Raw genomic sequence first — 72089 nt, forward strand, 5'->3', positions numbered from 1 at the left:
CTGGAAAAGTCACACAACTGGGGAACAGTATCTCTTACGGTGCCTTCAATATAAATAATTATTTTCCAAATGTCCACCAAAGAACTACCAGGCTTGACGCCATCTAAAGTTTGGGTAGAGAAATCACGAAAATTCACAACAAGTAGCAAAGACAATATTTAAGAACCCAAACCTAAAGATAAGGTTTCCTGTACAGTAGGCAAGGATCTCATGGTCCCTCCATCAAACTGGGACACTTTGGATCCAGGTTGAGAGACCAATGGGTAGGGAGGAGTAATATTCTCTCCTGGACTTAAGGAAAGGCCTGGTTACAGGGAAGAGGCACTAGAAAGATTCAACTCACCTGATTTAATAATAACATGCTTATCCATTGGTCCCTTAAATTTAGGAAAGGAAGTCAAAATATTGGTGATTCAAGCATTCCTTTTCTTCCCAATAATAGGTGAGTAATGACAATTCTACTTCTAAGAGATCTTCTATATAGTATAATTAAGACACTACAGAAGGAATTACATATTGTAATCATACCAGCACCTCCTCTCAACTCCTTGTAGCTCCAAGGAGCTCACAAGGGGTGTGCCCTTTAGGTCTTGTCCCTTTGGGCATGCACCACCTGCTGCACACTGTTAATGTCTCTCTCTTTTGTATGCCCCTCTGGTGACCTCACAGTTGTTCTGGGGTTCTGGCAAGGTAGGCCTCAACAGATGGTAATAGAGTTCCCTCCAGGCTTCCTGTGTCCGGTAAGATCCTCCCTCCCTAACTTGTGAATTTTTAATGTTAGAAATATTATATTGCACATATTTTCTTATATGTTGGATATTGAAAGAAGATATGAGAGATTTAATTGAGGTCTACAAACTCCTGAGTGGTGTAGAACAAGTAGAAGTAAATTGATTTTTTACTTGTTCCAAAAGTACAAAGATTAGGGGACACTCAAGGAAGTTACATAGAAATAATTTTAAAAGAAATAGGAGGAAATATTTTTTCACTCAACAAATAGTTAAGCTCTGGTTAGCGTATCTGGGTTTAAAAAAGGTTTTGACAAATTCCTGGAGGAAAAGTCCATAGTCTGCTATTGAGACAGACCTGGGAAGCAACTGCTTGCCCTGGGATTTGTAGTATGGAGTGTTGCCACGATTTGGGTTTCTGCCAGGTACTTGTGACCTGGTTTGGCCACTGTTTGGAAAACAGGATACTGGGCTAGATGGACCACTGGTCTGACCTAGTATGGTTACTCTTGTATTCTTACAAGTATATGAGAATAATTTTAAAAAATGTTTGTGCCAGCTGAAAACTGGTATAAATTCTGGCATGCAAATTGGGGCACGGATCCACATTATTCTGTAACACTGTGCGCATCTTTTATGAATGCCCCTGACCTACCCATGCCCCTCAAATGGCCATGCCCCCTTATAAAATACAATTTAGGTGCCCATTGTTACAGAAAAGTGCGTAGCCAGATTGGTGCCGATTAAAGTGCTTGTTAGCTCCAATAATTAAATCATAGGAGTTCATTATCTAATTATTTTGGGCACTGATCTGGGATCCGCGCTCAAATCTAATAGACCTCTATAGATAGCAATGGCTCTTTCACCAGCCGAGCGTCAGAATTTGCTTGGGGAAGCAGCTCGTTCCTTCTCTGGTTGGTGAGATCATGTAAGTACAGACTTACAAAGTCTACTAACACGGCTACCACACCTCTCTACTTAAGTACAGACTGAAAAAAATAGTTATGGTTTCAAACAGAAGCCTCTTTATTTACAGAAGAATAATATTTACACAGTTCAGCAAACAGGTACTTTCACAGAGAACGCTTGTTCCATCAAAGCATAGTTACGGGTGAAGCTGTGCCACTTCAACAGTCAAACTCACATTGTTTGTGGATTGTGTTTCAAGATTACAGCATATGCAACATGCCTATATGTGAACGGCATGGTGGCGAGTTACCTACTGCCCTGTTTCTGATGCCATATTTAATCTTGAAGGAATGCAACCTGCAAGGAGTGGCAGGTACAACTGGCTGTCTCGTTAGGCCTGTTTCTGATGAATTTACTGTGTTACTACATCAGTTCAGAGCTAGTGACAGCATTGCGGGCTGAAGACCCTGCCTCTGTGAGCTGAGGGTTGTTTTCCCCAGCTGTTTAGAAATCCCAGAAATCTTAAAAGATTCCATCTTTAGGGCTCTGAGTCTCAATCGGTTCCCAAAACATCAAGGGGATCAATATTCAGAACAATTTAACAGGGCAGGAGAAGCTCCTACCTCATTAAATCACAGTGAGTGGGTCATCCCCAGATTTTCAGCAGCATTTAAGTCATAGCAGGCTAGATTCTATATATGGAAGTCAGAATACTGGCGATTCAAGCTTTCCTTTTCTTCCCAATAATAGGTGAGTAATGACAATTCTACTTCCAAGGAATCAAAGGAGAAAAGGGGGGTCTACTCCTTCCACAGTAACGCAAGCAAACCAACCACAGGGTGGAAGAAAACAAGTCCAAGTGACCAGCCGGAACACAGAAGTAAGAGCTCCAAACAAAGTTTATTGGGACCCTACACAGTCCGTGTTTCGGCAACAGCCTTCTTCAGGGGTCAATAAATCCTCTGCTGGATTGGGAATCACAGAAAAAAAACTGAAGAATTTGCAGCATTATTATACTTGTGCTTTCCTAGCACTTATGGTTGACTTGACGTCCAGCAGAGGATTTATTGACCCCTGAAGAAGGCTGTTGCCGAAACACGGACCGTGTAGGGTCCCAATAAACTTTGTTTGGAGCTCTTACTTCTGTGTTCTGGCTGGTCACTTGAATTCTACTTCCAAGACATTTTCTTAATTAAGACACTACAGAAGGAATTCCATATAGTAATCATACCAGCACCTCCTCTCAACTTCTTGTAGCTCCAAGGAGCTCACAAGGGGTGTGCCCTTTAGGTCATGTCCCTTTGGGCATGAACCACCTGTATATGGTGCCTAATAAATCGGTGCCAACCCCCCTCCCCCTTTAAGCCACACCTAAATTTCAATGTGGTTTATAGAGTAACGCTTAAGCGTTATGGTCATGTGTAATTTTAGGCACCATCATTTGCACCAACAAAAACATAGTGCAAATGCCCATGCCTAAGTTTACTCGTGGAGCACCACTATTCTGTAATTATGTGCATAACTGGAAGCCATACCCCCGATCCAACCCGAAATGCCCATGACTGTCCCCTTTCCTTGTCCCCTTTTTTTGGCCAAGTGTAAATTTTAGGCACTGATCATACGCCTAACTTTACATGCATATCACCCAATGAACTCTACTTAGTGCCAATAATTGCACTAATTGGCTCATTATCCTATTAAATTGCGTGCAAATCAGGATCGTGTTTAAATTTACATGCACAATTTTAGGCGACACTGTTGCTGAAAATCCAGTATGACCACAGTGGCATTAGCCAGATAGTACTGAGGCAGTCTGGGGATAGATTTGGGAGGAACCGGGAGTTATACACACACCGATAGCATTCAGTGCTGGTGTCCAGGGCCGCCGAGAGACTGGGCCGGGCCTGGGGCAGCCCCGCCCCTCCACCCCCACCCCCCGAGATCACTGCCGCCATTCCCCCCTCCATCCGCCATAGGGCTGGGCCCCCTGCATTGAAATCACAGCGCCTCTCACCTCCATGTGAAAGCGCTGCAGGCAGCAACAGATTGCCTCCCGTTCGGGCCTCCTTCCCTCCCTGTGTCCCGCCCTTGCGGAAGTTACATCAGACGAGGGCAGGACACAGGGAGGGTAGGAGGACCGAAAGGAGGCGATCTGCTGCTGCATGCAGCGCTTTCACACGGAGGTGAGAGGTGCTGTGATTTCAATGCAGGGGGCCCGGCCTGGTGGCCAACGGTTCACGATGGAGGGCGGGTGGGACTGCGGCGCCGGGCCCCTCTTGGAGGCCCGGGAAATTTTGTCCCCCCTGCCCCCGCCCTCTCAGCGACCCTGCTGGTGTCCACATAGCTAACTGGGCATATACGACTACACAACTGAATAACTTCCGGTCACCGCCAAACATCTGGAACCGTCCCAGCACTAAATACCTGGCAGCAGTCAGCATTTATTATATTACATTTGACAATTATTACCCGCCATTGTCTCAAGAGTTCATAGCGGTTCACATTAAGAACAGCTGAGCGTTCTTAGGATTCATTACAGAGTGAACATCATTTACTTTGATCCCAAATACAACAATCTTTTTCGACTTGCAAGAACAAATTTCTGAAATGGGAAATTCCTGGAGGAAAAGTCCATAGTCTGCTACTGAGACAGACATGGGAAGCAACTGCTTGCCCTGGGATTTGTAGTATGGAGTGTTGCCACGATTTGGGTTTCTGCCAGGTATTTGTGACCTGGATTGGCCACTGTTTGGAAAACAGGATACCGGGCTAGATGGACCACTGGTCTGACCCAGTATGGTTACTCTTATGTTCTTATGTAAAGTCTTCAAAGACTTGCAAAATTGCTTGTAATTAGTTAAACATCTCAATGTTCTTGGTAGAGAAGTCCACCATCTTGCAGCTTGGTAGGAAAACTATGATGAAAACACTGATCCTAACTTTTACTTACACTCGGAGAGTGGAGAAGTTAAAAAAAAAACCATTTCAAAGAGTCAACAAGATTCCCGACTGGTAGATCAATCAGAGTTGGCGTGTAAACAGAGATTTGGCCATTTGAAATTAAAAATACCAAAGTACAAAGCTTAAATATACCTGAGTCTCAACCGGCACCCAGTGAAGCTTCACATTCAAAGGAGTCACCCTGTCACATTTCGGCATTAAACAAGCTGTTGTGTTTTGTAATGTTTGTAGTATCCTTAAAATAGTCTGTTCAGAGCCCACATAAATACCATTACAATAGTCAATATACACCAAGATTATTGCTTGAACAATTAGTTGGAATGATTCCAGTTCGAAATTGGACACTGACCACTGCTGGCTCAATATTGACTGGCAAATTATTAATCCCAGTTCTGTGTGTGGAGGCTCAGAAGGAGTCCTCCTCACTGGTTTATCTGCATCATGCTTCTAGGGACATAGCTGTAGCACCCAGTGTAGGACCGAGGCTAAAGACTGGAAATTTCCGGAGCGTTGTAGGAGCTAGGTTCAAGAGATTTAGATTTAGCTCACACTTTTCTCAGTAGTTCAAGGCTCCCTCCTTCAGACACCTGCAAGAGATTACACCTAAAGCCTCTAAGGATCTCTCAACTAGTTTTGCAAGGACAGCAGGGAGAGAAATTTGAAACATCAGAGTTTATCCTCCTGAATCCAAATTTTACTCAGAGAAACCATTTGAATATCAACCCCTTATGGAAGGAAATGAGTCCTCTTTATACAGTGGTAATTCTTCACCCAAGTAGATCTTGTCAATATATCAATAACAGTAAAAGGAATCAGAAAAGAACTTCAGCAATTTTAACGTGAACTTACTAACATAGGGGGTTCCTTTACAAAGTGGGTACTGGTGGTAGTTCAAGCTATTTTCTAGCGCAGCGCTAACCCAACGGTAATCGGGCAGTACCACATGCTACCCGGTTACCGCCGGGTTAGAACGGGAGCCAGTACCGCCACCTCAATAGGTGGTGGTAAGTGCTCCCCCTTGCATGGCCATGTGGTAAGAGCAATCTTACTCAATGGCCATGGCTATTTTCAGGCATTTTTACCTGCTGTGGTAAAAAGGGCCACAGCGCATGGCAAAAATGGCCTCCACCGCTAGCACAGGGCTCTTTTTACTAGAGCTTAGTAAAAGTACCCCATCGACTGTAATGATAAGTATTTGTACGAATACAAAAGAGACAGCAAGCATTGTTACTTAGGAAGAAACTGATCCAACCCAGCTTGGTTCTCTTGGCATTCCATACTCAGTTCTTGCAGGCCCTCTATTATATTTTTCGGATTCTCTAGAACCATCTAAATAGCTCAGAATTTCCAAAAGCTTCTGGTCGTATGTGAGAGATAGAGAGAGAGAAGCCCTCTTGAGTTTTGAGGAGCTTTTAGCTTGACCTCTCATCTAGGTGTCCTGTCTACTGACACAAATCCTATCTGTAGTTCTGAAACATTCGGACGCCCTCATAGACAGTGTTCTGCAGGCACTGTGTTTGCTGCCGGGAGACCCAGCTCTTCTTTAGCTGCAAAGGAAAATGGGAAAAAATGGTGAAGGGAGGTCCCATTCAGTCACACAGTGGCGAACAGCTAACAGAAAGTGGAAATACGTACTTTTCCGAAGAGGTAGGTTGCAATGCAGAGTGTCAGAATCAGAAGAAGGACTGATAAGGCAATGACGGTGTCAAATAGACTGGGATCCAGCACAGTTACCGGAGACAGGATAGTGTTCTGAACTGGATATTTTCCTGGAGACAGAAGTAAAGGTTTCCAGAATCAGTATGCAAAGTACACAACAGTAGGAATGTTTTAAATCTAGGGGTGTGCAGCCAGAAAATCTTCAATTTCAGGTCATTTCCTGTGTTGTTTACAGGAATGTTCTTTTTTTTTTAGGGGGGGTGGGGGGTTTGGGCATTTTTTCACTAAGGGAGTAATGTCATCATGTGTTCACATTTTGCAGAATGCACACTTTTCCAAAACCAATCTCCCTCCCTCATTATAGAACTGGACACTGAGGAAGTTCCTTCTGTCTAGCAACCAATGATGACATAGTAAGGGAATATTCCTGTTCTGTCCTCTGACAGCCTCGCACTAGTTTATAATGTGATCCTAAAATGTGTGTAATGCTTTTACTGTTATTCTCATTTCTAAGGACTATCATTGCTGCAGTTCTCACTCTGCAAAGGTACGTGAGCAAGGCATTGTGTGTAATGTAGTTCACAAGCGATGCAACCACACTTGCTTGGCTGTGTAAGAACTGTTACCACTGGTTGTGAGGCTGCCCAGACCTCCTCCTCTCTCTCTCTCTCTCTCTCTCTCTCTCTCTCTCTCTCTCTCTCTCTCTCTGCCAAGCTTGGCTCTTTTGTCTTCCTGCTATCATTTCCTGGTCATTCTCACTATCTCTGTCCTGGGAGGTCCTCTAGCACCTCCCTTGCCACCCGGTGGCAGGCTCTGTCCCCATTGGTCTCTATCTGCTCCTCCCTGAGCCTGTGTGAAGCCTCAACACCCCTTTGTCCCTTCATTCACCATCTTGGCCCAGACAGTCCTGCTGGAACTCCCTGCAACGAACTTGGGTTTTTACCTTGAAAATATCTCCTCCCTAATGAGATATCGCACATTCCAGTCACCCAGCTTTGAACCATTCTGTCTACCTCCAACATCTCTCAGATGAAGAAGTCTCTGTGCCCTGGAGCAGCACTTCTGAACATCTGTCTGTGAGTAAATTATCTGTGATTTATTCAAATAAAAGAGACTTCATAAAAATAATAGAGACTCCAGGTGTGACTGTGTGCCAAGGTTATACTCTAAGATATTGAGATTTTAGGTTAACAAGCCAAGTTCATGAGTTTAAAGTCAAGAACTCTCACAATAGGGGGATTGTTTAAGTTAATATTTCCATGTCGCTGTATTGTATCCTTGAATTCAGATACTTATATATTTGTGGAACCAAAGAAAATGAGGGACTTTCTAATTGCCAAAGAGAGTAATAAAGGAACGACCCAGAATGCCCAATAGAGAGAGACTGAGCTGAGAAAGTCTGGCTGCGGGTTTCTACATGCTTCTGTTCTATTATTTGTTAATTTTGCTAATATAATAATTTTCCTTGTATCTTGCTCCTAAGTTGTGGTCTAAATATTATGCAAAATCTCGTATTCATCTTCCGTACCCTGGTACAGTCAATGGTAATAAGTCATCTAGACTACTGTAATGCACTGTATGCTGGCTGCAAAGAACAGACTATCAAAAAACTCCAAACAGCCCAGAACACTGCCGCCAGACTCATATTTGGAAAAACTAAGTACAAAAGTGCAAAACCCCTAAAGAGAAACTTCACTGGCTCCCACTAAAAGAACGCATTGCGTTCAAGATCTGCACGATTGTACACAAAATCATTCAAGCAGACGCCCCAATCTACATGTTAAACCTCGTGGACCTACCTCCCAGAAACACCACAAAGTCATCCCACAAATTTCTCAATCTGCACTTCCCCAGCTGTAAAGGACTAAAATACAAGCTGATGCACGCCACTACCTCCTCTTACATGAGCACTCAGTTATGGAATGCACTACCAACAGACTTGAAAACAATCAACGAAATAACCAACTTTCGCAAATCTCTGAAGACTACTACTACTACTACTACTATTTAGCATTTCTATAGCGCTACAAGGCATACGCAGCGCTGCACAAACATAGAAGAAAGACAGTCCTTGCTCAAAGAGCTTACAATCTAATAGACAAAAAATAAATAAAGTAAGCAAATCAAATCAATTAATGTGAACGGGAAGGAAGAGAGGAGGGTAGGTGGAGGCGAGTGGTTACAAGTGGTTACGAGTCAAAAGCAATGTTAAAGAGGTGGGCTTTCAGTCTAGATTTAAAGGTGGCCAAGGATGGGGCAAGACGTAGGGGCTCAGGAAGTTTATTCCAGGCGTAGGGTGCAGCGAGACAGAAGGCGCGAAGTCTGGAGTTGGCAGTAGTGGAGAAGGGAACAGATAAGAAGGATTTATCCATGGAGCGGAGTGCACGGGAAGGGGTGTAGGGAAGGACGAGTGTGGAGAGATACTGGGGAGCAGCAGAGTGAATACATTTATAGGTTAGTAGAAGAAGTTTAAACAGGATGCGAAAACGGATAGGGAGCCAGTGAAGGGTCTTGAGGAGAGGGGTAGTATGAGTAAAGCGACCCTGGCGGAAGATGAGACGGGCAGCAGAGTTTTGAACCGACTGGAGATGGGAGAGGTGACTAAGTGGGAGGCCAGCAAGAAGCAGATTGCAGTAGTCTAAACGAGAGGTGACAAGGGTGTGGATGAGGGTTTTGGTAGAGTGCTCAGAAAGAAAGGGGCGGATTTTACGGATGTTGTAAAGAAAGAAATGACAGGTCTTGGCAATCTGCTGGATATGAGCAGAGAAGGAGAGAGAAGAGTCAAAGATGACCCCAAGGTTTCGAGCTGAGGAGACAGGGAGAATGAGAGAGCCATCAACAGAAATAGAAAACGGGGGGCGCGGGGAGGTGGGTTTGGGGGGGAAAATGAGAAGCTCGGTTTTGGTCATATTTGGACATATTTCTTCAATAAAGCCTACAAAGAGAACTTACAGTCCTACTAATCCACTTCACTAACCCACCCAACTATGAAAGTCCACCTCTACACTTACCCGCTTAATACTTTCCTTCTTTCTTCCCTTACTTTATTTTTTTTTTTTTTTTTTGTTACATTTGTACCCCATGCTTTCCCACTCATGGCAGGCTCAATGCGGCAGGCAATGGAGGGTTAAGTGACTTGCCCAGAGTCACAAGGAGCTGCCTGTGCCGGGAATCGAACTCAGTTCCTCAGTTCCCCAGGACCAAAGTCCACCACCCTAACCTTTAGGCCACTCCTTTATCTTTGCACATTATTAATTGTATCTGACACCCTGGAATAACAATGTCATAACAAAACTATGTAAGCCACATTGAGCCTGCAAATAGGTGGGAAAATGTGGGATACAAATGCAAATAAATAAATATAAGATTAGTGATATTACTTTTTCTAAAATATCTTACATTTATGTAATAGATGAATGTAAAGTTTAAATGCAAATAAAAAAAAAAAAAAAACAAGCCTCAAGAGTCTGAACAATTTCCGACTGATATTCAAAGTGAGTTAACTAGTCAGGATCGGTCACTGACCAGTTAACTTGCTTGTTCATAACTATCCAGTCATTTTTAACTGGTTATCCTCATTGAAAATGACCGGTTAGCGCCGAACTTCAAGTCAGCTATATCAGGGGTGTTCCAGAGGCATAGCCTGGGTAGGTCCCAATATTCAGACCTAACCAGCCAGGTTTAGCACAAGTATAGGACCGTATTAATAGCTGTCCTATTTTTATGCACTAACCCATGGCAGGTTAAGTCTGAATATTAACTTAACCAGTCATGCGCAAGCCGCTTTGAAACAAAATGGATATTCAAAGCCAAAGCGCGTACAGGACTCGACATTGAATATCTAGTTTAGCGTCACATTAGGACAAGGAAGTGCTGTCCACCATCAGCAGAATATCGGCCGGACTGTTGTTTTCCTTAGAAAAGCCACTGGGTGTCACTGAAGGTACCCTTGAAGCAGGATCCCATGGTCTCTGCAGTCACATGGTGTCAAAATCATCAGACATTCCACACCTGCTTTGTCATGAGAAATCTCACCATTTTACATTTGGCTTAATGATCCCTGCCCCTAGACCTTGCCTTTTGCTTGAAATTCATGTGAATACCTTCTTGAGAACAGGGGTGTTGCCAGACCTCGTGGTGGGAGGGGGCCAGAGCCTGAGGTGGAGGGAGCACATTTTGGTTTGCTGCCCTGCCACCACCTCACCCCCCCCCCCCCCCATAGCTGCAGCAAATACCTTGGCTGGCGGGGGTCCCCAACCCCCACCAGCTGAAGCGCTGTCCAGCACTGGTCTCTGGTGCTGCCGTGTTGCCTGCCCTGCTCTGTCTTTCTCTCACATCCTGCACACTCCTTTTAGTGAAATTGAACATGCTCAGTTTCACTAAAAGGAGCATGCCAGACTTGAGGGGAAGACAGAGCAGGGCAGGCAACACGGCAGTGCCAGAGACCGGAGCTGGACAACGCTTCAACTGGCGGGGGTTGGAGACCCTCATCAGCAAACCCAGGGGCCCACAGGAAATTTAGGGGGGGGGCCAGGCCCCCGTGGCCCCACATAGCTATGCCACTGCTTGAGAAACCAAAGGGAACGTTTACCTGTTACAATCACCAGGGTGCCTGTCCCAGTTAGAGGCAGAGCTGAAGGGTTCGGCACGCTGCCCTCACACAGGTACAGGTCTGTGTCATTCCCTCTCAGGTGATACAGTGTTACCATGAAGTTATTCATTGCTCCAGAAACCTTGATGCGCTCAACATAGTCTCTTTCTATGGACACTCGTCCCTCTTTTGAAATGTAGGCAATGTTCTTGTTAAAGCGTCTTTTGAAAAAGACGCCTAGTGGAGACTCTCCAGTAGTAAAGGAGCAGGTTATATTGAGTGAGCTTCCTTCTCGAACTGAGACTGTGTGTGGTAACTGCTGGACCGAGATCCTTTCTTGTGCATCTAAAGAGAAATCATCAGAACTCATGAAAGGTATTATCAAACATATGCTGGTTAAAGGCAGAAACTCAGCAGAAAGAGAGGGTTCAAAAGTACACACAATATAATAGCAAAAACAAAGCAGAAAAAGGCCTCCAGAACTGGAACAGTGGGACAGTCTTTATTAGAAATGACCAAAGTTTGGATTTTTCCAGATGTCACTAAATCTACCCAACAAAGAAGGAAGATTTTCCTGGAAATGAAACAGAGAACTTTGACAATGGGTGAAACTTTTTTTTTTGGCCTATCCTTGGAAATGCATTGTCCGTATAGGTTCAACAAAATATGTTTTTTTCTCTCCAGACCAATTAAAATCTTTTCTAGATTTAAAACAATTGAAGTAAAAGAATAGAAACTGGGAGTAGCACAAGCCTTGTTTAATGTGATTGTAATGTTTTTTTCTTTTTGATAATCTTCTCTAATACGTACGCGCCCTCCCCCCCCCCCCCCCCCCCCCCCCTTAATAGTGGTCTGAGGAAGCAGGTTTTTTTTTTGATTCATGATGTAGTAAGGGAAGATTCCGATATACTTCTTCTAAGTTTGTTACTATTGCTGTATTTCTGTTGGCAAATTTATTTTTGAAAATTGTCAATGTTTGAAAATCATAAATTATATTAAAAAAAAAAAAAGAAATGACCCGACACAGGCCGTGTTTCGGCGCTCACCAGCACCTGCCTCAGGAGTCGAGATGACATAAGTGCATAAGTATTGCCATACTGGGAAAGACCAAAGGTCCATCGAGCCCAGCATCCTGTTTCCAACAGTGGCCAATCCAGGTCACAAATACCTGGCAAGATCCCAAAAAAGTAGAGAACATTCTATACTGCTTATCCCAGAAATAGTGGATTTTCCCCAAGTCCATTTAATAACGGTCTATGGACTTTTCCTTTAGGAAGCCGTCCAAACCTTTTTTAAACTCCACTAAGCTAACTGCCTTTACCACATTCTCTGGCAACGAATTCCAGAGTTTAATTACATGTTGAGTGAAGAAAGATTTTCTCCGATTCATTTTAAATTTACCCGCAACAAGACTTTTAAGAAGCTTCCAGCACGATACACTGAGGACTGCAGGACAGTTTTTCAGATTGTAAGCTCTTTGAGCAGGGACTGTCTTTCTTCTATGTTTGTGCAGCGCTGCGTATGCCTTGTAGCGCTATAGAAATGCTAAATAGTAGTAGTAGTAGCAATACCAGATATCTGTTTGGAACAGTAACATTTATAAGAGATTTTCATCTCAACCCCTGAGGCAGCAGGCAGGCACTGGTGAGCGCCAAAACACAGCCCGTGTCGGGTCATTTCTAATAAAGACTGTACCACTGTTCCAGTTCTGGAGGCCTTTGTGTGCTTTGTTTTTGCTAAGGCAGCAACTCAACATGCCTATATAATCTTCAGAAAATAAAATGTTAGGAAGGCGCAAAATAAGAAAACATGGAAAGAGAACAAAAATAAGACTTTTGTAATAGAATTAATACTAGCAAATCCAAACCCAAGGGACCATTTTATCAAAGCATTGTTTCGCACTTACCGCATGTTAACAGCTATAATGAATTCCTAAGGATTGGGCCAATGACACTGAAAATTTGATAAGGTCCTTCATGAAAGACTACAGAGGAAATTAGAGGGACATGGGATTGGAGATAGTGCCTTACTGTGGATTAAAAACTGGTTGAAAGATAGGAAACAGAGAGTAGGACTAAAAGGTCAATATTCGCAATGGAGAAGGGTAGTTACCGGGGTCCCTCAGGGATCGGTGCTGGAACCTCTGCTTTTTAACATATTCATAAATGACCTAGAGATGGGGATAACTAGTGAGGTAATCAAATTTGCTGATGACACAAAGTTATTCAAAGTAGTCAAATCGCAGGAAGATTATGAAAAACTACAAGAGGACCTTACGAGACTGGGAGACTGGGCGTCTAAATGGCAGATGACGTTTAATGTGAACAAGTGCAAAGTGATGCATGTGGGAAAGAGGAACCCAAACTATAACTACATCATGAAAGGTTCAGCGTTGGGAGTCACGGACCGAGAAAGGGTTCTAGGTGTCGTCGTTGATGATACGTTGAAAACTTCTGCTCAATGTGCTGCTGTAGCTAGGAAAGCAAATAGAATGTTGGGTATCATTAGGAAAGGGATGGAAAACAGAAATAAGGATATTATTCTGCCGTTGTATCGCTCCATGGTGCAACCACACCTCGAAAATTGTGTTCAATTCTGGTCGCCGCACCTCAAAAAAGACATAGTGGAATTGGAAAAGGTGCAGAGAAGGGCGACAAAGATGATACAGGGGATGGGACGGCTTCCCTATCAGGATAGGCTGAAGAGGCTGGGGCTCTTCAGCTTGGAGAAAAGGCGGCTGAGGGGAGATATGATAGAGGTCTATAAAATAATGAGTGGAATGGAACGGGTCGATGTGGAGCGTCTGTTTAAGCTTTCCAAAAATACTAGGACAAGGGGGCATGCGATGAAGCTGCAGTGTGGTAAATTTAAAATGAATCAGAGGAAATTTTTCTTCACTCAACGCCTAGTTAAACTCTGGAATTTGCTACAGGAAAAGATGGTATATGCGGTTAACTTAGTGGACTTCAAAAAAGGGTTGGACAGCTTCCTGGAGGAAAAAGCCATAGAATGTTATTGAATGGACGAGGAAATACAGTATTTCTAGGATGGGTGGGACAAATTGCTTGTTCTTTTGGCTGCTGTCGGTGACAGGGTGCTGGGCTCGATGGACCCTTGGTCTGTCCCAGCATGGCGATGCTTATATACTTAATAAAGTCAATACATATTTGATGTAAAAATGGAAAATAAAGAGAATATTAGATTGAGATGATCTTAGTACTCTAGTTGGGACATTTGGAAATAAATATCGACTAAGAGAGAGTGGTACACCTCAGTGATGAATTTTATGAATTAACGTGTCTGTGCTGGGACCGCTGCTTTTTAACATATTTATAAATGCTCTAGAGATGAGAATAACTAGTGAGGAAATTAAATTTGCTGATAACACAAAGGGCTTCTTTTACAATGCTGCGGTACTGATCCCCCCCCCCCCCCCCCCCCCCCGCAGCAAATGCAACAAAGCCCATAGGAATGGAATGGGCTTTGTTGCATTTGCCCGTGTGGGAATCAGTACCACGGCTTTTTTAAAGGAGCCCAGTTGTTAAATCGCAAGAGGATTGTGAAAGATTGGAAGAGGACCTTACGAGACTCAGAGACTGGGCATCCAAATTGCAGATGAGGTTTAATGTGAGCAGGTGCAAAGTGATGCATGTGGGAAAGAGGAACCCAAATTATAGCTACGTAATGCAAGGTTCCACATCAGGAGTCACCGACCAGGAAAGGGATCTAGGTGTCATCGTTGATGATACGTTGAAACCCAGATGTTTCAAAGTATCATCAACCCAGACCCAAGGTGGGTTGCCAGGAGAGCGGCCGCTTTCCCAAATGGACTTCCGACAGCACCGGTGCCTATTTTTCATTTGATTTGTTACATTTAAAATATGCGCCAGCGCAGTCAGCAATCCGCTCTCCACTCCCCCGCCCCCTCAACCTGGCTATGCTTCTTTTGAAACCTTCTGCTCAGTGTGCAGCGGTGGTTAAGAAAGCAAATAGAATTTTAGGAATTATCAGGAAAGGAATGGAAAATCAAAATGAGAATGTTATAATGCTTTTGTATTGCTCCATGATGTGACCACATCTCAAATACTGTGTGCAATTCTGGTCATCACATCTCAAAAAAGATATAGTGGAATTAGAAAAGGTACAGAGAAGGGCAACAAAAATGATGAAGGGGATGGGATGACTTCCCTATGAGGAAAAGCTAAAGGGCATAGGACTCTTCAGCTTGGAGAAGAGATGGCTGAGAGGAGATATGATAGAGGTCTATAAAATACTGAGTGAAGTGGAATGGGTAGATGTGAGTTGTTTGTTTACTGTTTCCAAAAATACCAGGACTAGGGGGTATGCAATGAAGCTACTAAGTAGCAAATTTAAAACAAATCAGAGAAAATATTTTTCACTCAACATGTAATTATATTCTGGAATATGTTGCCAGGGAATATGGTAAAAGCAGTTAGCTTAGCAGGGTTTAAAAAAAAATCCATAAGCCATTAGTAAGATGGACTTGGGAAAATCCACTGCTTATTTCTAGGATAAGCAGCATAAAATCTGTTTTACTGTTCTGGGATCTTGCCAGGCACTTGTGACCTGGATTGGCCACTTTTGGAAACAGGATGCTGGGTTTGGTGGACCTTCAGTCTGTCCCAGTATGGCAACACTTATGTTTTTAATTTTGTAAATAATCTGATAAGTCATGGGATAGCAGTGGAATGGTTAGACAATTTTTCAGCCTGCCACTATCCCCCCTCATTCCAAAACAGAGTTACTTAAAATTTACGTGACAACTGTGTATGTAAATTTATTGATTACTGTCATCCAGATGAGTAGGTGTGCATTTACCTGTGTAAATGGCAGCATCTTGCCTAATTGCTATTCTGTAAGTATGTGCTTAAATGGTATAGTGGGTAAATGGTAGAGGGGTATTCTTAGGGGAGAAGAATGGGCAGGCCATAAGCATGGCCAGCATTTACATGGGCAACTTACAAAATACTATTAGATATGTCAATGCCATCTTTCGGCAAAATCGTTTACGCAAGCCCGTCGTAAAAGTTTGCGCTTTCCAGTCAAATAAATATGTATTTTTTGACCCAGCTCAGTTAACAGTATTTCTAGCTTCAAGGCAAAATAGGGGTCTTTAAAATTTCAACTTCCCTTTAATTGAAATAATAACACTGTGAAATGTTATCCTGCTATCATTCTGATGCTCTATTTCTGATCATTTTTGTTATGAATATATATTCCATTTCTTTACATCCTGCTCCAATATGAGGACCTGAGCAAGAAATTTCATTTTTCTTTTTCTTATGTTTGTATTCTTCTAAAAATGTGGAGAAACGTATTGCTTTTCAAAACAAGCATTGCTTGATTATAAATGTAAAATTGTTATAAATAAATAATTAAAAGTTTGCGCTTTCATTTTGGTGCATCGATATGGGTTTATACCACCATTCTATAGCAACTGAAAATCTAGGGATAACTGTATAACTTCCTTTTAAAACTGACCCCTCCATACTCACCGCAATTGTAGGATACACACAGGAGGACAGCAAGTAGTGAAAGCAATGGATAAACTGGACACATCTTTTTTTCTCCTGATTCTCTTCCTTCTGCAGTCTCGCACCTGTTAAATTCCAAACATTGTGTGTGAAACATCAAAATTAGTTTATTCTTACTGTGTTAAGGAGTTATTTCAGCTGCCTACCTTATTGGGGGGGGGGGAGGGGAAATTGCCCATGAGAAGAATTAAGCAAACAAGCCTGAAAAGGAAATAATCTACATCAGCTCTTTGTTCACAGAACACGAGAAATAACCTTTTGCGTCTATTTATTTGAGAATCACTCTCATTCATTTCATTAAGGGTAAGTTGTGTGTCATTAAAACATGTCTTAAGAACATGGCAAGCAAGCAAACAGGTTCACTTGACTGCCTTGTCACTAAAGCATCTTACTGTCGGAGTGAGATTTGAAGAATGAAAATGAAACTTATAGAAAACTGACAAGAGGAGAGAACACAACAATTTCTGAGCCAGGACTGAGGAGGAAAAAAAATCTAATTATGTATGAAAAATATCTCCACTGGCAAAAACATTATATCATATTTTAAACTTTCACAATGAAGTTTTCTTCAGTTCCAGGGCACTCTATAAAAACCCAAGCATACCAAGGAATGATGATTTGTAACCTCCTTAAACTGCCTCTCACTTCCGCACACTCAGGAAACAAACCTAGTCCTCTGGTCTCCTCGGCAAGTTGTCTGAGCAAAGTCCAGCTCCTGCTTCAATCACTTTGAAAAGCCAACGTACACAAGATTCAGACGTAAACAAGAAAAGCCATAAAATGCCTCCCTGTCAGTACCACTGATATTTAGGCCTACGGGCCTAGCCAAAGCTTTCTTTGGAGGTTGTGGTGGTCTCTTTTCTCCTTCATACTCCAGCCTTAGCGCTTGTGTAGGTAATAATATACGTCAGCTCAATGGCTGTAGCACAATTTATAATGTCTTGAATATGGTGGTACTGTGACGAACAGTTTTATGATACTTTAATAATTAACCATCTTCCAACTGTACAGTAGGATCAATCTGTATGCCTGTCATGTGATTTTAACTGCAACAGTCTTTTCCCTGTACTTCAATCTGTAAAACACCTGGGAATAGTGATTGTGGGCACTAGATCCAAGTCTGGTTTTCAAAGGAGACAAACTATGCTTTGTGAGCCCTCCCGGGACAGAGAAATATCCAGAGTACCTGAATGTAACTAACCTTGAACTACTACTGAAAAAGGTGTGAGGAAAATCTAAATAAATAATCATAATATGCAAATTAGTCCCATTATTTATTTTGGCATTTCTTGATCTATAAAGTTCTGAACAACAAAAACCCTAGATGATAGCAATGAGGTTGAAAATCCCTCTGTGCTGGGACCGCTGCTTTTTAACATATTTATAAATGACCTAGAGATGGGAGTAACTACTGAGGTAATTAAATTTGCTGATGACACAAAGTTATTCAAAGTTGTTAAATCGTGGGAGGATTGTGAAAAATTACAAGAGGACCTTACAAGACTGGGAGACTGGGTGTCTAAATGGCAGATGACGTTTAATGTGAGCAAGTGCAAAGTGATGCATGTGGGAAAGAGGAACCTGAATTATAGCTATGTCATGCAAGGTTCCATGCTAGGAGTCATGGACCAAGAAAGGGATCTAGGTGTCGTCGTTGATGATACGTTGAAACCTTCTGCTCAGTGTGCTGCTTCGGCTAAGAAAGCAAATAGAATGTTAGGTATTATTAGGAAAGGAATGGAAAACAAAAATGAGGATGTTATAATGCCTGTGTATCACTCCATGGTGCGACCGCACCCCAAATATTGTGTTCAATTCTGATCGCCGCATCTCAAAAAAGATATAGTGGAATTAGAAAAGGTGCAGAGAAGGGTGATGAAAATGATAAAGGGGATGGGATGACTTCCCTACGAGGAAAGGCTAAAGCGGCTAGGGCTCTTCAGCTTGGAGAAAAGGCGACTGAGGGGAGATATGATAGAGGTCTATAAAATAATGAGTGGAGTTGAACAGGTAGATGTGAAGCGTCTGTTCACACTTTCCAAAAATACTAGGACTAGGGGGCATGCGATGAAGCTACAATGTAGTAAATTTAAAACGAATCGGAGAAAAGTTTTCTTCACTCAACTTGTAATTAAACTCTGGAATTCGTTGCCAGAGAATGTGGTAAAGGCATTTAGCTTAGCAGAGTTTTAAAAAGGTTTGGACGGCTTCCTAAAGGAAAAGTCCATAGACCATTATTAAATGGACTTGGGGAAAATTCACTATTTCTGGGATAAGCAGTATAAAATGTTTTGTACATTTTGGGGATCTTGCCAGGTATTTGTGACCTGGATTGGCCACTGTTGGAAACAGGATGCTGGACTCAATGGACGTTTGGTCTTTCCCACTATGGCAATACTTATGTACTTATGAGGTAATGGTGGGTTAAGTGACTTGCCCCAAATGACATGGAGCCACAGTGGGATTTGAACCTCTCTTCCCTGTTTCTCAGCTGATTGCTCTAATCATTTGGCTACTTCTCACTCCAGGAAATACTTTTCAGCCTTCCCTACTGACAGATCATCATTAAGGGCCAACACTGCCACAGAATCAAATGGCCAGCATAAGGACACTGTAAAAGAAATGCTAAGTCATGAAGTACTTGAAGGAATAATATGAACAGTAAGTGCTGAGTCACATGAAGCACTTTAAGGATCACTGTGAAAGATAAGTGTTGATTGACATGAAGTACCTAAAGGGTCATTAGCCCCAGGATATTTTTCTCTTGGAAATGGGTTGTGGACCTTGGCTAGAACTGAGTTTAGGGCAGGAAGGTACTGGTCTGGAGGGAGAAAGTTGTTACTCTGAGCGGATTTCTCAATTGCAGGCATTACATGCAGACAGAGAAAAACCATAAAGAATGTTCTAGTGAATGTAAAATTCTCTTAGTTATCCCTTCATGCTGTAGAAAGAAAGAACAATGATAAAGCATAGGAAAACCATTTTTATTAGACCATTTTCAAGTTGCAAAATCATAGTTCAGCAGCAGAGGGCGCTGGCACACCTCTCAAGTGTGAAGTCAGTATAAGTGATACTTGTTCATTGGACTAGGCATATTTTTGTCTTTAGACAGTGTCACGTCAAGCAATTTATTATTGCACTGCAGCTTGAAGCTCACCATAATGATTTCAGAGATGGCTGGGTTCACATCATTTCATCTTATTCCTTCCACTTTCTGCACAAAAGTGTAATATGAAGGACAGCAAGGGGATGGAAATGAAACGCTGGGAGGAATCTGCAAGGACCAGCAGCTGCACCATGTTACAATCAGAAACAGCAAAATAACATTGGGATTAATCTGCATGGAGAGACAGTTGTAACCCTAAAAACAATAGACTTACAGTACAAGAAAGCATTGGGGGGGGGGGGGGAGTGGGGAAGGAGAAAACCTATACAGAGTAGCACACAGTAGCGCAATAAGGAATAGATTCAGTAAATGGTGCCCAAAATTAAGTGCCGGAAAGATTTGAACTTAGCCAGTATTTTGCAAAGGATACTTTGCATGGAATAACCTTCACAGAATACTGACTTAGTGAGTATCTTGAGCCTATCTTTAGGTAGGTTAGTTTAGTTTTAGTTATTTTATGATTTATTTATTTGACTTTATTTACTCCCTTTTTGAAGGAATTCACTTAAGGCAGTGTACAGTAAGCATAAATCACACATAAGCAAAAGACAATTACAGCAGTAAAATTATTCAAATAACAATACAAAGTATGGCATACTATACTACTTCACTATCAACATAATACGTAATAGAATATTTTAATTGACAGTGTAGGGTATAAGCAAAGATGGAACATATAGATAGGTAAGAGAGTAAGTGGAGTTAGAAAATAAGGGGACTAATTTAAAGAAAGTTGCACATGAGGTCAGAGAGGTGATTAAATATTATCTCAGCTACGGTAGGAGTAGATAAACATGTCCTGCTGCAGTATGTGCAGCCCGTTTCACTCATTGTGTCTGTGTGTGTGAGTGAGACTAACAAGTTAGTTACTTCTTCCAGTAAAAGTCTGGTTAAAAAGTCAAGCTTTCACCTGCTTCCCGAAGTAGAGACAGTGGCATAGCCAGAAGGCAATTTTCGGGTGGATCAACAGGTTGGATGGAAGGGCAGTAGAGTTGCCAACTTTTTGAAAGAGAAAAAAAACCAGTCACCTAATGCACCCATGCTTTGTCCCTACCCACCCCATGCTCCAACTCTACCTCACTCCCAATTACTTCAATGAAGGTAGCAGTGCTTCAGTGGCCAATTGAGAGCTAAGGGAAGTACAAGAGACTGCACATTTCTTCAGCCCCCATTGAGTCACGGTCCTCCAACACAAATATGGTATTGAAGCCAAATACATTCAGCATCCAGAGAAACTCCCGGCCTTCCACCAGCAATGGATACAGAGCAGAGCAAGGACATTTCCCCATAAACTCACCATACAAAGAAATTTTGGTAATCTCAATCACAATCCAAAGTGGCTCAATCAATGAACAGTTGCTTATTCAACTTTTTAAATTTTTAAATATACACCCATTTTTGAAGTATTCAACTATTTAACTTTTTTTATAAAGGTATGTATAAAAAAGAAGGAAAAAAGCCTCTGTATTCCCGTTTTCAGTACATATTAGTGTCTGTTAACCGGGACAGAATCTTCATAGGCTCAAAAACCTCCTCTTATTTTTAATCAACAAAACCAAGTTATTATGACGAACACTTATCTTTTAGTGCTGTCCTTGCCGTTGCAATTTAGCTTCACTCTAATATGCCGACGGGGTCCCGTTTCGCCGTGCAGGCTTTCTCAAGGGAAACATCTGTTGCTACGATGTCAATCTGCTTCAACAAATAAAAGTATGAATTAGCCCCTGCTTTAATGCCACACTCCTGCTTTTAATAACGCTTCATAATTTGCTTTTCTTGTTCTGACCTACTTATTCAGCCCTGCCGTGCTCACTATCTGAACATCGCTATCCTTGAAAATGGCGCCTTTATGCTACTCCGCTCTGACGTCACTATTCTCTGATTGGCTGGCTCTTTGTCTACAAACTTTAGACTAAATCTTAAAGGGCCCCTGTTATAAAAACGTGGCCCATTGAATTGTGGTGTTCAAGCCATTGGGTTCAAGAGACTTGAGTCTAAAGATCCACCTTTGTTCTACTTGTAAAAGTAATTTAGCTCTATGGCCCCCCCCTGATATCCGCCACAACCTGATCAAGTACTGTACATCTGTAATCAACAAACTCATGTTTAAAGATGTTAGAATGGGCTACCAGGGGGGAACCTAATTGTTTTCTTTTCAGGCAAGATTTGTGTTCTCAATCACAGACATATTGTAAAGTAATTTTTAAAAAGTCACTCAGAATGTAGAGCAAATCTACCATGACAGCACTAACTTCCAAAACAAGGATCCTACCTATGAAAAGGTAGTGCCCTAAATATTACAGTAGGGCCCTAAAATATTGATTCATCTATCGAGAAAACTGAACAAGCCAAATTAATACAGGATGCTACATAGAAACTTCACAGTGACAGAATACCTTGGGATCACACACACAAAACACAAATGGCGAATACAGAATAAGTAACCACAATCTCTATAAATATTAATTAAACTGAAACCCCAAGAAGCCAGACCTTGCATGTAGTACAACACTAGAGAAACAAGAAAGAAAGGCATTCCCTCCTGTGCAAAATATAAAGATAGCACATGCTGGGGAAGGTGTTTGGGGGGAGGGGGGTGCAACTAGGGCAATTGTGCTTTGCTCTCTGGCCAGAGAGAGCCCCAAGCTGAAGAACGTGCAGCCTGGTAATGGGCTTTGGGGTCCTTGCCCAGATTTCTTCCCTGGGCCCCAGCCATGTCTGACATATGCCAAATCTGATATATTCTAATCACAAAATAGAAAATAAAAATAATTTTTTGTACCTTTTTGTTGTCTGGTCATTTTATTTTTCAAATCATACTGGTCCCAATCTCTGTTTTCTGATTCCCTCTATGTTTCCTGTCCATTTGACATTTCTTCTGTCTCCATGTCCCCCATCCAACTTCCATCTCTGTGTCCATATATTTCCTTGTCCAGCATCTTCCCTGTGTTCATATCCCCGCATCCATCATCCTTCCTTTGTGCACCCATGAACCCCATGCCCAGCATTTCCTTCTGTGTTCATATTCTCCCCCTTTGTCTAGTATCTCCCCTCTGTGTCCGTTGTATCTCTATTTCCATATCTCCCTCCCTCCCATGTACACTGTATCTCTATTCCCATATCACCCCCCGTTAGACACTGTCCCTCTGTGCCCATATGCCATCCCAATACAGCATCTCACCTGTGTCCCTTCCCCATGCTCCCACCCAATGTCCATCATCTCTCTTCTGTTTCTCTATACCTCTCTAAGTCCCGTTTCTGCCTCCCCCACAATGTGTTCCTCTCCTCTCTGACCCCACACCAACCAGCTCCTTTCCTTCTCTCTTCTCTTCCCCTTATGCATCTGGTTCATTCTCCCACTATGGATTCAGCAATTGACCCCCTCTTCCTTTATCTCCTTGGTCCAACATCCCTCTCCCTTATCTCTAACCATAACCCCCCCCCCCCCCATAGGTCCAGCACCTCTCTCCCTTCATTCCAGCCCCCCTTGCAGGTCCACATCTCTTCCCCTTCCCTCCAGCCCTCCCCTACATATCCAGCACCTCTCTACCGTCCCTTCCCTCCCAGTTCCACATCTCTATCTCTTCCCTCCATGGCGGGGGTAGGAGAGGGTAAGAAAGACAAGGAAGTGCCGGAATTGCGGGAGGGGTAAGAGGCTCTGGACATGCAAGGGTGGAGGGAAGGGAAGAGGCACTGCGCTGGACATGTGGGAGGTTGAAGGGAATAGCGAGGGGATGTTTTGGCTGGGGTGTAGCGCTCTGGGTGGGCTTGAACCAAAACTGGGTGAGCCTGGGCCCACCCAGGCCCACCCGTAGCTATGACCCTGAGTAGAGATAGTCTTGTGTAAAGCAGAGCCTTTCAGGGAGTGCATTCCAGAGTGTGGGGGTTACTGCCTTGGAGATTAAGATGAACAGAAGGTGATTTTAGAGCACATGGTGGAGTAAACAGATGATGATAGGATTTGCTATATAAGGAAAATAAGAGGGCCTGGGCAAAATGAAAGTAAGTGTATGAATGAGAGTATGTGAAGGGCAGGTATGGGCAACCTCAGCCCTCGAAGGATGCAACCCAGTCGGGTTTTCAGGATTCCCCCAGTGAATATGTATGCAATTTATTTATATACTGGCCCTTGAGGACTAGGATTATCCAGCCCTAGTGTAGGCTTTGGGGAGACGGTCAGCAATTTTGAGTCAGGGATGGGGGTAAAGAGATGCTGCTTGATTAAGGAAAAAGAAGAGAAAGAAAGGCAAAGTGTAAAGAAGTTTTTTTAATTTTTCCTTTTTTAGGGCCATGTTTACTAAGGTACGTTAGTGTTTTTAGTGCACCTACACTTATTTATTTATTTGCTCACACCTTTTTCAGTAGTAGCTCAAGGTGAGTTACATTTAGGTATTGTGGATATTTCTCTGTCCCAGGAGGGCTCATAATCTAAGTTTGTACCTGAGGCAATAGAGGGTTAAGTGACTTGCCCAAGATCACAAGGAACAGCAGTGGGATTTGAACTGGCCACCTCTGGATTGCAAGACTGGTGCTCTAACCACTAGGGCACTCCTCCACTAGTAGCAACATTCCATGTAGAATCTCAAATAGTAGCAACAGAATCTCCACTAGCAGCAATATTCCAGAATCTCAAATAGTAGCAACATTCTATGTTCCACTGCACTAACCACTAGGCTACTCCTCCACTAGCAACATTCCATGTAGAAGCCTGCCTTTGCAGATCAGCAATGCGGCCATGCAGGCTTCTGTTTCTGTGAGTCTGACGTCCTGCACATATGTGCAGGACGTCAGACTCGCAGAAACAGAAGACTGTGCAGCCGCGTTGCTGATCTGCAAGGACAGGCTTCTACATGGAATGTTGCTAGTGGAATAGCAACATTCCATGTAGAATCTCAAATAGTAGCAACAGAATCTCCAGTAGTAGCAACATTCCATGTAGAATCTCAAATGGTAGCAACAGAATCTAAAACTATTATTTATTGATTTAGATTTTGCTCACACCTTTTTCAGTAGTAGCTCAAGGTGAGTTACATTCAGGTACTCTGGATATTTCTCTGTCCCTGGAGGGCTCACAATCCAAGTTTGTACCTGAGGCAATGGAGGGTTAAGTGACTTGCCCAAGATCACAAGGAGCAGCAGCAGCGGGATTTGAACCAGCCACCTCTGGATTGATATCACAGTGCCTAAAACTATGTGCCTCCATTTATACCAGTGAAAATGTGGTTTATATCCCGGTGCTTACATTTATGCGCACTGCGCCATATTTATAAATATGCATGTAAATTTTGGAACCCATGAAACTCCCATTTCTCCACCCATAATCACGCCCCTTTTTGCCTGCATTAAAATTTAGGCGCAGTGCATTCCAGCTATGGAATGAACTGCCCAGAATCTTAAAATCAACTCAGAACCATCTAAATTTCAGGAAATTACTGAAGACCACCCTATTCAAGAAGGCTTACTTTCCAGACTCAACCTAATTCTACTTGTTCTTTGTTACAGCAAAATTAATGGACCCTATTAATCTCTTATTATCTTTTATTATCTTTATTGTTTTATACGAAATCTATACGATTACCATTGTACTATTACATTGTTTAATTGTATTTTACTAAACCGTAGCCTGCCCTATGGTGTTGTGTAAGCCACATCGAGCCTGCAACTGGTGGGAAAATGTGGGGTATAAATGTGTTAAAATAAAGAAATAAATAAAATAGAATATACTTAGGGCCCCTTTTACTAAGTGGCAGTAAGCTCAACGTGGGCTTACTCACTAAACAGGAAGTACCGCCGGGCTACCGCAGCAGCCCAGAGGTACTTTCCACCCCTAGCTCACCGTCATATCCGGTGCTGGAAAAATATATTCCTGTAGCACTGGAGTGTACCCAGCGGCAATTGGGCAGTGCCATATGCAGCCCGGTTACCGCTGTATTAGTGCAGGAGCCCCTGCCGCCACCTCAATGGGTGGCGGCAAGGGCTCCCCCCTGAAATGGCCATACGGCAAGCAAAACACTTGCCGCATGGCCATTTCCTGCAGGAAAGAGAGACTTCCCTTTTATCCTCTGTGGCAAAACAGGGCTTCGGCACGCAGGGCCGGTCTTAGCAAGTGCGGGGCCCTATGCAGACCAATTTGATGGGGCCCCATCCTAGCCCCGCCCCCACCCTAGCTCCAGGGCCAGCCACTCCTCTGAGCTCCAGGGCGGCCACCCCTCCCTCCGAGCTCCTTGGCCATCCCCTCCGAGCTCCAAGGCCCTCTCCCCCCCAGGGCCCACCAGCTCCAGGGCCCCCTCCCAGCTCCAAGGCCCCCCACCCAGCTCCAAGGCCACCCTTCCTCCCTGCCAGCTCCAAGGCCCCCCTGCCTCCCACCCAGCTCCAAGGCCTGCTTCCCACCCAGCTCCAAGGCCCCCCTGCCTCCCAGCTCCAAGGCCTGCCCCCCCCCCGATTTTTAAAGGTTTACCTCGTCGACGTCGGGTTACAGCGGCTGGCAGGTAGTAGCAGCAGCAGTGAAAAGCGGGCAGGACCAGAGCTGAGAGAGGGAAAGGAAGGCTCCCGAAGCGCCAAGCAGCTCGCACGCTTTTCTACTGCTGCTGCTACCTGCCGGCCACTGTAACCCGACGTCAACGAGGTAAACTTTTAAAATTCAGAGGGAGGGGGAACTGGAGCTCGGGCGGTTGGGGCGGGGCGAGTTCAGGTGCGCTGCGCGGGGCCCCCTTGAGCGCGAGGCCCTATGCGGTCACCTCGCCCTAAGACCACCCTGTCGGCACGTGTGAAAAACACGCGCCAACACCAGCACATGCCCCCCTTTGCCGCAGCTTGGTAAAAGGAACCCTTAGGGAACTGTGCATGTAAATTCTAATTATTGCCAATTAGTGTTCATTATTACTTGTTAAGTACTGTTAACAATGTTTATTGGCTTGTTAAGCCAATTAACTTACACGTGCTGTTACAGAATATGCTTGGATTTTGGCACAGATCTCTAGGCACGCTATATAGAATCCGGGGAATGACCTCCATAATGTGGAGGAGTAGCCTATAGTGGGCTAAACCACTTAGCGCACGTGCTAACCATGTAGGCACCTATAGGGATATTGTAGGCACGTACATGATTAATGCGTGTTCATGGTAAACGTGTGTTAAAAATGTTAACGTGCCTACAGCGCTGCTTAATAAACAGGGCCCTTGTTTTGCTTTTTTAAAAGGTACATATTTATATTATATAACACTGAAACATGAATGTGCTGCACATTTTCCTTGAGTACTAATTTGTTTTAGTCATCACGTGGGCCTGTGTGAAATTTTAGTGATATAAATTGGGTCAAGTTGTAGAAATGTTTTGAAACTCCAGATTAACAAATTCCAAATATGGGAACCCTTTTACCCAACTGCGGCAAAAGGGGACCAGCGCTGGTATTGGCACGTGTTTTACATGCGCGCCAAGGCCCTCTTTTACCACAACTGGTAAAAGGGAAGTCTCGCTTTCCGACAGGAAATGGCTAGGTGGCAAGTAAAGCACTTTCCACATGGCCATTTTGGGGGGGAAGCCCTTACCGCCATCCATTGAGGTGGCAGTAAGGGCTCCCGCACTAACCCACGTTGGGCTTACCACCACTTAGTAAAAGAAGCCCTAAAAGTAAGGCCTAGTTACTTACGCATCCAGTTTTTCCTACATCAGCACACAACTACGGAACGCACTACCAAAAGACTTGAAAACCATATACGACCATCTACACTTCAGAAAGACACTCAAGACCCACCTGTTTTAAAAGGCATACCCTACAGATCCAACATAAATGCCTGTTCTCTGCGACACAACAACGCAAAAGTTCGTAATGGCCATCACCGAACTCTCCCGTCGAACAATTCCTCTTTGTGGTCCTACCACATGAACCTTACCCCATCACAACTTCACCTTGTATTTGTATACACCGGAGTCCGCAACTGCTCTCCGGCACTATGTAAGCCACATTGAACCTACAAAGAGGTGGTAAAATGTGGGGTACAAATGTAAAATAAATAAATACTACAAATGGAAAAGGACAGGGAGCCAGTGATTTGAAGCCAGAAGAGGAGGAACATGGCCAAAAACGCAATGAATGTGTAAGGAGATGAATAGCAGTGTGCTGAACAATTTGAAATCTCTTCAATGCAGAGGGCAGGAGGACAATATAAATAATGTTACAATAGTCAAGCTTAGAAGCTTAGATAGGACCAACGAGTGAAGAAGTGTAGCATACACATTGTCTATCCTGCTTATAATCGAAATAGAAAAACGCCTATATTGTGACCCAAATCGGGAGATAGACGTTTATCTCACAAAAACGAATAAAGCGGTATAATCGAAAGCCGAATTTGGACGTTTTCAACTGCACTCCGTCACAGATGCGGACAAAGTTGATGGGGGCGTGTCGAAGGCATGGTGAAGCCGGAACTGGGGCGTGGTTATCGGCCGATCAGAGATGGGCGCCTTTCGCCGATAATGGAAAAAAATATGCGTTTGTAGCGAGAATTTAGGGCATTTTTCCTGGACCCTGTTTTTCCATGAATAAGGCCCCAATAAGTGCCCTAAATGACCAAATGACCACTGGAGGGAATCGGGGATGACCTCCCCTGACTCCCCCAGTGGTCACAAACCCCCTCCCACCACAAAATATGCCGTTTCACAACTTTTTATTTTCACCCTCAAATGTCATACCCACCTCCCTGGCAGCAGTATGCAGGTCACTGGAGCAGATATTAGGGGGTGCAGTGGACTTCAGGCAGGTGGACCCAGGCCCATCCCCCCCCCCACCTGTTACACTTGTGCTGGTAATTGGGAGCCCTCCAAACCGCCCCCCCAAACCCACTGTACCCACATGTAGGTGCCCCCCTTCACCCCTTAGGGCTATAGTAATGGTGTAGACTTGTGGGCAGTGGGTTTTGAGGGGGATTTGGGGGGCTCAACACACAAGGGAAGGGTGCTATGCACCTGGGAGCTCTTTTACCTTTTTTTTTGTTTTTGTAGAAGTGCCCCCTAGGGTGCCCGGTTGGTGTCCTGGCATGTGAGGGGGACCAGTGCACTACGAATCCTGGCCCCTCCCACGAATAAATGTCTTGGAGTTATTCGTTTTTGAGCTGGGCGCTTTCATTTTCCGTTATCGCTGAAAAACAAAAACGCCCAGCTCACAAATTGTCGAATAAAACATGGACGTCTATTTTTTGCGAAAATACAGTTTGGTCCGCCCCTTCACGGACCCGTTCTCGGAGATAAACGCCCATGCAGATAGACATTTCTGTTCGATTATGCCCCTTCACGTCTCTTTTGAGTGCTCCTAGCAAAATCCAGCAATACCCATACCTGGTGACCCATAAAATTAATCTTTCTATGTCTAAAACAAAAGTTTCAAAATACTGTCTTTATCAATATCTGAAGAAAATGCAGCAATCAGAGTAAAAGAAGATGTTACTACAGGATTAAAACTGGATCTATTTCAACTATCTTCAGATCAACCAGGACTATCTGAATTATTTTAATCCCTAACCCTAAAAGAGATCGGGATATAAACAAACCCTAACCATAGCCAGTAGCCACTCAGATGATATACCCAATATATCATCAAATATATTTTTTAAACATTACTTCAGCAGATAATCCAGTTCTCCTTGGAACATTAATAAAGTGGAAGTTCTTATTTTCGGATATATTTTCCATTGCTTCTAACTTAGGGGCCCTTTAACTAAAGGGTTGCCACGCGGCAATCCAGAACTACTGCTAGCCTAATGCGGATGCTGGCAGTAGTTCTACTCCCAGTGTGCCCCATTTCTGGTGGGCCCAGAAATTTTCTTTTTTTACCACAGGGGGTTACCACCAGGTTAGCAAAGGACCCCTTACCGCCACCTCAATGGGTGGTAGCATGGGCTCCCCCTGAAATGGGCACACGACAAGTGTGAACTTACCGCACGGCCATTTCTTTTTTTGGCCTTTTACCCACTGCGATAAAAGGGGCTTTGGCACACAGCAAAACCGGGGGCCAATGCTACCACAGGGACCCTTTTTCCATAGCTTAGTAAAAGGGGCCCTTACTTTCAATTGTCTTTAAATAATGTTGCTTTATTCAAATCTATCTTAACTGATGTCTCCAATACTTCCAAATGTTTTCCTTGAGTGGCCTAGTGGTTAGAGCACTGGTTTTACAATCTAGAGGTGGCTGGTTCAAATCCCACTGCTGCTCCTTATGACCTTGGGCAAGTCACTTAACCCTCCATTGCCTCAGGTACAAATTTAGATTGTGAGCCCTCCTGGGACAGAGAAATACCCAGAGTACCTGAATGTAACTCACCTTGAGCTACCACTGAAAAAGGTGTGAGCAAACTCTAAATAAATTATTTGAGATTCTGTTGCTACTATCTGAGATTTTACATGGAATGTTGCTACTATTTGAGATTCTATATGGAATGTTGGTATTATCTGAGATTCTACATGGAATGTTGCTACTATTTGAAATTCTGTTGCTACTATTTGACATTCTACGTAGACTGTTGCTATAGTGGAGGAGTGGCCTAGTGGTTAGAGTACTGGTCTTGCAATCCAGAGATGGCCGGTTGAAATCCCACTGCTGCTCCTTGTGACCTTGGGCAAGTCACTTAACCCTCCATTGCCTCAGGTACAAACTTTAGATTGTGAGCCCTCCTGGGACAGAGAAATACCCAGAGTACCTGACTGTAACTCACCTTGAGCTACCACTGAAAAAGGTGTGAGCAAAATCTAAATAAATAAAAGGGATAGTACTTGTTCTGAGAGAGTTCCTCCTGGGAGACTATGTTGTGTGAAACAGAAACAGATGAAACATAGGACAGGAATAAGTAAAATAAAATCAAAGAGTCATGAAGAGGAAAGGGTGACTCCAGGATGTGGGAGGGATTTAACTATTCATCATATCTATGCCAAACCATCTCAATGTCAAATTTCACCCTACCTTTCAGAGGCTACAAAGGATGTTTTTTGTGGTGATGTCATTGACACAGAGCTGCTCATTACTTCTTTTCTTGCTGGGTTTCCTATCTCCCATAGGTAAGTCTTAAAGTCGTCTCTCAGACTGCTTCAATTAACTCAAACAAATAATTCACATGGGTTTATTTTTCTTCTCAGATTCAAACTCTAACCATTGACTTTACAGAGACTTTGGAGCATTGTTGTATATAGTATATACCTTAGCTACATAAGAGCCCTTTTTCTAAGCAATGGTAAAAAGTGGACTGCGGTAGTTTGGACGTGTGAAATTGGCGTGCGCTGGGCCGACTTTTACTGCAGCTGGAAAAAGGGCTTTTTTTTTAATGAGGCAGTAAATGGCCATGTGCTAAAATTAAAAGTAGTGCACAGCTATTTACTACCTGAGCACTTAACACAACCCACTGACCAAGCAATAAGGGCTCACGCGCTCCGCGCTACTCACGGGGTAATCAGGCAGCACGCACAATGTGGCCGCACTGCCGATTGCCACTAGGAACGCCCCCCCCCCCCCCCACAGTAGAAACTAAAAAAATATTTTCTACCGTGGCAAACAGCGCATGCCAACTTCGAAATTACTGCCAGGTGCCCGCACTACCCCGGCGGTAGTACCAATTTGATGCATGCTGCCCGCACATTAACCCTGCTTAGTAAAAGGGCCCCTAATAGTGTAAATCCTTTTAAAGGGGCCCTTTTACTAAGCTGCAGTACACATTAGTGCTTACTTAATGCAGAAGAAAGGTGCCTGATGGTAATTTTGCACTCTGTGCATGCTTCCCGTGTGTTAAAAAATTAACTTTATTGTTTTAACACTGGGGCAGGTCAGGGGTGGAGAATAGGCATATTCTGCGCTAATCGGTTAACGCAGCTACATTTCCACCCGCTAACCAATTAGCACGTGAGTCCTTACTACCTACAAATTAGGCGTAGGGAAGTGTTCATGTGCTAATGGCCAATGGAAAAATTAGCGCGTTCCCATTAATGCTGGACATTTTAAAAATCGGCCATTTTACCCACACAGCAAAAATGGATTAGCGTGTGGGAATGACCCATGTAAGGGCACACTAAGGACACTTTTTACCGCAGCTGAGTAAAAGGGGCCCCTGGTTTTATAAGAGCACTTTCTAAAGCCACTTACCTGGGTACCCAGATCAATGAATTATTTGAAGACTGCTGACTCTCCCTGCAGGTAAAAACACACACAGATGGTTCATTGAGTTAGTGTGACTACATTTTGCTTCGACTGTAGCTGCTCTTTGTCTTCCCTCAGAAGATGCCAACCCTGGGCAACTGCCTTGTCTGTATAAGTGTTACATTGGCCCTGGAGAAAACCTCAGAGCATCACAGGATAGTGTTCCAATGTGCTTGTATTTAACAGTGCCAGGACAGTTTTAAAAGGGGTTAGACAGTTTCCTAAAGGACAAGTCCATACACCACTACTAAATGGACTTGGGAAAAATCCACAATTCCAGGAATAACATGTATAGAATGTTTGTACGTTTGGGAAGCTCGCCAGGTGCCCTTGGCCTGGATTGGCCGCTGTCGTGGACAGGATGCTGGGCTCGATGGACCCTTGGTCTTTTCCCACTGTGGCATTACTTATGTACTTAGTTATTGAACTATACAGAGGGCAAAGGAGAGAATTTTTATCATTTATAATTTATTAAACAACAATGTTAACCAGCTATCTGAAATCTGTCCCCCCTTAATAGGGATAAAACCAACTTGTTCCACACGTTTTATCCACATTGACAGGAGGAATGCTTGAGGGCAACTTTAGGTGTACGGGGGTGCGGGGCATTACCTTCCTCATGATTATTGTGCAGAGTTAGTGCTACCCACCTAGACTGGCAGATAGTGCGGGCTATAAATTCTTGCATAAATAAAAACATTACTGCTACTAAACATTTACATAGAGCTATAAAGTGTACAAAACAAGCAGAAGAGCAGACCATAGAAGAGGACACTGTAGAAAATAAATAAATAACTTTAATAAATATAAAATCATAAAAGACCCAACATGGCCATGTGTCACCAAAGGGGCTGCATCAGGCTTAAAAGTATACAACTGTTAAAAATAAAAAAAGTAAATGCATAAATAAATTAGATAAGAAACACTAGACTACATAAAAATTTAACACTATAGACAAATGTAAAAGCATAAGTTTAACAAAAATTAAAAACACAAGTGAAAAATGTTATTCCAAAAAAAGAAAAAAAACATTGAGAAATAATCACCATAGAGAGTTCTAAATGGCAGAATTTGTAGATGATTTGATTATTTTTGAACAACTTATTCTAAGCAGAGGAGCACCCCTGACTAGCTCATGCATTCCCAGGTCCATGCCCTCTTTGCAGTTGCATACTATGGATTTGTGCACGCAATTTTCAGAATCCCAACTAAGAGCAGTTGTGTGCATAACTGCTAATTAGCACCAATTAACATGAATTATAGCCATTAATTGGCTGTTAAGACCAATTGTTAGCTAATTATTACATTAAATTACATGCATAACTAACACTACTCAATAATTTGTGCAGACAAAATAAAATAAACAATTTATCTATACAAAGATAGGACTGCTATATAGGTTGTCCACCTAAATGGACATGTTTATCCAGAGGGTGACTGAATATCCTCGTACCAGGATAAGTTGGGCTCCCTCCTAAATGTGGATGGATACCTTTAGCACAGTCATCAAGATGTGTGTCCAAAATGTATCCCTTTGTTCAGTCCAGGAAATTGAAAGGTAAGCATTTATACGGATAGTACCAATGCTGTGTATCAATTCCTCTAATTTTTCAGTAGGGGCTCAAGGTGAGTTACATTTAGGTCCTGCAGGTATTCCCCTGTCCCTGGAGGGCTCACAGTCTAACGTTTACCCGAGGTAATGGAGGGTTACGTGGCTTGTCCAAGATCAAAAGCAGCTGCTACAGGATTTGAATCGGGTTTTGCTGCTTGTCCGCCTGGTACTTTAACTAATTATCCCCGTTTACTAAGTGTGCTAACGGGCTGTGTTGGCATTGCTGTGCAGCAGCTGCTAGCGTGGCTTAGTAAACAGGGGGGTTAGTGAGTCAGACTTCCCAGCTGTTAGGCTGAGAAGTGCCAGCAGCCTCTCACTTTTACTTAGACTGAGTTACTTCATTACTGCTGACTAATTCTGCATTTGCATCATATTTTTATTCCTTCCATTTTTGTCTTATCGGATATGTATTTTTAGCCTGATTTTATTTGCATTGCATTCTATTGTACTTATTTATTAATTTATTTTATTCCTATTGAGTGGAGGAGTAGCCTAGTGGTTAGTGCAGGGAGCAGAGATCCTGGGGAACCGAGTGTAATTCCCACTACAGCTTCTTGTGACCCTGGACAAGTCACTTAACCCTCCATTGCCCCAGATACAAAACTTAGATTATGAGCCCAGTAGGGACAGCGTATTATGTGTACAGCACTGCATACGTCTAGTAGCGTTATGCAAATGATAAGAAGTAGTAGTAATTTCAAGTTTACCTAACACCTAGGCAGATTACAATAAAACATTCACCCTCTAAAAACATCACACAAAAAAACACCCTAAGTGTGTGATTATTAGAAATAATCTGATCGATATTCTGCCTGCAGCAAGAATTAGTTTTAAAAAAAAATCCTGACCCTGAAGGCTGAATTAAACCAGTTATTCAGTATCAACTCTCATCAGTGTAACAAAATATCGTTTCAGGTACACTGCGGGGGGGGGGGGGGGGGAATCATGAAATGGCTTTAGGGCCTTACAAGTATAACACTTCCTGCACGACTTATAAAGAATCATGATCCCTACTGGTAGTTACACGAAACTATCGCTAGGGGCACCATATGCAGGAACTGAGGAACTGAGTTCAATTCCCACTTCAGGCTGGTTCAAATCCCACTGCTGCTCCTTGTGACTCTGGGCAAGTCACTTAACCCTCCATTGCCTCATGTAAGCCGCATTGAGCCTGCCATGAGTGGGAAAGCACGGGGTACAAATGTAACAAAAATAAAATAGATACTATTGGAGATTCTACATGGAATGTTGCTACTATTGGAGATTCTACATGGAATGTTGCTATTCCACTAGCAACATTCCATGTAGAAGGCTGCGCAGGCTTCTGTTTCTGTGAGTCTGACACGTCAGACTCACAGAAGCAGAAGCCTGCACGGCCACATTGGTGATCTGCAAGGGCCGACTTCTACATGGACTGTTGCTAGTGGGTTCGATTCCCACTTCAGGCACAGGCAGCTCCTGTGACTCTGGGCAAGTCACTTAACCCTCCATTGCCTCATGTAAGCCGCATTGAGCCTGCCATGAGTGGGAATGCGCGGGGTACAAATGCAACAACAAAAAAAAAAAAGTAGCCAGACTGGGCACAAGCAGCTGGGCCTCATTCCTGCCCGAAGACCCTCAGACTCCCCCCCCCCCCAGACCCCCTGGACTCCTGGATGAACCTCTCTATCCCCCCCCCAGACCGCCAATGCTGTTTCACAGATAGCCCCAGGGGGGGATTTTAGGTGGGTGGGTGCTGGCAAGACTTGGGGGGGGGGGGGACCCTCTCTATGCAGCATGTGAGCGTTGGGCCATAGTTATGTGACCTGATATTCCCTGGACACTGGAATAACACTGCTTACGAGATGATTTGCAAGCAGCATTATTCTTGTAACATGGGATTCAGCAACTTGTAGTACCGGGATCCTGCAGGTTGGTGAATCCCGTGGGAAATCAAGGTGTGGTAAAGGGAGATCTTTTACCACACTTTTAATTAATCCCCCTCCCCGCCCCCCCCCCCCCCCCCACGTGTTTGTTGATGTTACAGTATTCTCCATCTGTGTTCATAAATACAAAAAAGGCCTCTCATCCTTGTATATGTGAACATTGTTGGAAAGGGAAAAGGGATGGGATTTGATATACTGCCTTTCTGTGATTACAATCAAAGTGGTTTCATATTATATACAGTACTTATTTTGTACCTGGTGCAATGGAGGGTTAAGTCACTTGTCCAGAGACACAAGAAGCTGCAGTGGGAATCAAACTCAGTTCCCCAGCCAACTGCATTAACCATAACACCAAGGAACACACTAAGGGGTCCTTTTACTAAGCCACGGTAAAACGTGGCCCACATTAGTTTTGCCACATGAAAGTGCAGCGTGCTAGGCCACGTTTTACTACAATGGGGAAAAGGCCTTTTTTTCAATGGAGCATTAAATGGCCATGCGCTAATATTAGAATTAGCGTGCGGCCATTTAGGGCTCCTTTATTAAGCAGCGGTAAGAACCAATATAGCTACCAGAACTTTTCATATCTGAAACTGTTCCTTTACCGAAGGCCACATGCTATGACCTTGTTCTACATAACCAAACAAGTATTTCATAAATCGTTTTGCTCACCCTTAACAGAACATCTCATTTCTTTGTCTTTAGAATCCAAAGGTGCAGAAATTAATCAATCCCCAAATAAGATAATTGTTCAGAAAGGAGGATCGGTTCAGATAACCTGTTCCTTCACTTTCGAAGGGCGGCCAGTGGGAGTGTATCTCAGAAGACGCTTGACTGAAAGTATCATCTATATTCAAAATAACGGCGATAAGCGTTTTGATAGAAATCACACTGAGGTCTCTGGAATTGTAAACAACTTCACAGTGACACTGCACCAGCTGCAGGAGAATGACAGTGATCTATATCTGTGCGATGGAAGCATTTATACATCCGTTGTTCAACGTATACAGGGACGCGGCACGCTGGTGATTGTAACAGGTACTTTTTTCTTACAGAGTGCCCCAGATTCTATATAATGTGAATTAAGTTGTGCACGCAAATCCAGTTATATTCTGGATAACAAGCAATTATCGATACTAATTGGCATTAATTAGAATTTACACGCAGAACTAAGTATATTCTATAACATGATGTGTGTAAATTCTAAGTTGCATAGTTGAAAAGGGGGCGTGGCCATGGGTAGGTTGTGGGCATTTCTAAAATCTATGTGCGTTGTTATGGAAAACACCCTGTCCATGCCTAATTTAGGCGTCGGCATTTTTACCAAGTTTTACTTGGTGTAACTTCCCATGACTACATTTAGTTATGTGGATGGGTGCTCAGCGTATTCTATAAAATGCGTGGAAAATTAGGCGTATTCTATAAAGTACGCAGAGGAGTTTTTGCATCTTTCTAAAATGCTTGGGGTAAGCGGGCAGAAACCGTATTAGATTGATGCTGCAGGAATTTACATACGATTGAAAACAGGTGTAGTTATTAGTGTACAAAGTATGAACATATGCAGGTGTTTTATAAAATACATGTGCAAATCACGATTACACCTGTGCTCTGCCCAAACTCTGCCACAGAACATTTCTACTGAAAACATTCTTGTCATTGTGCATACTTTTACATACAAAATACCTGAGGTAATTTTATAAAAGGCCTTTTTAGGTGTACATAAAGGTCTTTGCACACCAAAAATCCTTTACACAATTATCCCCTATATAAATATCTTAGCTGTTTCTAAAATAGAAAGGCGGCCATTTTAGATTTGCTTGCCTTTTACATCTGTAGATTAATCGAAGTTAACTATCACAATTAGTGCAAAAGTTTTTAATGGTTTAATTATATAAGAACATAAGTGTTGCCATACTGGTACAGACCGAAGGTCCATCAAGCCCAGCATCCTTTTTCCAACATATCTCCCCTCTGCTGTCTTTTCTGTTAATGCTACTAACACAATGCTATCAGGGTCTATATTCAGCTTGGAACAGTCAGTGTTTTTTTTAAATTAACTTTATTGTTTTAACACGGGCAGGTCAGGGGTAGAGAATAGGTATATTCTGCGCTAATCGGTTAACGCAGCTACATTTCCACCCGCTAACCAATTAGCACGTGAATCCTTACTACCTACAAAATAGGTGTAGGGAAGTGCTCATGTGCTAATGGCCACTTGCCAATGGAAAAATTAGCGCGTTCCCATTAATGCTGGAAATTTTTAAAAAATCGGCCATTTTACCCACACAGCAAAAATGGATTAGCGCGTGGGAATGACCCATGTAAGGGCACACTAAGGACACTTTTTATCGCAGCTGAGTAAAAGGGGCCCTGGTTTTATAAGGGCACTTTCTAAAGCCACTTACCTGGGTACGCAGATCAATGAACTATTTGAAGACTGCTGACTCTCCCTGCAGGTAAAAACACACACTGATGGTTCATTGAGTTAGTGTGACTATATTTTGCTTTGACTGCAGCTGCTCTTTGTTGTCCCTCAGAAGATGCCAACCCTGGGCAACTGCCTTGTCTGTCTAATTGTTACATTGGCCCAGGACAAAACCCCAGAGCATCACAGGATAGTGTTCCACTGTGCTTGTATTTAACTGTGCCAGGATAACTATTGAACTATACAGAGGGCAAAGGAGAGAATTTTTATCATTTATTAAATATCAACAATGTTAACCAGCTATCTGAAATCTGTCCCCCCTTAATAGGGATAAAACCAACTTGTTCCACACGTTTTATCCACATTGACAGGAGGAATGCTTGAGGGCAACTTTAGGTGTACGGGGGTGCGGGGCATTACCTTCCCCATGATTATTGTGCAGAGTTAGTGCTACCCACCTAGATTGGAAGATAGTGCGGGCTATAACTTCTTACATAAATAAAAACATTACTGCTACTAAACATTTACATAGAGCTATAAAGTGTACAAAACAAGCAGAAGAGCAGACCAAAGTAGAGGACACTGTAGAAAATAAATAAATAACTTTAATAAATATAAAATCATAAAAGATCCAACATGGCCATGTGTCACCAAAGGGGCTGCATCAGGCTTAAAAGCATACAACTGTTAAAAACAAAAAAGTAAATGCAAAAATAAATAAATTAGATAATAGAAACACTAGACTACATAAAAATGTAACACTATAGACAAATGTAAAAGCAGAAGTTTAACAAAAATGAAAAACACAAGTGAAAAGTGTTATTCCAAAAAAAGAAAAAAAACATTGAAAAATAATCACCATACAGAGTTCTAAATGGCAGAATTTGTAGATGATGTGATTGTTTTTGAACAACTTATTCTACAAGTTTGCCAACACACATTGCAAACTGGATATATATCCCAGCCATCTACTTAAACCCGCCCCCGGCCACTTCATAGCAGACCTCACATCCCACCTTAACTTCATGCTACAACAAGGTCTCTTCCCCAAGGAATATGGTAACATCCTACTCACCCCAATACCAAAAGACATTAAGAAAAACACTAGCGACCTCACCAATTACCACCCAGTTGCATCTATCCCACTAGTAGTCAAACTGATGGAAAGCTTGGTGACCAAACAGCTTACGGAATACATGGACAAGTTCTCAATACTACACGACTCACAGTCAGGATTCCACCCCCCACCATAGTACTGAAACTGTCCTAGTCACTCTCCTGGCGAAATTCAAGCAGGAAACAGCCATAGGTAAAAGCATACATCTCCTCCAATTCGACATGTCAAGCACATTCGACATGGTAAACCACAATATATTACTAAGACTCCTTGGCCACTTTGGGATTGATGGAAACGTACTTAATTGGATCAAAGGTTTTCTAACCACCAGAACATACCAAGTAAAATCAGACTCAAACATATCTCCACCGTGGAAAGCAGCCTGCGGATTACCTCAAGGATCACCATCACCAATACTCTTCAATATAATAATGATCCCACTGGCAAAGTTCCTATCCAATCAAGGCCTCAACCCGTTCATCTATGCAGATGACATTACAATCTACATTCCCTTCAGACATGACTTAACAGAAATAACCAATGAAATTAATGACGGCCTAAACATCATGGACTCTTGGGCAATTTCATTCCAACTGAAACTGAACACTGAAAAAACACGCTGCCTCATCCTCTCATCTCAACATAACAAGTACAAACCCACAACCATAAACACTCCAGGACATACCTTCTCTACTTCAGACAGCCTAAAAATACTCAGAGTCACAATCGACCGCAAGCTTACCCTTGAGAGCCAAGTAAACTCCGTAATAAGAAAATGTTCTACTCAATATGGAAACTTAAACGATTAAAACCTTTCTTCCCGAAAGAAATCTTTCGAAACCTAATACAATCAATGGTCCTAAGCCATGCAGATTACTGCAACAGAATCTACGCGGGATGCAAAGAACAACTCACAAAAAAACTCCAGACCGCCCAAAACACAGCAGTCAGGCTGATATTTGGTAAAACATGATTCGAAAGTGCAAAACCCCTCTGAGAAAAGCTGCACTGGCTCCCAATCAAAGAAAGGATCATCTTCAAAATCTGCACTTTGGTCCACAAAATTATCTACGGCATAGTCCCAGGATACTTGACAGATCTCATAGATCTACAAACCAGAAACAGAACCGGATCATCATGACCATACCTAAAACTACATTACCCAAATTGCAAAGGACTTAAATGCAAAACAACTTACGCATCCTGCTTCTCCTACATAAGCGCACAACTATGGAATGGACTCCCAAAAGCTGTGAAAACAACCTATGACCATTTAAACTTCAGGACATCACTAAAAACCAACCTTTTCAAAAAGGCTTACCCCACCGATGCACCATAAATCCCCACATCCAGCAACACAGCATAACCAATGATCATACTGGACAATATACAATCTTCATTCCCTTTGACCCTCATGGTGCCTGATACACACCTACCTCATTAGATCACAATATAACCTTGTATTTGTTATCAACCGACTTGGCGAACGCCAAGTCGGTACTATGTAAGCCACATTGAGCCTCCAAATAGGTGGGAAAATGTGGGGTACAAATGTAACAAATAAAAATACATAAATAAGCAGAGGAGAAGCCTTGTGGTTGGAGCACCCCTGACCAGCTCATGCATTCCCAGGTCCATGCCCTCTTTGCAGTTGCATACTATGGATTTGTGCATAGTATGGATTTGCAGTTGCATACTATGGAGGTGTGCATTCTATGGATTTGTGCTTAGTATACAGGGGGGTTAGTGAGTTAGACTTCCCAGCTTTTAGGCTGAGAAGTGCCAGCAGCCTCTCGCTTTTAGTGACTGAGTTACTTCATAACTGCTGACTAATTCTGCATTTGGATCATGTTTTTATTCCTTCCATTGTTGCCTTATCTGATATGCATTTTTAGCCTGATTTTATTTGCATTGCATTCTATTGTGTTGTATTTATTTATTTACTAGCCGTTAAGCCCGTTAAAACGGGTGAGATTTGTGGTTTGCAAACTGTAATAATTCTCACCTCCATCCATCCATGTCCAGCAAACCTCCTCTCTCCCCTCCCCTCGCCCGATCCATGTCCAGCAACCCTCCTCTCTCCCCTGCCCTCCCCCCATACCCAGCAACCCTCCTCTTTCCCTTGGCCTCCCCCCCCCTCGTCCACCAACCCTGCTCTCTCCCATGCCCTCCCCCCACATCCAGCAACCCTCTTCTCTCCCCTGCTCTCCCCCCATGTCCAGCAACCCTCCTCTCTCCCCTGCCCTCCCCTCCTCTCCATCGATCCATATCCAGCAAGCCTGCTCTCTCCCCTGCCCTCCCCCCCATGTCCAGCAGCCCTCCTCTCTCCCCTGGCCTCAGCCCATCCACCGACCCTCCTCTCTCCCCTGCCCTCCCCCCATATTCAGCAACCCTCCTCTTTCCCTTGGCCTCCCCCCCTGCCCATCAACCCTGCTCTCTCCCCTGCCCTCCCCCCCATGTCCAGCAACCCTCCGCTCTGCCCTGCTCTGTCCCCATGTCCAGCTACCCTCCTCACCGCTGCTCCCTTCCCCCCTCCGGGCCCGGCCCCCTGCACTGACATGACAGCGCCTCTCACCTCCGTGTGAAAGTGCTGCAAGCAGCAGCAGATCACTCTGCTGCTGCCTGCAGCGCTTCCACACGGGGAGGTGAGAGGCGCTGTCATGTCAGTGCAGGGGGCCCGATACGGAGGGGGGCGGGAGCGGTGGCGGCGACGTCGGGGTGGAGGTTGGTGCGCCGGCGATGTTGCTTCATCTCCAGGCTCCAGCGGCAGTGTCTGTTTCCCTTTCTGTTCCGCCCTCTGACGTCATCACATCTTGACGCGAGGGCAGGACAGATAGGGAAGTCTCTATTGCGCATTTGCGGGTGAGTCGGTCAATTGACATTTATATAGTTCGATTTTATTCCTATTGAGTGGGGGAGTAGTCTAGTGGTTAGTGCAGGGGGCAGAGATCCTGGGGAACTGAGTGTAATTCCCACTACAGCTTCTTGTGAGCCTGGACAAGTCACTTAACCCTCCATTGCCTCAGATACAAAACTTAGATAATGAGCCCACTAGGGACTGCATATTATGTGTACAGCACTGCATACGTCTAGTAGAGTTATAGAAATGATAAGAAGTAGTAGTAGTAGTAATTTCAAATTTAACTAACACCTAGGCAGATTACAATAAAACATTCACCCTCTAAAACATCACAAAAAAAAACCTAAGTATGTGATTATTAGAATAATCTGATCGATATTCATCCTGCAGCAGGCAGTATTTAAAAAACAAAATCCTGACCCTGAAGGCTGAATTACATCAGTTATTCAGTATCAACTCTCATCAGTGTAACAAAATATTGTTTCAGGTACACTGCGGGGGGGGGGGGGGGGGGGGGGAATCATCAAATGGCTTTAGGGCCTTACAAGAATAACATTTCCTGCACGACTTATAAGGAATCATGAAACCTAGTGGTAGTTACACGAGACTACCGCTAGGGGCACCATATGCATGATGTAGCCAGACTGGGCAGGAGTGGCTGGGCCTCATTCCTGCCCGAAGACCCGAAGACTCCCCCCCCCCCCCAACACCCTGGACTCCTAGATGAACCTCTGTATTTCCCCCAGACTACTACCACCAATGCTGTTTCACAGGTAGCCCCTGGGGGGAGATTCTGGGTGGGTGGGCGCAGGCAAGACTTGGGGGGGGACCCTCTCTATGCAGCCTGTGAGCATTGGGCCATAGTTATGTGACCTGATGCTCCCAGGCAGCGGCGTAGCAGGGGGGGCTGCCACCCGGGGCGGGGCGGTTTGCTGTTGCACCCCCCCCCCCCAGGTGCAGCACGACGACACCCCCTCCCCCCTCCGACCAGCTCCCGCACCCTACCTTTAAAAAGAATATCGGGAGGCGAGGCGCAGCGCCTCGCGCCTGCCTGGCTGCACGTAAAAGAAATGTAGACCGTTGGGCCTTCTCTCGCTTTGTCTGTCCGGCCCTTGCGGAAATAGGAAGTTGCGTCAGCGGAGGGCGGGACAGATAGAGCGAGGGAAGACCCAATGGTCCACATTTCTTTTACTTGCAGGGCAGGCGCGAGGCGCTGCGCCTCGCCTCCCGATATTCTTTTTAAAGGTAGGGTGCGGGAGCTAGTCGTGGGGGGGTGTTGATTCGCCGAGGGGGGAGCTGGCAGGGAGCACCCCCACCTGAGTTGACACCCGGGGCGGACCGCCCATCCCGCCCCCCCCCCCTTGCTACGCCACTGCTCCCAGGCCACTGGAATAACACTGCTTGCGAGATGATTTGCAAGCAGCATTATTCTTGTAATGTGGGATTCAGCAACTTGCAGTACCGGGATGCCGCAGGTTGGTGAATCCCGTGTGAAATCAAAGTGCGGTAAAGGGTGATCTTTTACCACACTTTAATTAATCCCCCTCCCCCCCCCCCATGTGTTTGTTGATGTTACAGTATTCTGCATCACAAATACAAAAAAGGCCTCTAATCCTTGTATATGTGAACATTGTTGGAAAGGGAAACGAGATGGGATTTCATATACTGCCTTTCTATGATTACAATCAAAGTGGTTTTCATATTATATACAGTACTTATTTTGTACCTGGGGCAATGGAGGGTTAAGTCACTTGTCCAGACACACAAGAAGCTGCAGTGGGAATCAAACTCAGTTCCCCAGCCAACCAGGGCCGCCGAGAGACTGGCCCAGGCCCGGGACAAGGCCGCCCCTGGGGCCCCCCTCCACCCGCCACCGGGCCCTCTCTCCACCCCCGGGCCCTCTGCACTGACCTTAAGCGCCTCACCTTCGAAAGCGCAGCAAGCAGCAGCAGACCAGTCCTTCCTTCTATGTCCCGCCCTCACAGAAGTTACGTCAGGTGAGGGCGGGAAACAGAAGGAAGGAGTGGTCTGCCGCTGCTTGCTGCACCTTCGAAGGTGAGACACTTAAATTCAATGCCAGGGAGCGACGGAGGGCGGGCCGGACTGCGGCGCCGGGCCCCTCTGGAGGCCCGGGCCCGGGGAATTTTGTCCCCCCTGTCCCCCCCTCTCGGTGGCCCTGCAGCCAACTGCATTAACCATAATACCAACTGCATTAACCATAACACCAAGGAACACATTAAGGGGTCCTTTTACTAAGCCACGGTAAAAAGTGGCCCACGCTAGTTTTGCCACGTGAAAGTGCAGAGTGCTAGGCCACGTTTTACTACACTGGGGAAAAGGCCTTTTTTTCAATGGAGCATTAAATGGCCATGCGCTAATATTAGAATTAGCTTGCGGCCATTTAGGGCTCCTTTATTAAGCGGCGGTAAGAACCAATATAGCTACCAGAACTTTTCATATCTGAAACTGTTCCTTTACCGAAGGCCACATGCTATGACCTTGTTCTACATAACCAAACAAGTATTTCATAAATCGCTTTGCTCACCCTTAACAGAACATCTCATTTCTTTGTCTTTAGAATCCAAAGGTGCAGAAATTAATCAATCCCCAAATAAGATAATTGTTCAGAAAGGAGGATCGGTTCAGATAACCTGTTCCTTCACTTTCGAAGGGCGGCCAGTGGGAGTGTATCTCAGAAGACGCTTGACTGAAAGTATCATCTATATTCAAAATAACGGCGATAAGCGTTTTGATAGAAATCACACTGAGGTCTCTGGAATTGTAAACAACTTCACAGTGACACTGCACCAGCTGCAGGAGAATGACAGTGATCTATATCTGTGCGATGGAAGCATTTATACATCCGTTGTTCAACGTATACAGGGACGCGGCACGCTGGTGATTGTAACAGGTACTTTTTTCTTACAGAGTGCCCCAGATTCTATATAATGTGAATTAAGTTGTGCACGCAAATCCAGTTATATTCTGGATAACAAGCAATTATCGATACTAATTGGCTTTGATTAGAATTTACACACAGAACTAAGTGCATTCTGTAGCATGATGTGTGTAAATTCTAAGTTGCATAGTTGAAAAGGGGGCGTGGCCATGGGTAGGTTGTGGGCATTTCTAAAATCTATGTGCGTTGTTATGGAAAACACCCTGTCCATGCCTAATTTAGGCGTCGGCATTTTTACCAAGTTTTACTTGGTGTAACTTCCCATGACTACATTTAGTTATGTGGATGGGTGCTCAGCGTATTCTATAAACTGCGTGGAAAATTAGGCGTATTCTATAAATTACGCAGAGGAGTTTTTGCATCTTTCTAAAATGCTCGGGGTAAGCGGGCAGAAATGGTGTTAGCTTGATGCTGCTGTCATTTGCATGCGATTGAAAACAGGTGTAGTTGTTAGTGTACAAGGTATGAACATATGCAGGTGTTTTATAAAATACATGTGCAAATCACAATTCCACCTCTGCTCTGCTCAAACTCCGCCCCATAACATTTCTACCGAAAACATTCTTGTCATTGTGTATACTTTTACAAACAAAATACCTGGGGTAATTTTATAAAAGCCCTTTTTAGGTGCACATAAAGGTCTTTGCACACAAAAATTCCTTTGCACAATTATCCCCTATATAAATATCTTAGCTGTTTCTAAAATAGAAAGGCGGGCATTTTAGATTTGCTTGCCGTTTACATCTGTAGATTAATCGAAGTTAACTATCACAATTAGTGCAAAAGTTTTTAATGGCTTAATTATATAAGAACATAAGAATTGCCATACTGGGACAGACCGAAGGTCCATCAAGCCCAGCATCCTTTTTCCAACATATCTCCCCTCTGCTATCTTTTCTGTTAATGCTACTAACACAATGCTATCAGGGTCTATATTCAGCTTGGGACAGTCAGTGTTTTTTAAACACTGACAGCAGTGGAACTACAGTATTGGAACTTCAAAAGATTTGGGGTGACTCCTGTACCCTCGTCTCTCGATATAGCCTAAACTTCTGCAAGCATGGGGAGGTTGTAATTTTGTTTATTACTTTGACCTGGAAGTTTCCCCCCCCTCCCCCAACTCAGTCAGAATCAGGATTAAGATCTGGTGTTATGAGCCTTCACTCATAAACTGCTTGGGGATTTTTCCCTTATGATGCTATGCTCAATCTCAGCTGGCTTGGATTTAGACATAGGCAAAACAGGCTAATGCCTAGAACTGGAATGGCCAACTTCAGTCCTCGAGGGCTGCAACCCAGTTGGGTTTTCAAGATTTACTTGTATTACTCTTCAAACTGGTAGTTTTTGAGTATTGAAGCCCCAAGGGGGGGGAATTTTATAACTGAGCATCTCCATTTGAATGCCCCAAGACTGCATTGTAGAAACCTGTTCTATTATGGAACCTTAGTGACTAGGTTTGGTTATAGAATACTAACATAACCTGGTGTTGGCACACCTAGAGGGGCATTTTCAAACAGGGACGCCCATCTCTGAGGACGTCCCCCGTGAAGGGGCGGGGCATCCCATATTATCGAAACAAGATGGGCATCCATCTTTCATTTCGATAATACGGTCGGGGACGCCCAAATCTTAACATTTAGGTCGCCCTTAAGAGATGGTCAACCTAAATGTTGAGATGGTGGACCTTAGAGATGGAAGACCTTGGTTTTCGCTGATAATGGAACTGAGGACGCCCATCTCAAAAACAACCAAATGCAAGCCCTTTGGTCGTGGGAGGTGCCAGCATTTGTAGTGCACTGGTCCCCCTCACATGCCAGGACACCAACCGAGCACCCTAGGGGGCAATGCAGTGGACTTCACAAATTGCTCCCAGGTGCATAGCTCCCTTACCTTTGGTGCTGAGCCCCCCAAACCCACCTCCACAACTGTACAACACTACTATAGCCTTAAGGGGTGAATGGGGGGGCACCTACATGTGGGTACAGTTGGTTTCGGGTGGGTTTTGGAGAGCTCACATTTATCACCACAAGTGTAAGAGGTAGGGGGAATGGGCCTGGGTCCGCCTGCCTGAAGTGCAGTGCACCCAATAAAAACTGCTCCAGGGACCTGCATACTGCTGTGATGGAGCTGGGTATAACATTTGAGGCTGGCATAGAGGCTGGAAAAAAATGTTTTTAAATTTTTTGTTGGGTAGGAGGGGGTTGGTGACTACTGAGGGAGTAAGGTGAGGTCATCCCCCATTCCCTCCGGTGGTCATCTGGTCAGTTCGGGCACCTTTTCGAGGCTTGGCCGTGAAACAAATTGGACCAAGTAAAGTCGGCCAAATGCTCATCAAGGACGCCCTTCTTTTTTCCATTATCGGCCGAGGACGCCCATCTCTTAACCATGCCCCCGTCCCGCCTTCGGTACACTGCCGACACACCCCCGCGAACTTTGGTCATCCCCGCGACGGAAAGCAGTTGAGGAAGCCCAAAATCGGCTTTCGATTATGCCGATTTGGGCAACCCTGAGAGAAGGATGCCCATCTCCCGATTTGTGTCAGAAGATGGGCGTCCTTCTCTTTCGATTATGCCACTGCTAGTATTTAGGAACCTGCAATTATACCAGCCATAGAGCTGCCATTAACTGCGCACACCAAAATGCAGCAGAGACATATCTAACTTACAGTAATCAGTAAGTTGTACATGTAAGTGGAAGCCCCGCTTATGTCTTGTCCATGCTCCGCCCCCTTATGGAAGATAGTTGTGTGTTTACTTAGGCAGCAAGTGCACACATTAAGTGCACAAGTGAGCACAGATATGCTGTTATGGAGGAGTAGCCTAATGTTTAGCGTAGAGGACTTTGATCCTGGTGACCTGGGTTCCATTCCCACTGCAGCTCCTTGTGACCTTGGGCAAGTCACTTAGAGGCCCTTTTATTAAGCCGCGTAGGTGCCTACACATGTCCAATGCGTGCCAATTTGGAACTACCACCGGGCTACCATGTGCCCTGGGCAGTAATTCCATTTTTTTTTACGTGTCCGATACACGCACCGGAAAATATTTTTATTTTCCAACACGCGGCGCTAACCTAGCGCTAATTGGCAGTGTACGCATGCTGACAATTACAACCTGGTTAACACATGAGTCCTTACTGCTAAGTCAGTGGGTGGTGGTAAGGTCTCAGACCCAAAATTGACGGGTGCCAATTTTTATTTTGCCGCATGTCCATTTTCAGCCCCAAAAAGGCCTTTTTTACAGGCGAGCTGAAAAATGGATCTGCGCGCGTCCAAAATATGCGCCTACATTAGCGCAGGCCATTTTTCAGCGCACCTTAGTAAAAGGACCCCTTAACTCTCCATTGCCCCAGGTACAAAAACTTAGATTGTGAGCCCTCTAGGGACAGAGAAAGTACCTGCAAATAATGTGTACAGTGCTGTGTACATCTAGTAGTGCTATAAAAATGATTAGTAGTAGTATTCTAAACATTTACACATGCAATGGGCAGGTAAATGTTAGTGCAGTGTTTACAGACTTGCCCTTCATATAAGCAAGTTAATGAAGACTTTCCATGCACTTCGAAGGGGTGCCACTATGAAGCTGTAACCTCTTCCACCTTCAGTCTTGCCTATGTGTACATCGGCCCTGGATCCCAGGTAGAGAAAGGCCAGAGCACTGATTTTCGGTCCTATGAATTTCTGCCTGCTTGCTCACCATGGCAAAATTTTATAGAAAGAGAAATAAGATATAAAATGTTGTGCTGCTTTTGAGCTTTATCCTGTGTTCTATCTTAAACATATAATCACATGCAACAAAACCATGTAACACCATCCAGCCACTCACACAAGTGGCAGGCAAAAAGCTCTCCTCAGTGGCATTCCTAGGGGGGCTGACACGCGGGGCGGATTGCAGATGTGCCCCGCCCCCCGGATGCAGCACGACCCCCCCCCTGGCGAAAGGACACCCCCCGCGAAAGAACCCCCCCCCCGGGTGTACGCCGTTGGGAGGGTGCCACGCGCGCCTGTCCTTAGTTCGTTCCATGCTCCCTCTGCCCCGGAACAGGAAGTAACCTGTTCCGGGGCAGGGGGAGCATGGAACGAACGAAGAACAGGTGCGCGCAGCACCCCCCCAGCAGCATGCACTCGGGGTGGACCGCCCCCACCGCCCCCCCTTGGTACGCCACTGGCTGTCCTTGAATGATTCGTTTGCTTTATATCTCCTGCTACTGTTTATAGTCTTCATGATTTGACAAAAAAACAAAAAATAACTGACTTTATTGTTTATTGTAGATGCGGACTCTAATGGCTCTTTTTCCCTCCAGACTTTCAGCAAGAGTGGAAGTCCTACCTCCTCATTATGCTTGGCGTTATAATTCTCTTCCTGATTGGTTTCTTAATTTTCCATGCAGAGAGCCTTCGAATGGATGTAAGTACAGGGTAGCACCAGAAGTTCAGTATCTTATTCCCCCCCCCCCCCCCCCCCGACACTGGAGCTACAAATGGAGGAACCTGCTGTGGGAAAGATGATTATGAGGGCAAATATCAAAGGGATTTCCAAGGGTAAATTGTGCAGATCAACTGTTTGAAAATTGTCCGGCCTCTATGGGGATAATTCTAAATGAGGTGCCTAGTTTTAAGCAGCAAAAACATATATGAACGGTGGTATTCTGATCAGTTATGCATGTATGTGAACACTTACAGGCATATATGAGCAGTTTCCAGCTAGGCCAGGGGCCTCCATTAAAATTTAAGCTGGAGCTACTTTGAATTCTAATGAGCTGAAGGAGAGCCACCAAATATCTTCCCATGGGGGTTCACAACACTGCTAATCAGTGTCAATGGCATCCATCCCCACAAGCCCATCTTCAAACTTCCCTGGAATAATGTCCAAAGTGCAATAAATCCCCCCCCCCCCCCAAAAAAAAAATTAAAAGGCTAATAAAAAAGGTAAGAAATACAAAAACAAATACCATATACAGCCATAAGTCATGCATCCAGGGCCTTATACTATAACGGCTATGCTCCTAAATTACGAGCATAAATTTTAAAAGCGTAAATTTAGGAACATAACCTTTACAGAATAAGCCCCCCAATGGGTAAAGTAAGTGCCACATGGACCTCGTTTCTCCTGCAAAAACCCCTAGTCTCTTAGCAAAGACCCTTCCACACACACACACACAGTTCAACTTTTAGGGGTATTCTTCTGGTATCACTGCTAGGCTGAAGCTGTTAATAAGGAGTGTGTATCCTTATTTGGTAGCTTGCTTCCTAGTGGTAGTACTGCAAGACTAATGGTAGGGGTCAGCCGATGTCTTTTTGATGTCATCAGCTTAGGAAACAGGAATGACTGGGATTCTATCCTACCCCAAAACTAGAAACCAGGGATTGAGCCCATAGGTCTGGAGGTGTCATCTGGGGGGGGGGGGGGGGGAAGTTTTTTTTTCCGGGACTCCAGAATGTCTTTGTGAAGGTGGGAGGAGGGAGGGAGGGAGGGAGGGTGTGGAGGAGCCTTCAGCTGGGTCAGGATTGACGCGCTCTTATTTTATGCACCAGCCCCTTTAAGAAGGTTTGTTGGAGCATCGGACCCCAAATTAGTGTATTTTGGGAGGGCCACATTCAGTTCCTTGGAGGTTTGCTATTTTTATCTACACATACTTTAATATCCTTCCAATTCCCTGACTGGTGTGGTTCTTCTGTTAACTACAAAGTACAAGAAACTAACCAATTTTCCCAACATCTGGTTGTGTCATTTCTTGTGTTCTTAGAAATCTCTGAAACCATTTCTCTATTCTCTTGTTTTGTAGGTCAAGCACTGTTACAAACCAAAGAAGAAAACAAATCAAAACCTAGTATATGAAGATATGTCTTATAGCCTCAAACGTAACACTAAGTCTAACCCTACTTATTATCTGGCCAGCTAAAGAGTCTTGCATTCCATTGTAAGGGTATGTGACTGAAACTTGTCTACCTTTAAGGAACCCACTTCCTATTTGCTCTTTTCTAAAAATCTTGTCCTTTTAAAGGAGCAAGCTATCAAGGAACAGCATGGTCAAAAATTGTAGTAGGCTTCCATTAACTGACAATACTTACCATTGAAAATCAGGATTTTGAAATCATTCTGCATCTCATCTTGGACCATCCCCATGTGGGCCAGATTTACATTGAAGTTAGACAAACCACTAAGTTAGGGGATGATATTAAAAGGGGCCTAACACTTCACTAGCATGGATAACTATTTCCTACTGAAGTTGAGGAGAGCCTCTTAAATATTACAGATTATGGAACACATAAACCACAGTTTGGTAGAGTTTCAGTTTGGTAGAGCATGAGCAGGATATGTCATGCAAAATCTCATAAATATTACCAGCTGCTCTTGATTTTCTAGAGAAAAAAATGTTTGAAGAAACGCTCCCCTTTCTCTAGAAGAAAAGGAAGACCACAGTGCAACCAAGCTATATTGTGATGTCATTAAGTCATATTGAAAGTTGCATTGCTATTGGTTAGCTCCACTAATATGATAGGTCTTTTGCATCAGCTTATCCATTTACATACATCTATTTTTGCTATGCTTTTTAGAAATTATATTTTTTGTTGATTTGTTTATTTTTTGCTCTTTTTGTTTCTTTTTATGGATTAGAGTAGTGTTTACCATCCAGTACTGGAAGCACATCAAATTAGCCAAAATTAATATGCATGAGATAGATTTGCATACCCTGTGCATTTGTTGTATGCACATCTATCTCATGCCTTATATCTGTGAAAGATATTCTGAAAAACAGACCTGTTAGGATGTCTCCAAGACAGGTTTGGAAACTGTTGGAGAATAAAGTTTAAGCGAAAAGACTAAAAATGGGAAAATGGACAAATTCTCTCCGAGAGTGATTTTATAACCAGGCACCTAATTTAAGGCAGCGATAACATACCAATTTGATACTTATTTTATAAGGAAAAGTAGATAGGACTGACTTTTATGAGGTCCTATTTAGATGGTTAATTTAGTCAGATAAGTACTGAATATCAGCACTTAAGTGAACAAGTGCTGACTCCTCCCCCGGAACACCCCTGCAGTACAGTTTCGCATTGGACATGAACTGAACATATCAGCGTGTTACGTCTGTGCTTTCCTCGCCCTCTGGTGGTCAGAACGGGTGGCTGCTATGGACCATCACCCATTCCAGATTTCTGCTCAGTCCAGTCCGGATCTTCCAGGCTGTCAGGTTTGCTTGTGTTGTTTGAGCCTGCACAGCACCCACAGCTGCTTGGTGATTGCAGCAGCTGAGCCTCAACTGCTTCTGGGCTTATTAGCCATCTTGAAACATTTCTGCTTTGCCTTTGCATCGTCTAAGGCCCTGGTATGTTGGGGTGCTGGTGCACTTCTGCTGTTTCCAGTTTATTCCTGCTTTGATTCTTGTCTGTTCTTGCTAGTCTGTGGATAGTTAGATTAGATTGTTGTTTGTTTGTTTGTTTGTTTGCTTGTCTTGTCTCTGAGTTGTAGTTCTGTGTTTAGTCCTTGTCTGTTTGTATTTTACTGGCTGCTCTGCAGCTTTTAGTTTTGTGTCTTGTTAGTCAGTATTTTGCTCCCTGTTTTAGTGGCTGTTTTCAGCTTTCAGTCCTGTCCTTTATTTTAGCCATTCCTTTCCCTGCTGTCCCTGTATGTTCTTTTCCCCTCTGACCCTCAGTCCCTGTGCTGCCTAGCTGATATCCAGTCCCGGTCCTGTCCAGTAAGTCCTGCCGGCCACCTGAAGCCAGAAGCTCAACTTCTGGTGAAAAGCGGCCAGGTGCAGGTGGAGCCTAACTGTTCATTAAAGCTCTGCCTTGTCATTGGTGTGGGGTGGTTTTGCCTGCCGCTGCCGATCCTTGGCAGTGGCCCAAGGGCTCACAACCTAGTTTCCTGCTTTGAAAACATGACACAGCGACACTGCTGAATAGGACCACTAGCACCAAACAAGTGTAGGAGCCAATTCTGGCTAGTTATATTGCTTTGAATATCGACCCCATCATTGACAATTCTTCTTTCACTTTAAACAAAAGCAAATCCCTAACAAATAAAATTCTGCCAAATAATTTCCATGATACCTGAACAATATAAAATATTGTACCAGGTGCCATTTGATACTATCCAGTAACACGTTGAGTAGGTAACAAATCCCAGCATGCGCAATAGGAGCAGCAAGTAAGAAACAGAAAAGAGAAACAATACACTCATATGGGCCACAAGGCCGAACTGGAACCCATGTGTAGCAAGGCCCACTGGAACCCAAGCAGCAAGCAGAAGAAGACGATAGAGCGCACAGGAAGAAGACTGAAGCTAAAACACAAGGGCAAGGAAAGCCCAAACAGACGCAGCAGCAACATGCTGCGCTGGATGCACTCAGAAGGACAAGACTAAAGGCAAGGCTGCACTGGAATCTCACTCAGAAAACACAAAGCTAAATGCAGGCCCACACGGACACAAGCAGCAAGACACTGCACTAGAATCATACTTAGAAAGCACAAAATTAGATTGTAAATTCTGTCGAGCAGGGACTGTCTCTTCATGTTCAAGTGTACAGCGCTGCCAGGGGTGTGCTGGTAAATTTTTAACAATGGGCTCTCTCTCCGGGCATAGCCGGCCCTGAAATTTTTTATGGGGAGGGAAGTACATGCCTCTCTCTCCCCTCCCTTATGTGGGCACGCTAGGCATACCTTTGCCGAGCCCTACCAGCCAATAAATGAACTGCCACCATTCTCTGCTGCTTGTTTCTGGCTCTGAGCAGCAAGATGGAACCTTCTTGCACTTGCATGAAAAGTCCCAGCCTGATGCTCAGAGTCAGGGAGCAGCAGCAATTTTATTTACTTGGTTGGTGGGACTAGCATCACTGCCAGCAAAGTAAAAGAGAATTCAGGAGGGGGCCCAAACCCACATTTTGGGAGTCAGTTGTTAAAGTATCCATGGGGAGGCCTACTTTAACAACCGGCTCCCAAAAGTCTTAAAAACTTAACAAACGGCTCTCGCAAGCCCGTGAGAGCCCGCTCTAGCACACCACTGAGCGCTGCGTACGTCTAGTAGCGCTTTAGAAATGATAAGTAGTAGTAGTAGTAGACTAAAGGCAAGCTCACACAAACATAAACAGCAAAACGTCTCAAAACCCACAGCAACCGGCAACCAAAGCTAGGGCGGCTTTGATGCAAGAGCATCTGCTAGGATGGAATAACTGCGGGGTTAAATCAGGTCCACCATATGATGTCATCTAGAGCAGACGCTGGCCCATCCAGTGCTCAAAGCCATCTCCACACATGCTGGCAGAGTGCCGGCGGAAGCAGTCACAAACTCCTCTTCCTCATTCGTCAATGCTCCCGCGGACCAGCCTGGATTGGCCACTGTTGGAAACAGGATGCCGGGCCTGATGGGCCTACAGTCTGTTCCAGTATAGCAATACTTATGTACTTATGTAGATTCATTCTCTGCGGTCAATGAGTAGTCAATTTTGAGTATGCATAGAGAATTAGGAACGTGCGTCCAAGAACAGAAACGTTTTGAGCTCTGCTTTAAATATTTGAAGGGAGGTTTGGTGACGAGATTGTGGTAATTTGTTCCAATGTTCAGGACCCTGTAAAGAGAAAATTGCTTTCCTAGTGTGTTCTTGTATAATTTTACGAAAAGACGGTATAACCAACAGATTTTAGGAAAACGATCAAATGGGGTCTCTGGTTAGTGTAATGAATCAGTAACTTGGAAAGATAGGGCTGTTCACCAGATAGGTGGGTTTTGTACACCAGTAGCAAAATTTTATAAATAATACGGTGGGGCAGTGGAAGCCAGTGGGTGACTTTTAGGTTAGGGGTAACATGGCCAAATTTCTTTTTTCTGGTTACTAGTTTTATGGCAGCGTTTTGGATTATCTGTAAACGTCTGATATCAGTGGTTTTAAGACCCAGATATAATGAATTACAGTAGTCTAGTTTACTAATTACAAAATAGTGTATAAGAATGCTGGTGGATCAATAAATGATCTAGTTGTAGATTTGTCTAATGTTTGTATTTTTGTATAAATTGATTGTAGAATTGTACAATGCAAATTTTTTTTCTAGTGTTGTCAATAAAACATTTCCAATAACATGTCTTTATTTGAGCATATGGCAGCTTCAGACCTTCTTAACTTGCTATACTGTATGCAGCTATGGTTTAAAACCTTGTATGGAGGTAAGACTGAAAATAAAATCTTTGTAAAGAAACTTTTGTTATATGTCATGAATAAAATACAGTAACAAGAAGCGATAGGGGATTTCAGTTGACATTTGGATGTGCAGTAATTGTTTTGACATAACACCTTGGTATTACTCAACTTAATACCTGGGGACTCTACACCAAAATGCATCAGATGATGTTCTCAAGACAGTCTGACTCAAAGTGGAACTTTCTCATCTTATTAAACAAGTGTGCTGAACCCATTATCAACAAACCTAAAGCAGACTGTCCCCTGGATTCTGTATAGGGCAACCTAATTTGGGTGTGGATCCTAGAACTGCGTATAATCTAATTAGTCAATTAGGTGTTAACAAGCACTTAATTGGCAGTAATTAGGAGTTACGCATGTCAGTGGCATTCCGAGGGTGGGGCAGTGGGAGCAGTCTGCCCAGGGTGAACTCTGCAGGGGGGTGCAGGGAGCAGCCGCGCGGCTGTGGCTCTGCCGGTTCTCTGTTCCCTCTGAAGTTACTTCCTGTTCCGGGGCAGGGAACCGGCGGAGCCTACAGCCGCTCTGCTGCTCCCAGCACCCCCACGAGGTAACAGCAATGCACCTGGAACTGGGTTGGAGGCGATGCACCAGGAGTGGAGGCGAGACTATGTGATGCGCTGAGGGGGAAGGCGATGCGTTGTGCCAGAGGGGTGCACAATGCACCCAGGGTTGCACGATGCACCCAGGGGGGTGCACAGCGGCAATCAACCCTGGGTGGCGGCTGACCAAGGAACACCACTGATGCACAGATCTACCTATACCCTATTCTATAACATGGATGGCTAAATTTCATAGCGCACAACTCACAAGGAGCGTGGCGATGGGAGGGGCATGGGCAGGTCAGGGGCATTAACAGAATTTAGACGCAATGTTATAGAAAAATATCATTTATGCACTCAATTACTAGTTGTCAGCATTTACTCCAGGTTTTGGCAGGTTTAAGTGCTCGAGCCCAGAGTTAAATGCAAGATATGTGCAAAGAGCTAGATTCTGTATATGGCGCCAGAAAAATCCATGTGGTAAAAAATTACACCTAGACATATTCTATAAAATATGCCTAAATTTTACAGAATAGGCTTAAATTTCCATGTAGTATATAGAATACGCCAAGTGCCTCTCCACGCAACTAAATTTGGTCATATCCACTTTAGGCCATGTTTTACTTGGCGCACATCCCAACACCTATATTAGGTGCAGAGTGAGTGTATTTTATAATAATGCACATAGATTTTAGAAACGCCCATTCCACACCCATAACCACACCCTCTTCAACTGTGCAACTTGGAATTTGCATGGACTATGTTACAGAATACGCTCAGCGAATTGTGCGCGTATAACATAATTAATGCCAATTAGTGCTGATAATTGCTTGTTAACATCCCAATTGACAGCGCTGATTAGCTAGTTAACCAACTAAGTTAGGTGCATTGTTATAGAATATGCTTTGATTTCCACGCAGAAATTAAGGCGCGGTATATAAAATTTGGGAAAGAGTGCCCTTTACAGAATACTATCTCAACACGGATCATAAAGGCATCTAATTTTGAGCAGGAAACCAACAAGGAGGAGGAAAAAACCTCATGAAACCGGGAGAAACAGAATCAAGCCAGTGAGGTAGGTCCAAAGAGAAAACTTTATTAAAATTAAAAAATGACCCGACACGGCCGTGTTTCGGCCCAGAGGCCTGCCTCAGGGGTCTTGTAAAATCTCTGACATCGTAGAAGGTGGTGGAATTGTAGAAGTAATCAAGTAATGAGATCCTTCAGCAATCTTCTGTCTTGCAGGAAAAGACAATGGCCGTGTGATCGGCCAGCGTAAATATTGCAACTATATATATATATAGTTGCAATATTTACGCTGGCCGATCACACGGCCATTGTCTTTTCCTGCAGTGCTTTTGCAAGACACTGTAAAAAGGGGGGGGGGGGGGTTAATGGGACGAGAAAAGGGCCTGTGGTAAAACTGAAACCAGTGCATGCCTAAAACCAGCCTGAGCCCTAAACACCACCAATTGATCTAGCGGTAAGGGCTCAAGTGCTACATGAGCAGTGAGTAGTCGGCACGCATCAACTGCTGATTACTGCTGGAAACAGCGCGCATGGGAGGAAATAAATAAATCAATCATTCAGGTGTTATGGGCGCATGCCAAATCTGAAATTACCGCCAGGGGGGCGCACTGGCCTGGTGATAGTCTCGTTTTGGAGAAAAAAGAAGGGGTTCACACCTTCCACAAATCCAACACTCTGCATTTGTTTTCCACTACTTCGCTCTGTCACAAAACGCCTAGCCACCCGCCTGGGGTTACCCTGCAGCCACTTAGAGGGTCTATCCCCAGCACAGCTCAAGTCTGCCTGCACATGCTGCTTGTGCTCTACACCAGGGATGTAGCCAGACCTCGCGGTGGGAGGGGGCCAGAGCCCAAGGTGGGGGGCACATTTCAGTCTGCCGCCCCCCAGCCGCCTCGCTCCCCTGCCACCCTGCCACACCCCACAGCAGCAAATACTTTTGCTGGCGGGGTCCCCAACCCCCGCCAGTTGAAGCCTTCTCCAGTGCCGCCGCATTCCCTGCCCTGCTCTCTCTTCCTCACGTCCTGCGCACTCCTTTAAGTGAAACTGGTGTATAGCACAAATAGCAGGTGATTTTTAAACTGCTGTTTTCTCAGGATTAGGGTTCAACGAGTGTACAACAACTAAAAAAAAGAATAAGAGTTACAAAATCAATACCGGCAGTAGTTACACAGTATAAGATATCTTGAATTTCCAAGTAGAGTTGCTACCTTCCAGCTTGCTCAAATAAATATGTGTACTGCTATGGATTTACAGCCTGTCTCACTAACACAGACTGCTCAATAATTACTGTGGATTCTTTTGGATTCGTAATGAGTAAATGAAACCTTTATTAGAGGAGCTAAATTCTACAATGATTAGGGGATTTATATACAATATATAATGGTTAGCACACATACATGGATTAGCTGTATAAACACAATGGTTAGCTGTATAAACAATCATTACATCACTGGTCTCTACATCTCTTAGACCAGGAAAGGAAGCAATAATATACATACATAAAATCATCACTGGTCAGAAAGCTCAGGCTCTTATCTCATCAGCCGGGAGGTCCGTAGCAGCGAAAGCTGAGTCTCATGTACCAGGAACACACCTTCTGCACGGTACGTCTGCCCACAGATGAACCCCACCTTACTGTGACAAGCCCTCCCTTTTTATAGGCTCTGAGCTCATGTCCAGAGCCTAAGGAAAGTTACGAAAAGCTTCTAAGGGAAAATTACACAATGCTTCTATGCTTACGTCTGTGGGAACGTGATCACGTGCTTTCCCAAGTCCAGGTGGCCAAGCTGGGCCTGGGAAAATAAGTGCCATCCTCCCCTTTGCATACCAAATTAGTTAGAGCTGTGTCTTATCTTCTGGATCCCAACTTGTTTACAAGAAAAGTTACTTTCGGTCAAAGACAAGATTTCAGAGTGCATTATCGGACAAAAGCAGGGTTGAAAATAGAGAGCTGCACGGAAACGGGGTTTGCGGGAATCCCGCGGAACCCGCAGGATTCCCGCAGGGATGGAAGCAGTTCTGTGGGGTTCCCGTGGGGACGGAAGCAGTTCCTGTGGGGTTCCCATGGAATTGTAAGCTACACCTGCACCAGCCTCTCATCTACCGAGTACCAAGTTCTTTGAGTGCTGTCTCCTCCTCCTCCTCCTCCTCCTCCTCCTCTTCCTCCTTGCTTTAACAGCACAAATGTGGAAAATTTTCCATTAAGGAGGTGATAGAGGCACAAATGATGATGGAATTCAAAAAGGCATGGGATGAACACAGAGGATCTCTAATTAGAAAATAGAAGTTATAAAAAACCTAACCTTAAATGGCTGCATGTGTGTGGATGTGTGAAGTAATGCTTAGATGGCGACTCTGGCTGTGATTAACTAGGGCCAATACCGGGCAGACTTGTATGGTCTGTGTCTAATATATGGAAGTCTGGTTTAGGATGGGCTGGAAAGGGCTTAGACAGCAACTTCAGTGGCTAGAACATAAGGACAGTTCTGGACAAATTTTTACGATCTGTGTCCCACAAATGAGAAGATGAATAGACTGGAGTGGGCTTCAACGACAGCTCCAGCAGGTGGAACATAAGGATAGGGCCAGATAGACTTCTGTGGTCTATGTTCCAGAAACACAAAAGAAAGACCATAATCAAGTATATAATATCACACTCGTTGATTTAATCATGAATTGATAATGAGTGTGACTATTGGGCAGACTGGATGGACCATTCAGATCTTTATTTGCTGTCACTTACTATGTTACAATTAATCCTCTTTGCTCCTGGGCTGATGAGCAGACCTCAGCTCTGACACAGGCATGAGCATCAGATGTCACCTGACCTAGTGGCGTGTGCATGTGGTGACCTGTCAGCACACAGTGCCAGTAAATCAGAGACAAATCTTACAGGTGCATACCAGAGTGTTCCAAGTTTCAGCTTCCATTCCTTCCTTGCCTACAGTGCTGTGGCTCAAATCCAGAGAGAGACTGAGGGAGCTGACTGGAATTTTCTTTTATGTACCATTAAATTCTTGCGGGGACGAGTGGGGATGGGTTAAATTCTTGCGGGGACGGGTGGGGACGGGTTGGGATGAGTTATATTTTTGCGGGGATGGATGGGGATGGGTAAGTTTCCAGCAGGGACGGGTGGGGATGGGTAAGATTTCTGTCCCCGTGCAACTCTCTAGTTGAAAAGCAATCCGTTAAGGTAACACTTAAACAATCATTTTTAAACAGAATTACTTCTAATCAACAATACAGACCCCGAGTGCACTGGTCGTTCAAGACAGAGTTGAAAAACAATCTTTTAAATTCACTTCAATTACAATATGTTTTTAAACATTTTTCAACATTTCAAATAATTTTGCTCTATCCTGAAATAATAATAACAGCAGAAAAAATCATATTGACCACCCTCAAAAAGTATTTTTTTAAGTAGGAGGGCATAATATTAGTTGAACTCGTAAACAAGAAGAATAATCAAGCAATGATTTAGAAACCATATCAATCAATAATTGAAAGGTAGAGCCATAAACAACTTGGAACAGTAAACACGTTACCTTGAATAATATTCTTTCATTGACCAGAAGACAATATAATTTTACCATATAATTAGAAACACTGCCAAACTTATGCTCCCTGAAGATTAGTCTTAGGGCACTCTCTACTAAACTGTGCTATAGGTGCGCTAGCATTTTTAGTGTGCGCTAATGCTAGAGACACCCATAGGAATATATGAGTGTCTCTAGCGTTTAGCGTGGACTAAAAATGCTAGCGCTCCTTAGCAAATAAGTCCAGGAAAAAGAAAGCCTTTTACCCGCTGAGGTAAAAGGGGGCCTCAGTGCGCCTCAGTGCACTTTTACTGCAGGACCCCGTGGTGTTTTATGCATAAGGCATAGCACACACTTGTGTGGTTTCCTTTTGCACCTTTTCAAATTCGTTGTTGTAAAACTAGCACTGTGCATTGACACCTTGTTTGTATGTCTTTGATCCATATCTCCTTTTGAATGCATGCGTCTACATTTATATCTATGGAAAATGGAAAGTAAGTAAAAATATATATTTTGTTATATATTTGTTTATTTATTTATTTATTTGTATGTCAGCTTTCCTGTTTGAAATTGTTTTTATGGATTTTAATTTTATATATTTGTGCATTATATAGTACTACCCCTGATGTAGCCTTCGGGCAAAGCATGGCCACATCAGGTCTCTGTTGTCAATAAACCTTTTGTGTGTGACCTTCATTTGGGATCCATCTTGTTTTTATTGCTCTATATAGATATGACATAACTTTCCCATCAGACGACTATATTGTTCCTCCTTTTTCATAGAAGTAAAAAGATGTGATCAACATAGGATAGCAGCTGTTCGCAAGCTTTCAACCTGACCTTTCCTAATGAGGATATTAAAAAATTGAAAAGAGCAGTAGACAAACCTGCTTATTTTCGAAGGAGAAGGGTGGCCATCCTCTGACACAAATCGGGAGATGGCCGGTCTTCTCCTAAGGCCGGCCAAATCGGTACAATCGAAAGCCGATTTTGGCCGGCTTCAACTGCTTTCCATCGCAGGGCCAGCCAAAGTTCAAGGGGGTGTGTCAGCAGTGTACCGAAAGCGAGACAGGGGCATGGTTAAGAGATGGCTGTCCTCGGCCGATAATGGAAAAAAGAAGGCCGACTCTGACGAGCATTCGGCCGACTTTACTTGGTCCCTTTTTGTTCACAACCAAGCCTTGAAAAGGTGACTGAACTGACCAGATGACCGCTGGAGGGAATCGGGGATCACCTTCCCTTACTCCCCCAGTGGTCGCCAACCCCCTCCCACCCAAAGAAAACAACATTTTTTTGCCAGCCTGTATGCCAGCCTCAAATGTCATACCCAGCTCCATCACAGCACTATGCAGGTCCCTGGAACAGTTTTTAGTGAGTACTGCAGTGCACTTCAGGCAGGCGGACCCAGGCCCATCCCCCCCTACCTGTTACACTTGTGGTGGTAAATGGGAGCCCTCCAAAACCCACCCAAAATGCACTGTACCCACATCTAGGTGCCCCCGTTACCCTTTAAGGGCTATGGTAGTGGTGTACAGTTGTGGGGAGTGGGTTTGGGGGGCTCAGCACACAAGGTAAGGGAGCTATGCACCTAGAAGCAATTTCTGAGAGCCACTGCAGTGCCCCCTAGGGTGCCCGGTTGGTGTCCTGGCATGTGAGGGGGACCAGTGCACTACAAATGCTGGCTCCTCCTATGACCAAATGGCTTGGATTTGTCCGGTTTTGAGATGGCCACCATTAGTTTCCATTATCAGCGAAAACCAATGTCGGCCATCTCTAAGGGCGGCCCAAATGTTGAGATTTGGTTGGCCCCAACCGTATTATCGAAACAAAAGATGGCCACCCATCTTGTTTCAATAATATGGTCGGGTAGGCCGCTTTACGGGGCCGTCATTAGAGATGGGCGCCCTTATAGATGGGTGCCCCCGTTCGATTATGCCCCTCAAAGTGAACCCTGGGGAACACCGCATCCTGAAAACCAATATTCAAAATGCACTTTGTTTTGTCATACACAATAACTGCAGTGAATCAAAAATTCCCAAAACCAATTTAGCACAGAACCCGAGATGCCAGTTTCACCCAGCCTGGATAGCAGAAGATTATGGTCCACCACGTCAAAAGCGGTGGAGATATTAAATTGGAGAACTGTCATCAGACTCCCAGCACCCGGTGCCTCCTTCACATATGATGAGAGTACAAGTAAAAGGGTCTCGGTACTGTGAGCTGATCTGAATCCAAATTGTGAATGATGCAATCAAGAAAATCTCTCCAAATATTCCATAAGCAGTTGACTTACATATGATTCAATCAATTTGATAAAAATTGGTATGATAGCCACAGGGCAATAGTTTGAAGGTAGGGTTAGATTTGAATTATGACCCTTTGGTATAGAAGTAAGTACAGTTTGGCCCATGTGAAGTGATAACGTACCTGAGAGCAGCAACTTATTCACGTCAGATGTCAACCATTGAACAAGAACTTCAGGAATTGTCGATAGTAATGAAACAGGGCAAATGTCAAGTATATATTGTGAATGTGAGCATTTCTTCAGTAAAGAGGAAGTAGAATTGACAGTAATAGGTGGAAAAGAATCCCAAATCTGATCAGCCATTATAGGTTGATCTGGACCTAGGTAGGAAACAGAAATTAAATCATTACATGTTGAGGAAGCTTGCAACAGATCCAACAGAATTTGAGCAACCTTATTAAGAAAACATTCTGCTAGTGCCTGAGAAGATGATGGCTGTATTAAAGAATCTGAAGAATCTTTCACTGAGGTGGTCTGAGTTCTAACCAGAGAAAACAACTTATTACTATTAATAGGTCCAGAACCAATCAATTGACTATAACAATTTTTCTTATTATCCACTACCTTTTTATGGTAGAGTCTAAAAGCCTCTTCAGTGTCTTCTCCAGGTCAGTTTCAATCTTCCTCTTCTCCTCAACCCACGGCTGGTCTGCATTTTAGGACCACTTCAGGATGACGATGGTCTTTCATACATTAAACGTGTTCTGTCAACCGGACTCTGCATTCAGCAACAAGATCCTGTAATCTTCTGAAGTTCCTTTTCCTCAGTATCTCATCATTTGTGATGTGATATCTGTACATCATACCTAAGGTCTATCTGGTTAGTTTAACATTTTAAGGGCCTTGTTTACCAAGCTGCACAATAGGCGTGCTAGCGTTTTTAGTATATTCTAAAAATTAGCATGCACTAACACTAGAGACACCTATAGGAATATATAGGTGTCTCTAGCATTAGTGTACGCTAACGTTTAGCGCTTGCTAAAAACACTAACACACCTTAGTAAACAGGGCCCTAAATAACAGAAAATAAAACATATTAAACTGATCTAATCTGATCTAATATGGATTCTCATACTCCACTTAATCCCAAACAGTTCAAATCAGGTAACAAAAGAAAAATAAATCAGGTCATTACTGAAGACGTACAGAAAAAAGACCTAACCAAAGCTTAAAAATTGCATAAAACAAATTAATTTAAAGCTGTCTCTAATAATTTATGAAATAAGAAGGTCTTAATAGTGCGATGAAAGAGAAAATAATTATTTTACAAGTCTACATTCTGCTGGTAAATCATTCCTCTGAAAAGCTACTATATAGGAAAAAAACAATCTTCCAAATAATTTCTTGTGTTGAATATCATGTGCATTAGGAAAATATAAAATTAGTTGCTCATTGGAACATACAGATCTTTTAGAGGTTGAAAACTGTAACAAGTGAATTATATATTTTGGGGCTGAGCTCTCCAAAATTGTAAACACAAAGCATGCAACTTTCTGACTCCATGTGCAACTTTTTGTTAACCCCCTTATTCACTAACTCCTGTTACTCTATTTTATTTGTCTATAATTCTCCAACTTTGCTCATACCCTCTGCTATTAAGATGTCTTCTTGTGTGGAAGAGTAGCCTAATGTTTAGTGCAGTGGAATTTGGACCTGGGGAACTGGGTTCAATTCCCACTGCAGTTCCTTGTGACCCCGGGCAAATCACATACCCTCCATTGCCCTGGAGTGCAAGAGTAGCCTAATGGTTAGTGCAGTGGGTTGGGGAACTGGGTTCAAATCCTACTACTATATCTAGCATTTTTATAGCGCTACAGAGCATACACAGTGCTGCACAAACATAGAAGAAAGACAGTCCCTGCTCAAAGAGCTTACAATCTAATAGACAAAAAAATAAAGCAAGTAAATCAATTAATGTGTAGAGGAAAGAGGAGAGGAGGGTAGGTGGAGGCGAGTGGTTACAAGTGGTTACGAGTCAAAAGCAATGTTAAAGAGGTGGGCTTTCAATCTAGATTTAAAGATGGTCAAGGATGGGGCAAGACGTAGGGGCTCAGGAAGTTTATTCCAGGCGTAGGGTGCAGCGAGACAGAAGGCGTGAAGTCTGGAGTTGGCAGTAGTGGAGAAGGGAACAGATAAGAAGGATTTATCCATGGAGCGGAGTGCACGGGAAAGGGTGTAGGGAAGGACGAGTGTGGAGAGATACCGGGGAGCAGCAGAGTGAGTACATTTATAGGTTAGTAGAAGAAGTTTAAACAGGATGCGAAAATGGATAGGGAGCCAGTGAAGCGACCTGAGGAGAGGGGTAGTATGAGTAAAGCAACCCTGGCGGAAGGTGAGACGGGCAGCAGAGTTTTGAACCGACTGGAGAGGGGAGAGGTGACTAAGTGGGAGGCCAGCAAGAAGCAGATTGCAGTAGTCTAAACGAGAGGTGACAAGGGTGTGGATGAGGGTTCTGGTAGAGTGTTCAGAAAGAAAGGGGCGGATTTTACGGATGTTGTAAAGAAAGAAACGACAGGTCTTGGTGATCTGCTGGATATGAGTAGAGAAGGAGAGAGAGGAGTCAAAGATGACCCCAAGGTTGCGAGCTGAAGAGACAGGGAGAATGAGAGAGCCATCAACAGAAATAGAAAACGGGGGGAGCGGGGAGGTGGGTTTGGGGGAAAAATGAGAAGCTCGGTTTTGGTCATGTTTAATTTCAGGTGGTGTTGAGACATCCAGACAGCAATGTCAGACAAGCACGCTGAAACTTTGATTTGGATGCAAGGTGAGATATCAGGGGTAGAAAGGTAGATTTGGGAGTCATCAGCATAAAGATGGTAGAAAAATCCATGGGATGAGATTATTGAACCAAGGGAAGAAGTGTAGATAGAAAAGAGGAGGGGACCAAGAACAGAACCCTGAGGTACGCCGACAGGCAGAGGGATAGAAGTAGAAGAGGATCCATCAGAGTGAACACTGAAGGTACGGAGGGAGAGGTAGGAAGAGAACTAGGAAAGGACAGAGCCCTGGAATCCAAGTGAGGACAGGGTATCGAGGAGTATGCTGTGATCAACAGTGTCAAAAGCGGCGGAAAGATCAAGAAGAATGAGGATGGAATAGAGACCTCTGGATTTAGCCAGTAATAGGTCATTGGAGACTTTAGTGAGCGCAGTTTCGGTTGAGTGGAGAGGGCGAAAACCAGATTGTAGTGGGTCAAGAATAGCATGTGAGGAGAGAAAATCAAGGCAGCGGTGGTGAACAGCATGCTCAAGTAATTTGGAGAGAAAAGGGAGGAGGGAGATGGGTCGGTAATTAGAGGGACTAGTAGGGTCGAGTGAAGGCTTCTTAAGGTGTGACCACAGCATGTTTAAAGGCAGCAGGGACAGTCGCAGTGGAAAGTGAGAGGTTGAGAATGTGACAGATAAAAGGAATAAGAGCAAGAGAGATGGCATTAAGAAGGTGGATGGGAATAGGATCAGAGGAACAGGTGGTACATTTTGAGGAACAAAGGAGAAGTGTAGTTTCCTCAATAGTAACTTCAGGAAAGGAGGAAAAGGACTGAGGGGAAGGAGAGAGAGGGGAACGGACTAGTGGAGGGAGAGGTGGCGAGGTAGAGAATTCAAGGTTTATCTTTTGAACCTTGTCGTGAAAGAATTCAGCAAGGGTCTGAGGAGATAATGAAGGGGGAGTTGGGGGAGGGGCACCTTGAGGAGAGAGTTCAATGTGGTGAAGAGAAGTCGAGGGTTAGAGCCAAGAGAGTTAGTCAGTTGGATATAATAATCCTGTTTGGCGTGTAAAAGAGCAGATTGGAAGGAGGTCAGCATGAACTTAAAGTGTAAGAAATCAGCAAGGGCCCGAGATTTCAACCAGAGGCGTTCGGCGGAGCGGGTACAGGAACGTAGGTAGCGGATATTAGAATTCAGCCAAGGTAGGGGTTTTGTACGCTTTATAGGGTGGGTCATCAAAGGAGCAAGAGTGTCTAAGGCAGAGGATAGAATATTGTTGTAAGAAGAAACAGCCTCGTTGACAGACGTGATGGTGCCACAGTAGAGAGGAGGTTTGAAACATGGGAGGATAGAGATGAAGGGTCAATATCATGAAGATTCCTAGAGAAATTAGATAAGATAGGATGGGGCTGGGAGGGAGGAGATTTAAGTGTGAAAGTTATAAGATGGCGATCAGAGAGGGGAAGATCAGAGGCAAGGAAACTAGAGGGTGAACAGTTGGCGGAGAAGATAAGATCAAGACAGTGACCATTTTGATGAGTGGGGGAGGTGGAGCATAGTTGGAGATTAAAGGAGGATGTTAAAGTGAGTAACTTGGAAATATAAGAGTTAGAAGAATCATTGGCAGGAATATTAAAGTCACCAAGGATGAGAGAGGGGAAGGAAGGATCATGGAAGAAGGCAAGTCAAGCATCAAAGTCACTGAGAAAGGATGAAAGGGACTTATCAGGGGGACGATAAATGACCGCTATTTGAAGTGGCATAGGAGAGAAAAGGTGGATAGGGTGGACCTCAAAGGAGGAGAAACAGTGAGATTGAGGTGGGAGAAGGGGTTGAAATCTGGAGGAGGGAGAGAGAAGTAATCCAACACCGCCCCTGCGACCAGCAGGGTGAGGAGTATGTGAGAAAAGATAACCGCTATGGCAGAGGGCTGCAACTGAAGCAGAGTCATGAGGGCAGAGCCAGGTTTCTGTTATGGCGAGCAGATGGAGGTGACGCGAGATAAAGAGGTCATGGATATAGGGGAGTTTGTTACAGATAGAGCGGGCATTCCATAGGGCGCAAGAGAAGGGCAGAGAAGAGGAGGGGAGTAGAGGAATAGGGATGAGGTTAGAGAGGTCACGGTGAGATCTGTAGTGTTGGGATAATGGTTGGTGAGGAGGGCCAGGATTGGGATTGATGTCACCGGCTGAGAGTAAGAGAAGGAGTAAAAGACAGCGGAGGAGAGTAGGAGAGGTGTGACCATGAAGGCGTCGAAGGCGAGAGGTAATTAGGTGGAAAGGGGAAGGCAAAATGGAGGGAAGAAAGAGATGAAGATTAAAAGCTAAGAGGGAGGAAGAGGGTAAGAGAGAAGGTGAGGTGATGAAGTCGATGGATGGGCAGTGAGTTCCTGTAGCGGAGAGAGGTAGGGGGTTAGTGCAGTGGGTTGAAATCCTGGAGAACTGGGTTCAATTCCCACTGTAGCTCTTTCTTACCCTGGGCTAGTCACTTATCTTTTACTAAGGTGCGCTCACGTTTTTAGCGCGCACTAAATGTTAGAGATGCCCATGCATTCCAATAGGCGTCTCTAACGTTTAGCACGCCCACAATTTTAGTGCACGCTAAAAACATGAGCACACTTTAGTAAAAGAGGGCCTCAACCCTCTATTGCCCCAGGTACAAATAACCTTAGATTGTGAGCCCATTAGAGATAGAAAAGTATCTGCAAAAATAGTATATGTAAACCACTTTGATTGTATCTACAGGAAGGCAGTATTTCAAGTGTGGAATAAACATATTGTATTGACATTATAAGTGCCAACACAATATATGTGTGTACTGTTGGTATTGTCTATGGCCTATGTCCAGACTGATCTTGCTGTACACCGCCTTGGGTGAATTTCTTTTAAAATAGTAGTGCTTTCTATCTCTGCAAGTATCATGAGGTCAACTCAGCGAATAGCAGTTACTGACCGCTAAAAATTAAAAGATCTTTCTAAATAATCAACAGGAAAACCCATCTAGACTGTGGGCAGGTGACATTTTAGGCAATAGAGCACTGAGTGCAAAGTTTCTGAGAATTGGGTATTGGTTGGTGCAGTGGTTATGGTTGCTGTTTACTAAAACATGTCTTTTTAGATTAAATTCATACCAGATGATACTTCAAAGTGAGCAAAGGCAGAAAACCACGTTCAATAACTGTAGTGACCAAGAAAAACCTATCTAAATTAAATTGTGCGTTTCACTCTCATGCTTCTCAGCTTCTATTCTACTCAGGCTCTCTGTGTACCCTCTAAGTCAGTTTCTCCTTTTCAGTCTCAGAAATTAGTACAAGAACAGTACTGGGCAGACTTCTACGGTCTGTGCCCTGAGAAAGGCAAGGACAAATCAAACGGGTATAAAGTATCACATACCATGTAAAATAAGTTTATCTTAATGGGCAGTGGATGGACCGTACAGGTCTTTATCTGCCATCATTTTTCTATGTTACTATCCAGCTTATAATCGAAAGTAATCGCCGGCTATTTCCCGACACAAATCGGGATATGGCCGGCGATTTCGCAAAAGCGGCAAAAAGCATATATTCGAAAGCTACATTTCCCTTCGCCTCACCGGCGAAAGTTCAAAGGGGCGTGTTGGCGGCGAAGCGAAGGCGGGACATGGGCAGGCTTGGGCGTGGCTACCAGATGACTGGCTTTCGCGGATAATGGAAAAATAAAACCCGGCGATAAGCAGTATTTTGCCGGGTTTACTTGGTCCTTTTATTTTCACAACCAAGCCTCAAAAAGGTGCCCCAACTGACCAGATGACCACCGGAGGGAATGGGGGATGACCTCCCCTTACTCCCCCAGTGGTCGCCAACCCCCTCCCACACTAAAATTATTAAAATACAAACCTTTTTTGCCAGCCTGTATGCCAGCCTCAAATGTCATACCCAGCACCCAGACAGCAGTATGCAGGTCCCTGGAACAGTTGTTGTTGGTTGCAGTGGACTGCAGAAAGGCAGAGCCAGGCCCATCCCCCCCCCCCTACCTGTTCCACTTGTGGTGGGTAATGTTGAGCCCTCCCAAACCCCCCAAAACCCACTGTACCCACATGTAGTGCCCCCCTTCAGCCCTTAGGGCTAGGGTAATGGTGCACACTTGTGGGCAGTGGGTTTTGGGGGGGATTTGGGGGACTCAGCACACAAGGGAAGGGTGCTATGCACCTGGAAGCTAATTTGGTTGTTTATAAAAGATGTTTGAAGTGCCCCCTAGGGTGCCCGGTTGGTGTCCTGGCATGTGAGGGGGACCATTGCACTACAAATGCTGGCTCCTCCCACGGCCAAATGCCTTGGATTTCGCCGGGTTTGAGATCGCCGGCAGTTTTTTCCATTATTGCGGAAAAACAAAAGTGGCAATCTCAAACCCGGCGAAATCCAAGGCATTTCACCGGCCCACACCGTATTATCGAAAAAAAAGATGGCCGGCCATCTTTTTTGAAAATACGTTTCCGGCCAGCTGTTGCGCCGCCGCCAAAATAGATCGCCGGCGACCTATTTCGCCGGCGATGTTCGATTATTCCCCTCTATGTTACTCTTTAGGGTTCTACATGGAATGTTGCTACTAATTGGGATTCCGGAATCTTGTAACTCTTTAGGACTCCAGAATCTTCAAGAACTTTTAGTACAGGAACAGTGCTGGCCAGACTTCTACGGTCTGTGCCCTGAGAAAGGCAAGGACAAATCAAACGGGTATAAAGTATCACATACCATGTAAAATAAGTTTATCTTATTGGGCAGACTGGATGGACCGTACAGGTCTTTATCTGCCATCATTTTTCTATGTTACTATGTTACTCTTTAGGGTTCTACATGGAATGTTGCTACTAATTGGGATTCCGGAATCTTGTAACTCTTTAGGACTCCAGAATCTTCAAGAACTTTTAGTACAGGAACAGTGCTGGTCAGACTTCTACGGTCTGTGCCCTGAGAAAGGCAAGGACAAATCAAACTCAGGTATACATATAAAGTATCACATACCATGTAAAGTGAGTTTATCTTGTTGGGCAGACTGGATGGACCGTACAGGTCTTTATCTGCCGTCATTTACTATGTTACTATGTAAGATTTTTGGAGGGAGGAATGGAGGAGGGGAGTAATATTGGTTGGCATGATGGGGAAAATGTGTTTCTGGTTCCTAGTGATGGGCATGATCCGCTAAGGTTTACTACCATGAGTTAGGTAGGTGGGAATAGGGGGAAGGGGGGAGGTTGATGGGGGTGTTGAGGGGAGCGGATGGGAGTGGGAGTGGTGGAGAGGGGAAAGGGTTTTGGGTTGGGTCTTGGAATATGAATAGTCCCTTAAAGCATAAAAGAGTGTATAAGGAGACTGGGGGGTTGAATTGGGAACTATTATAACATGAGGACATTAGAAACCAAGTGGTTGCTAAGGTTACTAGTTTATTTGTGGAGTGGGTGCTGTTTAAATATGGACCAAATGTATTCCAAAACACTGCACGTATGGGTTTCTTTGGCAGTTGAATGAGGCCTTGTTAAGAGATTCTAGGGAGGTCCAGGAGGTTAAACTAGAGATTAAGGAGTTTAGGGAGCTTAAAAGGGTGGAGGAAATGGGTCAGGGTATTTTATGAGATACAATGAAAGTGGTTATTAGGGGTTGTTTTAATAAGTGGGGTGCCAGGAAAAAGAAAGAGAGAAATATGCAATTAATGGTTATGAGGAGCTGGACAAGTTGGATGAGTTGCATAAGCAGACAGGGGAGGAGAAGGTAGTACCACAGTTAGAGAAGGTTAAGGCAAGGATCTGTGAGTTACAGTTGGATGATATAAATTTTGCCCTATCCTTCACTCGTTATCAGAAGTTTGTTTTGTGCTTCCTTGAGGTTATGTCGGTTGACACCAGAACAGTAGTAGGTGATTTTTGGTAGTGTTTCACTTTACACTTGCATTAATTCACTTTATTGAAAAATTGGGGGGGGGGGGGGTGACTGTTTGGGAGAGTGCCCTATGATGTATAGAGCTTCTCATGTGAGTCACTTTTCTGGCGGTGTGACTCACTGAAGTAGTGCTCGGCTGTATGTTCAACCTATACTGAACTCCCCATTTCACCCCTTATAAAATGATAAAATCTAAAATGTAATGATTTAAATATTTATAAACTTTCATTCCTTTTTTGGAAGAATTGAGATTTTCTACTACTGTTTGTTTTGAGTGTGTCGCCGAGTTATTACATTTTTGGGATTGACTTTTTTGCTTGATTTATTTGTTTTTTGTCTCTCCCCTGGGTTTTTTTTTGTGATGTTACTATCATGTTTCAGGCAGCAATTTTATGACGGGGGAATAATAAGCCAGTCAGCCTTTTGGCAGGTTATCTAAAGGGTAGGATCAGGTTGGCTAATGTGCAGTGTTATTGACTGTATGTGTATACTAATTATGTGTGTGTGACTGTAACCCGCTTTGGTTAAGGGGGGGGGGGGTCTGTTAGTTTATAATGATGAGAGGATTCAGAAAGAGTTTTACTAAGGCGCACCAAAAAATGGCCTGTGCTGTTGTAGACGAGTGTACTGGATGTGCGCATGTCCATTTTTCAGCGCGACTGAAAAAAAGGCCTTTTCATGGCCGAAAATGGATGTGCGGCAAAATAAAAATTGGTGCGCGTCCATTTTGGGCCTAAAACCTTACCACCACACACTGACTTAGAAGTAAGGTCTCACGCATCAACTGGGCAGTAATCGCCAGCACGTGTACACTGCCAATTACCACCCGGTTAGCATCACCCGCCTTCTGTCTCATAAGGCGCCTGGCTTGGATGGTTTCTCTGTTAATTTTTATAAGACTTTCAGGGAAGATGTGGTGGAAGATAGTCTGGCTCCCTTGATGGCTTATTGCAGGGGAGGCATCTGCTGTCTTCCATACATACAGCGGTTGCCACTGTAGTTCTGAAGGAGGGGAGAAATAGGATAGTTTGTGGCTCACACAGACTAATTTTTTTATTTAATGAGGATATTAAAATCTTAGCAAAGGTTCTGGCAGTGCGTCTGGGAATAGAGGTTGGTCATTTGGTGCATAAGGACCAATCTGGGTTTATTCTAGGTAGGCAAGCTGGTGATAACATAAGGAAAGTTTTGCAGTTGTGAAGAAGCAGAGGCTGACACTGGTGGTAA

At 44.0% G+C, this 72089-nt stretch overlaps 2 protein-coding genes across 2 annotated transcripts; one reads left to right on the forward strand and one right to left on the reverse strand.

Moving 5' to 3' along the window:
* Nucleotides 1–5767: 5767 nt before the first annotated feature.
* LOC115473221 (T-cell antigen CD7-like) lies at nucleotides 5768–16449 on the reverse strand. Its single transcript, XM_030208000.1, has 4 exons — nucleotides 16365–16449; nucleotides 10849–11193; nucleotides 6234–6367; nucleotides 5768–6145 (listed from the first exon to the last, which is right to left on the reverse strand). The coding sequence occupies exons 1-4, from the start codon at nucleotides 16426–16428 to the stop codon at nucleotides 6056–6058; spliced, it is 633 nt and encodes a 210-aa protein (XP_030063860.1). The 5' UTR covers nucleotides 16429–16449; the 3' UTR covers nucleotides 5768–6055.
* A 14085-nt stretch (nucleotides 16450–30534) lies between these two features.
* LOC115472260 (T-cell antigen CD7-like) lies at nucleotides 30535–51799 on the forward strand. The gene is made up of 5 exons (XM_030206466.1): nucleotides 30535–30616; nucleotides 35988–36320; nucleotides 44263–44595; nucleotides 48943–49046; nucleotides 50425–51799. The coding sequence occupies exons 1-5, from the start codon at nucleotides 30541–30543 to the stop codon at nucleotides 50539–50541; spliced, it is 963 nt and encodes a 320-aa protein (XP_030062326.1). The 5' UTR covers nucleotides 30535–30540; the 3' UTR covers nucleotides 50542–51799.
* Nucleotides 51800–72089: the final 20290 nt, after the last annotated feature.

Source organism: Microcaecilia unicolor, chromosome 6 (assembly GCF_901765095.1).
Source record: "Microcaecilia unicolor chromosome 6, aMicUni1.1, whole genome shotgun sequence".
Taxonomy (NCBI): domain Eukaryota; kingdom Metazoa; phylum Chordata; class Amphibia; order Gymnophiona; family Siphonopidae; genus Microcaecilia; species Microcaecilia unicolor.

Excerpts from the sequence above, each read along its gene's own strand:
- LOC115472260 (XM_030206466.1), top strand. The coding sequence starts at position 30,541 with ATGTTTTTTGTGGTGATGTCATTGACACAGAGCTGCTCATTACTTCTT. Across the intron at positions 36,321-44,262 it reads CACGCTGGTGATTGTAACAG|AATCCAAAGGTGCAGAAATT; the intron begins GTACTTTTTTCT and ends CTTTGTCTTTAG. Across the intron at positions 44,596-48,942 it reads CACGCTGGTGATTGTAACAG|ACTTTCAGCAAGAGTGGAAG; the intron begins GTACTTTTTTCT and ends TTTTCCCTCCAG.
- LOC115473221 (XM_030208000.1), bottom strand. The coding sequence starts at position 16,428 with ATGTGTCCAGTTTATCCATTGCTTTCACTACTTGCTGTCCTCCTGTGT. Across the intron at positions 6,368-10,848 it reads CACCCTGGTGATTGTAACAG|GAAAATATCCAGTTCAGAAC; the intron begins GTAAACGTTCCC and ends TTCTGTCTCCAG. Across the intron at positions 6,146-6,233 it reads CAACCTACCTCTTCGGAAAA|CTAAAGAAGAGCTGGGTCTC; the intron begins GTACGTATTTCC and ends TTTCCTTTGCAG.